Source organism: Haliotis cracherodii, unplaced genomic scaffold, assembly GCF_022045235.1.
Source record: "Haliotis cracherodii isolate W230 unplaced genomic scaffold, xgHalCrac1.p SCAF_12, whole genome shotgun sequence".
NCBI lineage: Eukaryota > Metazoa > Mollusca > Gastropoda > Lepetellida > Haliotidae > Haliotis > Haliotis cracherodii.
In genome coordinates, this window is record NW_027266267.1 from 19017246 (window position 1) to 19089334 (window position 72089).

General features: G+C 40.8%; 2 protein-coding genes and 1 pseudogene across 12 annotated transcripts; 1 reads left to right on the forward strand and 2 right to left on the reverse strand.

Annotated features, from left to right (window-relative positions):
- Positions 1–6638: 6638 nt before the first annotated feature.
- Positions 6639–30960, forward strand: LOC139458222 (uncharacterized). 11 transcript variants are annotated; one of them, XM_071239568.1, is made up of 8 exons: positions 6639–6783; positions 15969–16084; positions 19068–19216; positions 21808–21858; positions 23304–23354; positions 28532–28582; positions 29499–29558; positions 30411–30960. In XM_071239568.1, the coding sequence occupies exons 3-8, from the start codon at positions 19102–19104 to the stop codon at positions 30470–30472; spliced, it is 390 nt and encodes a 129-aa protein (XP_071095669.1). In that variant the 5' UTR covers positions 6639–6783; positions 15969–16084; positions 19068–19101; the 3' UTR covers positions 30473–30960. The 11 variants fall into 11 exon arrangements, with proteins under 11 accessions (XP_071095669.1, XP_071095667.1, XP_071095668.1 ...); XM_071239566.1 differs by having other exon boundaries at positions 6639–6779; XM_071239567.1 differs by having other exon boundaries at positions 6639–6779; positions 19071–19216.
- On the reverse strand, positions 23587–25288 carry LOC139458220 (uncharacterized; annotated as a pseudogene).
- Positions 30961–34544: 3584 nt separating the features above from the next.
- LOC139457619 (uncharacterized) lies at positions 34545–41064 on the reverse strand. Its single transcript, XM_071238974.1, has 5 exons — positions 40949–41064; positions 38631–38693; positions 37460–37510; positions 36929–36976; positions 34545–36238 (listed from the first exon to the last, which is right to left on the reverse strand). The coding sequence occupies exons 1-5, from the start codon at positions 41061–41063 to the stop codon at positions 36177–36179; spliced, it is 339 nt and encodes a 112-aa protein (XP_071095075.1). The 5' UTR covers position 41064; the 3' UTR covers positions 34545–36176.
- Between the last annotated feature and the right edge of the window lie 31025 nt (positions 41065–72089).

Here is a 72089-nt window from a genome sequence, read left to right on the forward strand (position 1 = left end):
CTGACACTGTCAAAGCCTAGTTGTATTTCTTCCAGACACTGTCAAAGCCTAGTTGTATTTCTTCCTGACGCTGTCACAGTCCAGTTGTAACACTGCCTGACACTGTCATAGTCCAGTTGTAACACTGCCTGACACTGTCAAAGCCTAGTTGTATTTCTTCCTGACGCTGTCACAGTCCAGTTGTAACACTGCCTGACACTGTCGCAGTCCAGTTGTAACACTGCCTGGCACTGTCGCAGTCCAGTTGTAACACTGCCTGACACTGTCAAAGCCTAGTTGTATTTCTTCCTGATGCTGTCACAGTCCAGTTGTAACGCTGCCTGACACTGTCACAGTCCAGTTGTAACACTGCCTGACACTGTCACAGTCCAGTTGTAACACTGCCTGACACTGTCACAGTCCAGTTGTAACACTGCCTGACACTGTCACAGTCCAGTTGTAACACTGCCTGACACTGTCACAGTCCAGTTGTAACACTGCCTGACACTGTCAAAGCCTAGTTGTATTTCTTCCTGACGCTGTCACAGTCCAGTTGTAACACTGCCTGACACTGTCAAAGCCTAGTTGTATTTCTTCCTGACGCTGTCACAGTCCAGTTGTAACACTGCCTGACACTGTCGCAGTCCAGTTGTAACACTGCCTGACACTGTCACAGTCCAGTTGTAACACTGCCTGACGCTGTCACAGTCCAGTTGTAATACTGCCTGACATTGTCACAGTCCAGTTGTAACACTGCCTGACACTGTCACAGTCCAGTTGTAACACTGCCTGATACTGTCACAGTCCAGTTGTAACACTGCCTGACACTTTCACAGTCCAGTTGTAACACTGCCTGACACTGTCACAGTCCAGTTGTAACGCTGCCTGACACTGTCACAGTCCAGTTGTAACACTGCCTGACACTGTCACAGTCCAGTTGTAACACTACCTGACACTGTCACAGTCCAGTTGTAACACTGCCTGACACAGTCACAGTCCAGTTGTACTACTGCCACACAAAGTCAGGTCTCATTGGTCAGATATCAGACTGTCTACGTGAGCTTGCGTCGCGTAGCACCTGTAGAACCAGTTTTTGCCTGGCCGTCAGGTGGCGCTCTGTGTTACTTAGCGAGGTTTACTAGCGGTGTGGAGGAGCTTGCTTCTGTTGTCCTACCCAGAGTGTGAGGAGCTTATAAACAGTTACTTTTAGTACAGGTTTTACCAGCTTCCTTGTAGAGGGTCTTATCGCTGGTTTCGTCCACACATTTCTCCATCATACAACACAGTAAGTAAGTGTCCACGGTATTATGTTTGTTTGTATACCTCATTATACCACTCTTCAATGTGTGGTTGAATTTGAGAACGAATGGGACAATGTGTAAGCTGACTCCCAGCTCGGCATTGCGGAATAAGAAAACGAAACTAGTCTAGTTGCAGTATGCTTGTTGTGTCATGTTTATTAAAGAATGACGAACAACAGCAGAAAATATAAAGGACCTCTACTTGGACTGTTCTGAAGCATAGTTTGTAAACAATTGTCGATAACCCATGAACTTACTCGAGTGTCGCCTTATTCCTTGAGAGGAGTTTCTGCTCCAGTGGTCACAACGATCACCCCGCTGGTGTAGGCTTGTATCATCAGACTTGTTCTGAAATAAGAACAACAAAGTGATCGTATCGATATCTATCGACCAGTTATCGCCAACTCCCCGTGATAGCGTGTACGTTCTCACATCTCGTTTTAGTTTTTCTCGTTTTTATTAGAGAGAGATGTTCATATAGGACCAGTACTTTTACTGTTCTGAAGCATTGTTTGTAAACAATAGTCGATAACCCCTGAACTTCCTCAGTTGTGCTCGTCTTATTGCGCGAGAGGAGTTTCTGCCCCAGAGGTCACACCGATCACCCTGCGGGTGTAGGCGGGTGTCATTAGACTTTTGTTCGTAAAAACCAAACGCACTTATTCCTATAACTGTAACAGTGAGGTGCATGACAATATAGCTTTACATATCAAAGTGACCGTATGATATCTAGCAACCAGTTATCGCCAACTCCCCGTTATAACGCGCACGCAATGTGGTATAACGTTTGCTCGTTTTCATTAGAAGAAAACGTAAACAAGACAGACTTCTGTGAGTGTTATAAAGCGATGTAGCTGATTGTTAGACAATGATTGTAACTGTATTACATTGTTTCCGTTGATATGCAGTAGAAGATCTAGATTTGAATTTGGACAATGTTTAGATGTCAGGAATGTAATATTATGTATTGTAAGTAATCCGAGTGAGTAGACGTGTTGGAAATAGCTCCACAATGGGAATATGTTTAGAAAAGTACAGAACCAAAATAGGAGCTTTTATGCAGCCAGATGAAGGTAATAGACATATGCAGGGGATATGCATGGAGAAACGAAGTATTTCCCTGATTTTGAGACTTTCTATGTTGCTTTTCACCTTGCTGGTGGTGAGTGGTGACGTGGAATCTAACCCCGGCCCACAAACTCGGCAGTCTGCTCTACCGGCTGCAAATGCGGATAATGTGACTCCGATCCAGTATAGCACGTTGCCGCGTCTCACCTTCCCCACTATAGCACGTCGCTACGTCTCACATTCCCAAATTTGGGCACCTCGCTCAGTTTCACATTCCTCAGTAATGTATTCCAATAGCAATGTATTCCTTTAGAAAACAGCAGTGTACGTACCTTTAGACAACAGCAGTGTATTCCTTACGGACAACAGCAGTGTATTACTTTAGACAACAGCAGTGTGTTCCTTTAGACAACAGCAGTGTATTCCGTTAAACAACAACAGTACTAGTGTATGTCTTTAGACAACAGTACTAATGTATGACTTTAGACAATAGCAATGTATTCCTTTAGAAAACAGCAGTTTGTTACTTTAGAAAAAAGCAGTGTACGTACCTTTAGACAACAGCAGTGTATTACTTTAGACAACAGCAGTGTGTTCCTTTAGACAACAGCAGTGTGTTTCGTCAGAAAACAGCAGTGTGCTCCTTTGCACATCCAAAGTGTATGCCTTTAGGCAACCAAGCGACGTTTGGTTCTGCTTTAGGGATGATGCGACTGTCTCGCACACAATGACTAGCGTGTGATATATAAGTTTCTGTGGAATAAGTTGAAATTACACACACTTGGAAATCTGTCCGACATATAATTGTCTTTGAAATCCATTTCATTGACTAACTTTATTTATTGGAACTCGTATTAGTGGCCAAGCGGCGTACTTCTAAAACCCTGAATCTGCATATTGACTGCCACGTTGCGCGAAGGATGATTCATTTAAACTTGTTGCTGTGTAAGTCCGGATTTTTTGATGAAAAGAACCGTCATGTATACTTTACAGCTGGCAAGTACACAATGCATGACGTTGTGTACCAAGTTCTTGTTTCCACGAGACCACGCCCCGGTGCTTCATCGCCACTGGGAGAAAACGCACGACTCAGATTCTATTAACAGAAAGCTATTTAATCTAAAATTGTACACAAAAGATAACAAATATCGAAACACTGAAATACACTAGTAGTACGGCCCTCATAAAGGTACACGTGTTAACATCAAAAAGCTTCATTTTAATGTGGCTGGAGTGTGGTGTTACACAAGAATACAAACAAACAAACAAACAAAACAGCATTACTCTTTCCCCCATGTTTGAGGAAAATTATTTGAAATTTGCATAATATGTTTACCCCAGCCACTACAAGAATGCTTTGCATAATGCTTTTCCTGTTGTTGCTGACGTTGTTGCCTGGTACACATATCCTCCTTCAAACTCACGTGATCTTCCTCTTCCTGGGTGGTGCTCATGTCAAGAGTTGCACTTATGTCTGACACTGTGACAGTTTAGTTGCACTACTGACTGACACTGTCACAGTCTCGTTGTTTTTCTGCTTGGCACTGTCACAGTCTCGTTGTATTACTGCTTGACACTGTCACAGTCTCGTGGTATTACTGCTTGACACTGTCACAGACTAGTTGTGTTACTGCTTGACACTGTCACTGTTTAGTTGTAGTACTGTCTGGCACTGCCGCAGTTAAGTTGTACTACTGCCTGACAAGGTCACAGTCTAGTTGTACTACTGCCTGACACTGTCACAGTCTAGTTGTCTTACTGCCTGACACTGTCACAGTCTAGTTGTATTACTGCTTGACACTGTCACAGTCTAGTTGTACTACTGCCTGACGCTGTCAGAGTCTAGTTGTAGTACTGCCTGACACTGTCACAGTCCAGTTGTACTAGTGCTTGACACTGACACAGTCCATTTGTACTACCTCTTGACACTGACACAGTCTAGTTGTACCACTGCCTGACACTGTCACAGTCTAGTTGTAACACTGCCTGACACTGTCACAGTCTAGTTGTATTACTGCCTGACACTGTCACAGTCTAGTTGTATTACTGCCTGACACTGACACAGTCTAGTTGTACCACTGCCTGACACTGTCACAGTCTAGTTGTATTACTGCCTGACACTGTCACAGTCCAGTTGTATTACTGCCTGACACTGTCACTGCCTGACACTTAGTCCAGTTGTTCTACTTCCTGACACTGTCACAGTCTAATCCTGCCGGGGTCCATGCAGGAAGCAAAGGTACTGTAAGTCCCCATGGTCCCTGGTGTGGTGATCTCCCTTTAGTTACTGACGATCTCTAGCCCATTTTTATATTGTGTTGTTCCTTAATACTTAATGCTTTTAAATGTTCCGCAACTAGTTTTAAATCTTTTCTGTGATATTCTAGTTCTCATACTGTCCTTCGATGACAGATTTTTATAAAGTTTAAATATATGTATATTTCATGTCTAATTTCTCGTCACGATATGGCTGAAATATTGCCGATGTGACGTAAAGCATTACCTCACTCACTCACTCACTCACTGTCACAGTCTAGTTGTATTACTGCCTGACACTGTCACAGTCTAATTGTATTACTGCCAGCCGCTGTCACAGTCTAGTTGTATTACTGCCTGACACTGTCACAGTCTAGTTGTATTACTGCTTTACACTCTCACTGTCTAATTGTACTACTGCCTGACGCTTTCAGAGTCTAGTTGTAGTACCGCCTGACAGTGTCAGTCCAGTTGTACTAGTGCTTGACACTGACACAGTCTATTTGTACTACCTCTTGACACTGACACAGTCTAGTTGTACTACTGCCTGACACTGTCACAGTCTAGTTGTATTATTGCCTGACGCTGTCACAGTCTAGTTGTATTACTGCTTGACACTGTCACAGTCCAGTTGTACTACTGCCTGACACTGTCACAGTCCAGTTGTAACACTGCCTGACACTGTCACTGCCTGACACTCAATCCAGTTGTTCTACTTCCTGACACTGTCACAGTCCAGTTGTTCTACTGCTTGGCACTGTCACAGTCTAGTTGTATTGCGGCCTGACACTGTCAAAGCCTAGTTGTATTTCTTCCAGACACTGTCAAAGCCTAGTTGTATTTCTTCCTGACGCTGTCACAGTCCAGTTGTAACACTGCCTGACACTGTCATAGTCCAGTTGTAACACTGCCTGACACTGTCAAAGCCTAGTTGTATTTCTTCCAGACACTGTCAAAGCCTAGTTGTATTTCTTCCTGACGCTGTCACAGTCCAGTTGTAACACTGCCTGACACTGTCATAGTCCAGTTGTAACACTGCCTGACACTGTCAAAGCCTAGTTGTATTTCTTCCTGACGCTGTCACAGTCCAGTTGTAACACTGCCTGACACTGTCGCAGTCCAGTTGTAACACTGCCTGGCACTGTCGCAGTCCAGTTGTAACACTGCCTGACACTGTCAAAGCCTAGTTGTATTTCTTCCTGATGCTGTCACAGTCCAGTTGTAACGCTGCCTGACACTGTCACAGTCCAGTTGTAACACTGCCTGACACTGTCACAGTCCAGTTGTAACACTGCCTGACACTGTCACAGTCCAGTTGTAACACTGCCTGACACTTTCACAGTCCAGTTGTAACACTGCCTGACACTGTCACAGTCCAGTTGTAACACTGCCTGACACTGTCAAAGCCTAGTTGTATTTCTTCCTGACGCTGTCACAGTCCAGTTGTAACACTGCCTGACACTGTCAAAGCCTAGTTGTATTTCTTCCTGACGCTGTCACAGTCCAGTTGTAACACTGCCTGACACTGTCGCAGTCCAGTTGTAACACTGCCTGACACTGTCACAGTCCAGTTGTAACACTGCCTGACGCTGTCACAGTCCAGTTGTAATACTGCCTGACATTGTCACAGTCCAGTTGTAACACTGCCTGACACTGTCACAGTCCAGTTGTAACACTGCCTGATACTGTCACAGTCCAGTTGTAACACTGCCTGACACTTTCACAGTCCAGTTGTAACACTGCCTGACACTGTCACAGTCCAGTTGTAACGCTGCCTGACACTGTCACAGTCCAGTTGTAACACTGCCTGACACTGTCACAGTCCAGTTGTAACACTACCTGACACTGTCACAGTCCAGTTGTAACACTGCCTGACACAGTCACAGTCCAGTTGTACTACTGCCACACAAAGTCAGGTCTCATTGGTCAGATATCAGACTGTCTACGTGAGCTTGCGTCGCGTAGCACCTGTAGAACCAGTTTTTGCCTGGCCGTCAGGTGGCGCTCTGTGTTACTTAGCGAGGTTTACTAGCGGTGTGGAGGAGCTTGCTTCTGTTGTCCTACCCAGAGTGTGAGGAGCTTATAAACAGTTACTTTTAGTACAGGTTTTACCAGCTTCCTTGTAGAGGGTCTTATCGCTGGTTTCGTCCACACATTTCTCCATCATACAACACAGTAAGTAAGTGTCCACGGTATTATGTTTGTTTGTATACCTCATTATACCACTCTTCAATGTGTGGTTGAATTTGAGAACGAATGGGACAATGTGTAAGCTGACTCCCAGCTCGGCATTGCGGAATAAGAAAACGAAACTAGTCTAGTTGCAGTATGCTTGTTGTGTCATGTTTATTAAAGAATGACGAACAACAGCAGAAAATATAAAGGACCTCTACTTGGACTGTTCTGAAGCATAGTTTGTAAACAATTGTCGATAACCCATGAACTTACTCGAGTGTCGCCTTATTCCTTGAGAGGAGTTTCTGCTCCAGTGGTCACAACGATCACCCCGCTGGTGTAGGCTTGTATCATCAGACTTGTTCTGAAATAAGAACAACAAAGTGATCGTATCGATATCTATCGACCAGTTATCGCCAACTCCCCGTGATAGCGTGTACGTTCTCACATCTCGTTTTAGTTTTTCTCGTTTTTATTAGAGAGAGATGTTCATATAGGACCAGTACTTTTACTGTTCTGAAGCATTGTTTGTAAACAATAGTCGATAACCCCTGAACTTCCTCAGTTGTGCTCGTCTTATTGCGCGAGAGGAGTTTCTGCCCCAGAGGTCGCACCGATCACCCCGCGGGTGTAGGCGGGTGTCATTAGACTTTTGTTCGTAAAAACCAAACGCACTTATTCCTATAACTGTAACAGTGAGGTGCATGACAATATAGCTTTACATATCAAAGTGACCGTATGATATCTAGCAACCAGTTATCGCCAACTCCCCGTTATAACGCGCACGCAATGTGGTATAACGTTTGCTCGTTTTCATTAGAAGAAAACGTAAACAAGACAGACTTCTGTGAGTGTTATAAAGCGATGTAGCTGATTGTTAGACAATGATTGTAACTGTATTACATTGTTTCCGTTGATATGCAGTAGAAGATCTAGATTTGAATTTGGACAATGTTTAGATGTCAGGAATGTAATATTATGTATTGTAAGTAATCCGAGTGAGTAGACGTGTTGGAAATAGCTCCACAATGGGAATATGTTTAGAAAAGTACAGAACCAAAATAGGAGCTTTTATGCAGCCAGATGAAGGTAATAGACATATGCAGGGGATATGCATGGAGAAACGAAGTATTTCCCTGATTTTGAGACTTTCTATGTTGCTTTTCACCTTGCTGGTGGTGAGTGGTGACGTGGAATCTAACCCCGGCCCACAAACTCGGCAGTCTGCTCTACCGGCTGCAAATGCGGATAATGTGACTCCGATTCAAACGATGACATTATGAATACTCTCATGGACATAAAATCAGATTTGAAGACGGTAAATGATATATTTGAAAGTCTCAACATGAAGGTGGACAACATGGCTTCGCGGGTAAACGAAAATCTCGAGACAATCACGGAACTCCGTGCACAAACTCGTGTGAACGTATGCTCGCTATGAAAGATAAAATGGACGATTATGAATCTAGTTCAAGAAGAAATAACCTGATTTTCCATGGTATTGTTGAAGTAAAAGGTGAGACTTGGGATCTTTCAGAAATAAAAGTGCGTCAGTTCATGAAGGACACACTGAATATTATTGATGCTGATAGCATATTAATAACAAGAGCACACAGGCTACGAAACCGCAAATCACACGCTCCGAAAATTGCAAACTTCGTATCTACAGAAGACAGAAACAAGATACTTAAGTCGGCGAGAGATAAACAACGAGGGAATAACAACTTTAACCATGGTGGGAGAGTGTTAGAGGACCTTACAAAGCGGGTATCCGTCATGATAAACTCATAATAGACGGAGAAGTTTATGCCTACGACAGAATCAGTGGTATTATAGGCATAAAATGATAGATAAAATAATAGTAATTAGCAAGTCATTAAGACACTCATAGTAATTATATAAATAAACAAGATGAGGGGCTAGCAGAGTAAGAAATAGGTATAACACATGGGAAGATATAGGAAGGACAGGCGATATAGGAATTGAGGAGCACAGGAGACATACTGGGTCACTGTTAACCAGGGGTGACAGTACTAGGTCGAGGGTCGGGGTGCTAGAGCAAAACAATAAAGGTAACATAGCAAGGGAACATACAGGTTGCCAAAGACAAAATAGATTGAGAGAGGAAACGTAGAGGAAATTGCCCTCGGATTCATATATGTTTGTTTTTTGGGGGGTGGGGGGGGTGGGGGAGGGGGTTTTGTTGGGGTTTTTTTTGGGGGGGAGGGGGGGGGGGGGGTAGTACAGACTCTGGAAGTCAAGACGGTCACATTACCACAAGTCCTAAAAAGAACCTAGAGATTAGACAACCGTGGGCTAGGACGACCTAATGTCAGGGGAGATAGGTGGATGGCCAATGCCAATGAAAAAAATGAGTAAGGCCATGACGTAAGTCGGGAGTAAAAAGACAAGGAAACGGGAGGTTCGGGAGGATCCCACTTGAACACTGTGGTCTCGTTCTAATATTCGAAAAGAAACATACAAACCTCCAGTATTTGACTAGGGATTGAAGCCTTGCGGCCGAAGACCCTTAATTATCAAGTGACCATAGAGTGGGTTGACCAACAACACTAGAGTGAATAAAAGCTGTTGAACGAAGATCACTCTTTGTAGTTGTTGGAGTAACTACGGTAATAAATCCAAGGCCCTCGGGTACTGACATTGTACCTCTCGCTCGTCCCCGAGCGTCAGTACCAGGAACGAGGGGATTACCGTAGTTAGTTCGAAGAGGTACTCGAATTGCCACCCTGGTAATTAACAACAATTACCGTATTTTACCATCTTAAAAATACCTTGGATAGTGGTACAAACGTCTGTGTATCTAATCAACGTAAAGGATCACGCGACAACAGACAAGGAAATATGACAGGAGACGCCCACGTGAGTTTATCTACATCTCGTGGGCCCGGAAGTACAGCTCAAGCTCCTCACAGCAATAGTACGTTCCCGGAGCGCTCTATACTATCGTTGCCACCAGTCAAAACTCCCCACTGTGAATAGGTGGTCACAACCATGATCTGAGTTGAGCTCGCAACCGAATGACCGTTATGTTTACAAACAAGTGACGACTGTCGTGACGCCGAATTCACTTATCGCTGCTAAATTACTTTCTTCGTTTGTCAATTTGAATTTCTGTTTCATTCACACTACCCTGTTATTGATATCGTAAGAATGTAAGGGAGAGGTTGATTGATTTTCCGTTAGTCTGCAATCTCGAACCAATCTGATTATCAAAGCAACAAAGTAAATTCATCTGGAAAACTTGGTCAGTCGTAAACCTTTTCAAATTGAAATATGATGGCATTCCCAAAGACATTAACATGAGTATAAACGTTACTACAAATGGGGTTGGAGGGCAAATTTCAAGATTCTTGTAATGGCCGCGCACACACTGGTGGCAGCGATGTAACGAGACTGTAACGAAGGTGTCACGTGCTGGGAAGGAGCTTGAGTACAGCTCTGCCAAGGGAGAGCACTCTATATAGTGATCGTGATTGAGGAGAAGGCGGAAGCAAAACACTCCGTATCCTATCGTGGAACATTGAAGGATTGTATAAATATGTAAGTTTTCCTGATAGATTTTAGTAAAGCGTTTGACTGTATAAATCATGATGTTCTTTTTCAAAGTCTTCATGGTGTAGAGCTCAGAGGAAACTTCTTAAATTTTATTACATCTATGTACAACAAACTTTCTGCTTGTGTGAGGACAGATTCTGGTTTGTCTGGTTATTTCAAATGCAGCACTGGTACCTGTAGCATATCAAGGCACCAATGCATCGGTCATGGGGTTTTGTTCTGTTCTTTTGGCAAATAAGAGGATAGTTAGTAACAACGAATTTTTTCACTACTATCACAAAATCATTCGACACAGACACTGCTTCAAACCCGTTTGTAGACTGGACACAGTTATTTGGGCACCGATTATATAACTCCTACCGACAGGGTGCAGGTGGTGGTTCAAAGCGAAACGAACGACACTGTCTGTTGTCTTAGTTAAGCTGGGCGGCGACTTTGATCTTGCCTCCAACCATGCATGTAGTAGAAGTAAACGATGATTTGGACAACCAAGAAATATTGACCTTTTTCACACTTTCGCCATCTTGGATCGAAAACGAGGCTTGGAGAGCATAGCTCCATGCAGTGTATGTCGCATCAGTTGTTAGGGAACAGACAGCATGTTGTGCATTTCACTGATGGACATTTCAAACAAACAAAAAATGGTATCCTCTGTATCTAATACAGAAGATATTTCACATTTAATTCTGAGGTCCAACTAAAATATGCCTGTAATACACTGGAATTAGCATTTTGCTGTCAGGATCCCGGAAATGAATCGAAAGGTGCATGTCGAGATACTTTTTCAGAAATAGATTGTTTTATCATAACCTCGTCGGCATATAGGTACAATGTGACAGTAGATTCAATGACAGAAGTTTTGTATCGTAAAAGAACTGCAGGACAGGAAACACGTCAGTGTACTTTTGCAAATTTGCTCAGTCAATGCGTGGCTTGGCGAACTCGAGACCGTCGATCATGTTTATTTCACGTTTCATACTGGTGTTTGCTGCACAACGCATTATCGTTTTGCCATGAGTCCAGTTGACAAAAGACACTTTTTCTGCTATGATTTTCATCGAAACAAATGACGATATAAATGAAATTAGTTCACAAAATAACTCGTGTGTCAAAATAAATATTCAGAAGGGGTGATAACTCTATTCAGTGTGTACAATGACAGATGATACTTTACTTGTTCTCAAAAATCACTTACTTAACTGATTATTGCCGACTGAGATTGCACCGTGCACGACAAAAGTCATAATGTGTGAACTGTTTAAAATAAGTTAAAAGGAAACTTAAAATTGATAAATATAAATAATGCATGAAATTAAAGACATATAAGAATTGATACAAACACCAACTTCTTGAACACCCTGACCTAGTCCTGTATGATGTTAGGTAATTGTATATCAAAAGGAAGCTACTAATACATTTATCCTGAATAGTTTGAAAATGTCTTGATCAGATATGAGGACAGATAAAATAACAAAAGATGAAAAGGAATCAACTTCATTTGGTAATCAAGCCAAGACAAAATATATGTAGAGGTACAAATAATGTTTATGGAACAATCTGGATTTCTCATATTTAACAAAGAAAAACAAACCGAAATTTTCATGTGTTTATTTCTCACAATATAAGTTTTCAAAACTTAACAAAAGCACCTTATTAAATTCCAGGAGAAATAATTTTCTTGCTTGTAAACAATGGTACAATGTGCTTATTTAGTGTCTGATAAATATTGGCCATGTTGTTTTGCGAGTGAATAAGGCTTTTCACTTCCTCGTCCTTTGACAGGACGCACATTGTAACCAGTGTGTTACTATCAGCAAAAAGGTCCTCCAGAAATCCATCACCGGATACTAGTACTTCATTGTGTTGATTCGCTGGACTCAAAGCCTGAAATGAATAATTCAATAATATTGTAATAATATTTCTACTTCCATAATTTTTTTATAAACAATGCATATGCACCTTCTCTCAAAATATTGCTTATTTAGAAAACAACATTTTTTGGAAATAGAGAAATTTAAGGAAAATTAATCACATTGTGTAACATTGCATGCTACTTTAGAACAATCTTAAAAGCATCAATGCATCTGATATGTCTAAAACTCAAACAGTATATTCTGTGTAAACAGCAAACACAACAGATGCATCAATTTAATGACAGTGTACTACAGCTCTTTATATCAATGTCACACAGAAATTCGCTCTTGTTTTAATGAAACACGTTTTGATATTTGTATTACCGGTATGTATTTAATCATGAAATACTTTGTTTAGTCTGACCATGCTGAAAACATACTTTCGCTAGAGTGAAATAAATAAGATTTTTATTAAAATCAGGTGAAATATCACGTATTGTCACACCTACAGTCAGTCTGCCTAATTGGCACTATGGTTTTCTGAGTAGGGTCATGAAGATTACAAAGAAAATATAAAACTTGAATTTTTTTTGTCAAATGAAATGTTCATCGCTTCTTGTGGTTCACTTAAGTTGATATCTTGAATTGAAAATATTAATTTTGTCAGATCACAAGATAAGATAATTTCATGCTATCATCGTTATTTGACAAGGAAAACAGATTTCAGCTGTGTATATTTTCTTATATTTCACGTTTTGAGAATGAAACAGTATTGGCTATGTTTTCGAATTATCAAAATTATCAAAATTATCACACAACTTGACTTAAGTGAAATAAACTAAAGCTCTAAAGATTGTTAACAATAGTAAGATATAACATCATAACAATATAATTATTGCAAAATGACACAACTATATTCTTACATATAAATTTATATGATTAATAATCAATAATACATGGCAATTGCTTGCACAAAAGAAATTATTTTGATTTAAAAGTTTCAAAACATGTTTGTGGACATAAAAGCAGATGGGTTTCACAATTAAACAAAGAGAATAAATGAGTTATGTTTGGGAACATCGGAATTAAAAATAATTCTGTTTATGCTTTAAGTTTATAGTAATGTCAATATCAAGTTATGCATTTGAAATATTTGAATACAGACTGTTAAAGAGTTATCTGTTTCTGTAAATTATCTAAAGATCACATGTAGATTGCACATTTACTGGCCATTAATTAGTTGGGTTTATGTTCATTTCATGACATGATTAATTTGGTACAGTAAAGTAAATATCATTTTGGTAAAAATATTGTTTACAAAATTGCAGATCAAACTGTACTTTACTTCAAATTTTTAAACACCCTTTATGTAATAATTCAGTTGAAATATTACAATCATGCTATCTAATCTGAAAACATTGACAATCAAAATAACTGTTCACAATCACAACATCACAAGTAGATCTAGAGCTCTACTGTTTTATTGGAATGCATTTAAGTCCATTACAATTTACATCAAATACACAACTGATGCCAAATTCTGATTTGTTACGATTGTACATTATATCAACATATCAATTTAGTTAGTTTCAGACATATACCTAGATATGGTCAAAAGGTCAATATTTCGCACTGGGAGTTACCAGGTTACCAGGTGGTCATGGATAATTTAAATTGAAATCACAACAGAACGGCCACACTCAAATTTATATCGGTAAGGAGACCAGATAACAGTAGAATAGTTTGTCAATGATAAAATAAGAATAATGTTCAATACTTACGATAAATGTACCGGGATGGTTAAATTGGCACAGTTTGTCCCGATTGCGTGCCTTGTTGACATCACCATGTGTTTCATGTGCTATCCAGCCTTCACCTTCTGCTCTCCAAGCCTCGCTTTCAAACCGGAAGTGGCGAAGTGTGAAAAAGGTCAATGCAAGATTCTTTCTTGTAGCATATCAAGGCACTTTTCCTTCGTGAAATAATAAGACATGAGTGGTGGTGACTGCTTTATCATAATTGTACTATAAAAAGCATAAATTTGGCGAACGTAAGACGTTATATTTGCAGTCACCAGGAATGACTCCATGTGGGCAAAACTTAAAGGGGCACGAATCTCTGCCTTCTTCTCGGCTGTCTGACACTGGCCGCTGGAGCTCACTAGCTGCCGCGAGTCTATTTGCTCACTAACGCAACTGAGCGTGACAAGAGGATGGGCTACCGTCTGTAAAGACAGCGTAAAAAAACTTGGAGGCAATATTTGTTTTACGCATTTTTGAACACTCCCAGCATTTTCAAAAGGTTTCATTGTAGTTTTTCAAAAACATTTTCGTCAAAACATTTTATAAACGTATTAGAGATGTTTTACATCTATTCAAAATGTTATTGAAATGTTATCAGAATGTTATTTAAGAACATCATGTTATAACATAGGCGAAACTATTTCATAACATGTTATTATATGCTCAAATGTTTTGCCAGAACAGATTTCATAAAATGTTATCATCATGTTTTAAATACATTGTGTGCACATATGTAAAATCATCCGCATGATGTTGTACATGTTTTATAATTATTCAAAATGTTATTGAAATGTTTTTAAAATGTTATTCAAGAACATCATGCTGTAACAAAGCCGATACTGTTTCATTACATGTTATTGCAATGTTTTCAACACATTGCAGAAATGTTATGCTGGAACATATTTCAACAAATGTTATCGCCATTTATTAAAGTGATTACCGATTACGTGGCTGTGGATTGGTATTACAATTTGGACTGCTGACACAAGACATATGTATGTATGTCTTGAGAGTTTCTAATACATTTACATGCTTGTCATTACCAGTGACATTACACAGTGATGGGGTATATAAGTACATATTGTGCTCAGAGCTCATTAGTTCTGTCCAAGACAATCACGATGAAAGGCGATCGCAAGAGAATCAAGTCACAGTTCAGCAAGGGCCACACTCCTTGGAACACAGGTCTCACCCTTGAATCTGAAGAGACAGAAAGTGCCTCTCCATCCCAGATACCCAGGACTGTCAGTAGGATGAGTGCTGAAGACTTCTCACTGGTTACCAAGTCTAGGTTGGATGGCACGGGGCTGTCGACTCCTGACTGTGAGGGCATCTCTACCTCTATGAGGCTGTTGCGGCCTACTGCGGCCAGCAAGCAAGACCTGAAACAAGCCCTAGACCAGATTTGACATGTGCCGTTTTGACACGTGCCATGTTGGTCATTTTTGGCTGAATGCCGAGCAAATACATCTCTGTATTTCTTGAAAAAGGCTTCAAAGTTGGCCATAAAGATATTGTCCAAGCTCATACGAGGCACAGCAGGTGTAGGGATACATGGGGAGCAAGGGGAGGTAACTGTGGTCTGAGGCCAGCTTATAAACGGTTATATTAAGCACAGGTTTTTCCAGCTTCGTTGTAGAGGGTCTTGACTCTGGTTTCGTCCACACATTTCTCCTTCATACAACACAGTAAGTAAGTGTCCACGGTGTTATGCTTGTTTGTATACCTCATTGTATTACTCTTCAATGTCTGGTTTAATTTGAGAACGAACGGGACAATGTGTAATCTGACTCCAACTCGGCATAGATCATAGCAATCAATATTCGCATGATCGTGGGTTAAGTCCCGGGTCGCCCTGATTATGTTTCTATGTTTGTCACCTAGTTGACCCGCCTGATATAACTGTAAAACTGTTCGAAGCGGCGCTGACCATATCTCGCTCACTCACTCTTGTTCAGATCGAGGCTCTGACGGAAAGGCTGCCGTCTGGTGTCGACGGATTCTGAGCATGGTAGTGTCAAACCTCCCCATCACGGCCATCAGAGGAAATGTCAGCAAGCTGCTGGATGCTGAGGTAGGCTGAGACCGTTCAACCGGGAAAGAGTATGTTAGAAGTGTGCATTGTTGTAGGTATATTTTCCCACAGAGATTTCGGGCTAGTGAATGTCTGTTGATGGTGTTTCGCTCTATTAATCACTAACGTTATTAAGGAGACTGCTCACGCTTCCATTCACAGGGCCAGTGATGGCGCATAACTTGTTACATTATTTCTGACAGAGGAAAAAGTCCGACGGTCCACATCCTATTGAGGGGTAAGTCAGGCGGTCCACGTCCTATAGAGGGGAATGTCAGATGGTCAACGTTTTATAGAGAAGAAAGTCCGATGGTCCACGTTCTATAGAGAGGAAAGTCAGATGGTCCACGTTGTATAGAGAAGAAAGTCAGATGGTCCACGTTCTATAGAGGGGAAAGTCAGATGGTCCACGTCCTATAGAGGGGAAAGTCAGATGGTCCACGTTCTATAGAGAGGAAAGCCAGATGGTCCACGTCTTATAGAGGGGAAAGTCAGATGGTCCACGTTCTATAGAGAGGAAAGTCAGATGGTCCACGTCCTATAGAGAGGAAAGTCAGATGGTCCACGTCCTATAGAGGGGACAGGCAGATGGTTCACGTCTTATAGAGAGGAAAGTTAGATGGTCCACGTCCTATAGAGGGGAAAGTCAGATGGTCCACGTCTTATAGAGGGGAAAGTCAGATGGTCCACGTCCTATACAGGGGAAACTCAGACGGTCCACGTCCTATACAGGGGAAAGTAAATGGGCGACATGCTATAAAGATGTTGTAATGTCGTGTATCTCACAAATACTTACATTACATATGCTACCTAGTGTGTGCGAGAAGGCAAACGTCGTCTCTGAACCGAACGTAACTGAGAGATAGTGAAGAGACTGTTTGTGTCTAACACACTGATAAGGGATACCCTGCTGTTGTCAGAAGGGATATAGTGCTGTTGTCTAAGTGGATACTGGTTGTGCTGTCGAAAAAGTATACAGTGTTGTTGCCAACAGTGAGCAGTGAAACACTTGTGGCTTCTTTATGGATATTCCGCTATTGTGTATGGAAATGGTCTGATGTTGTTTAAAGGAATATTCTGTTGTCGTTGACAGGATATAGAGGAAAACACACGGCAGGTAAGTGTTTGATGTGCCGCAGGTTGAATAGGATAGGATAACGACTTTATGTTCAGAAAGTAGTGATATGTAAAAGACGACACATTCAAAGATGTGACTTGTTATATTTTAAAGGCGGGACGAGCAACAAGCTATAGTTGGGATGATGGGATTTGCGACATGCTATAGTAAGAAAGGTGCGTTTATGAGGCGGGATAGGATGACTCCCTCATGCAAAACAGAACACGCCGTCATTTAAATCGACATGACCTACCCAGTTTCATCTTTGTGGAGTGAAAACATTGATATGCATAAATTGGGTGGCCTAGTGTAAAATACACCGGTTGAGTACAAATGACTACAACCAGCGTGTAGAGTTCTCCAAGTAACCCGCTCGGCTCTATTGATTAACCCCGCTGTGAGACGATCTAATGTCACCATTTTACTGCCTTGTTGCGGGTAGAGCTCGTATTGCATAGTCCTGTTTATCATCCTTCTTAAGGGCCGCAGAACTACACAACTGGGCCCTTGATGAGTGTTGGTAACATTCCAAAAGAATTACGTGCACATATGTCATGCTTCACATGCCGTAAGTGTCTTGATAAGAGGGAACATCTTATATGTGGGTGTACTTACAAACAGGTGGTCATAATTAATGTTTTGCATGTTTAATTTGCTAAACAAAGGTTGCTGACGTCTGTGATATTGGTCAGTTGGGGATATAGGACTTGTGTTTCGTATCTAAACTGTTCAACTGTTTCAGTAACGAACTTATCAAGAGAAACCAAGACTCCGTTCAAGATTCAGGACCGTCCAATTTATCCCCTTACCGAAAGAACACTCTAATCCGCTAATTGAACTAAATCTGGTGAAAAATAAAATGTGTCGCTAAATGAGAACAGTTCTAGCATAAAGGTGATTAAGTGAGTGAATGTTGTTCAGCGCCGTAGTCAGTGAAACTCTTACCATATCTGACCTGAACAGAAATAACAGTGGTTGAAAACAAGAGGACTGATCCGCACAATCCGTGCACGATGACAAGTAGTCAAAACATGACGGAAACACACCACCCAAACCCCTATTTAATAAGCCATGCATTCTGTTATGACCGCACAAGTGGCACATGTCGTCATAATGTTTGGATGATGCAATTCTGAAATGTCAATATTGAAAGTCGCAATGCCTTCCTCTCATGAAGAGCTGTTAATGTTAATATCCAATCTGCATTGTACTATGGGCTTTGGTGCCTAAATGACAGAAGAAACTGTCTGTCTGTCTGTCTGTCTGTTTCAGAAGGCATATACCCAGATTTTTGTTCAATCGCAAACATTATCTTTGCATAAATTATATTATTTTATGCAAAAGGAGCGCATCCTAGGATTTAACTGAATCATTTTTACATTTGGTCCCCGATGACGCGCGTTCCATTTGTTTGATTAGGGATAACGTCCGAGGCCTCAGTAGACGGTTATCTTTAGCCTCGTACCTTAACAAAACCTGCATCATACGAAGCCGATGAAATGTTCCGTTAGGCAGGAACCATTCACTTTTACAACCCCCTCTGTAATCACCACTGCAGCCATCTGCACCCGTACAGAACAGTTGGTGATGTGTTTGCAGTGACAAAGTATTTTTATCAATGGAAAGCCAAGAAGGAGTGTGTCTAAACCTGGTATGTTATGAGTGAGCAATGATTTCTATTTTAAGGATGCGTTGGAAAGTTGTTTTGTTGAATGTGCAAACATTCAATACACGGGAACGTTCTTCTGTCGGGTAAATGTCATTGCGTAATAGAAGGGCTTGTCAGTGAGAGCGTACAGTGTGGAGAGAATTTGCGTAAATGCTTAACTGATTAATAACATGCAGACAAATTCTTTGTATTATTAGCAGAAGTTGATTCCTGCAGTGGACCAACGGAACCATGGATAGAAAATGTGTCATAGCAATTGCTGTATGTGTGACTGTGATAGTCGTCATCATCGTCATCGTCGTTGTCGTCGTGGCTCTGTTAATCAGACGTCGGAGGAGGGTTGTTTGTAAGTACTGACTATAGGTACTGGTTGTAGAACGTATATTGTATACCCAAAAACTAAACTTTAAGAGAAAACCGTTTGTGCTTGGACTTTGTAGTCACCCTAGAATCAATATTTATAATTTGGCACCGAACACTTTAGCACGAGGTTTCAATTTAAAATACGAAGGTATCGATTCTACAGCGAGACGACCTCAAATTTTAACCACATGAAGTTAATCGCCATTATACAATGACTTAGAATGCTCTATAACGTTTTTTGACACTGTCATTACACATAGATGTGACAGTTTCATGATTTAACGGTATTCAACGCCGGCATGAGAAGAAGTGTGACTTCGAGCTAATGTTTTAGTGGGTTACGACCAACGTTTAAGTGAACAATAAAAGAGTTAGTGAGTGAGTATGGCTTAACGTAGCTGTTAGCAATATTCCAGCAATATCATGGCGGACACCAGAAATGGGCTTCACACATTGAACCCTTTTCGGGAATTAAACACAGGTCTTCGGCGGGACAAGTGAACGCTTTAACCACTTGGCCACCCGACCGCCACTAAAGCAAAATGAAGAGCTGTTAAGTGTGTCAGCAAGCATCGTTTTATGCAGCAATATTCCAGAAATATCACGGCGGGGGACACTACACATGAACTTCACAAATGGGGAATATTTTTAACTCCGGCCATTAATAATTGGTTTGCTGATAGTATTTCCTTCTCTCAGGCAACAACAATCCCTTCCCCTTCAGATTGTTGTATTCGATAAAAAGATAGATGCCCTTGACATATTTATGATGAAACAGGTATGAAAGTAAATCTCGAAAAATATAGTCATATTATTTAGACATGGTGCTCTACTTCGCTCTTATGAGAAATGGTATGTAAGGGTGAAATTATTGAATCATGGTACTGACACTAAAGCCTAGTGTTTAAACCCAAATTAAATGGACAAGAGCTCAATCCTGTTCAGCGTCACAGCACAAAGAGGCAGATTTAACTTTAAATTGTTTAGAAAGGAGATGTGGCGATATCCGCTATTCTGATTTGTGTAACCTATTTCATAACTCCAATTCCATTCTAGGATTTAATAATTGGGAACCTTCAATTGTACGAATAAGCTTGTGTACATACCCCTGGGCCTTGAATCCTGGGTGAATGTGGAAGATTTCCTTCGCAACTTTTTTAAATGACACGGGTCATGAATATTGGAGTCGGGTTTCCGCATGACATATTACCGTTACTTAAGAAGCGCTCACACTTTGCCGAGGTGGTTGCCGAGCTCTCCCGAGTCTACCTCGGTTAAGACTCGAGAAGAGACTACATATATACGAGTATCATACGAGTACGCTACTAGTGTGCAACGAGCCCATGCATAGGATTCCAAGATGAGTCCAAGAGGAGTCCAATAGGAGTCTATTAATAGTTGCATACGAGCACAACGATCTCGATATGAGATGTACGAGGTGGTTGCGAGCTGCTAAATAATTCGGCGGGAATTACACTCGAAAAGCTCGTATAAGACTTGGTAAACTCGGCATTACATTTTGCAGACGATCCTCATACGAGTTCTAAACGAGCACCACGAGGTCGCCACGAGGGTACAACATGTAGGACGAGTGTGTTACGAGTTTCTTACGAGTTTCTTAGGAGTTGCTGGCGGCACGACTGTTTTGAGCACCTCCAAAACTCTCGTAGATCAGTACGAGGTATCCCGAGTTACCCCGCGTTTAGTATGATCTTGTTATGAGATCCATGCGAGTATTCCCGAGTCAGCTCGGGTCCATACTTGAGCCGCAACTCGGCAAAGAGTGAGGGCCCCTTTGATGCTAAATCCCTTTAATGATAACGGGCGTATAAATTGGACAGCAATTTAAAATATACTTTGTCCGTATGCATTGTACTGTGTGAGGTTACGTCGAGAAATTGTACCAATTTGTACGGAATGTATTAAGGGAGAGAGATCCTATATTGAATAAAACGTATGTTTGTCTGTCATAATGACTTAATGTGAGTCAGTTTATTGTGGCTGGACGCCGAGACTCCAAAACTAAACGTCAAAATGTTTCAGATAAGGTGTTAAAGAAAAGGGAATTAATTCTCAGTGTCACCTTTTGCTCACATCGAAACCGAATGGGAATATAGACCCGCAAAATAATCTAACTAACGATAAAATAATCGAAGTAACCAGAAAATAATTGAAATTACGTACATATGACTATATGACTGAAGTAACAAGAAAAACATTGAAATTACGAAAAAGAAAATTAATTAAAATGGAAAAAAATTCTATCACGTGACTGCCTTCAAATAGAAATCAGTAAGAGTACTAGTGAGTGAGTGAGTGAGTGAGTGAGTTTGATTTTACGCCGTTTTTAGCAATATTCCAGCAATATCACGAAGGGGGACACCAGGAATCTGCTTCAAACATTGTACCTGTGTCGGAAATCCAACCCAGGTCTTCGGAGTGACGAGCGAACGCTTCAACCAAAAGGCTACCCGACTGCCCTTGACAAATAGTAAGAAAACAACGTGATAATATTGATTGATATTTGTGTGAAGCTCTGCTGATTGTAATGAGCGAATGCTCTGTTTTTTCCAGGGGATTTTTCCTTTAGTGGACTTCGCCGCAATACCATCAAGTCGGTATCAGGTACGTGGTTATATCACAGTTTAGATGTCATCTGAAGCACTTCACATAGTTTGGACGCCTGAAGATGTTTACACAGCTCATAATTCATATAAAATATTCATGCCGCTGAGATCTCATTTAAAGTTGTTGACACAGCTGAATTCTCACATAAAACATTCATACTGCTGAGATCTCATCTAAAGTTGTTAACACGGCTGATATCTCACCTAAAATATTGATACCGCTGAGATCTTATCTAAAGTTGTTAACACGGCTGATATCTCACCTAGTAATATTCATACCCTGAGATCTCGTCAAAAATTCAGATCACAGTTGAGATCACGCCTCAAGTCGTTCACATAGATGAGGTCACAACTGAATCTGCTTACACGAATTTTACATTCAAACAGTGTCTAGTACACAGGGAATACGCGTGATCTTACCGTGATCAGACAGGTAGGTCTTTTATACTGCTGTAAGGTACCCGATTAGAATGTGTGACAACTTTGCATGACTCGATTATTGAAAGACATGGTGTAATAGGCTCAAACGACTCCCCCGAAATTTGCCTAGGCTCAAATGACTCCCCAAGCCAGGCTCCCCTAGCCAGGTTCCCTCTAGGCTCAGCTACCTCCCCCACTGGGTCCAAATGACTCCCTTGTTTTGCATTAAATTGATTACAGAAAAGAACTACCTTCAGTGCCTTCACGTGACTGTGTTCAGATAGAAATCACTACGAATAAGTGAGTGAGTGCGTGAGTTTGATTTTTACGCCGCTTTTAGCAATATTCCAGCAATATCACGGCCGGGGACACTACACATGATATTCACACATCTCTAAGTACCAAAGTAGCACCATTAGGCTTCCATACATATAAACTTGGTCGTGGGATGCCATGGCACTGTATTCATCATCAGTGGAATGAGTATATAGTAAATATGATGATTTCTTAGAGATGAACGTGTGCTTTCCATATCCCATAAAGTTAAATACCATCTAGGGAGGTCGGGTAGCCTGGTGGTTAAAGCGTTCGCTCGTCACGCTGAAGACCCGAGATCGATTCCCGACATGGGTACAATGTGTGAAGCCGTTTTCTGGTGTCCTCCGACATGATATTGCTGGAATATTGCTAAAAGCGGCGTAAAATCAAACTCACTCACTCGCTCACTAAATACTACCTGTATGGAAAACACATGTGATTTCCCTCTGTGCCTCCATAGTTATGTGTGAACGGTGGTTGTAAAGTTCGTCTAGCGCAACAGAAAACACATTAACTCCTTCACTTTTCAATTCGAAAGTTACATCTGATCATCATTGTTTTATAATTACCTGGCTAAAGAAAAGCATATTCCGAATACAGACCAGAGGACATCATTAAAGAAAGATTCCTACTTTATATATGTATCAGACAATGATAGAATTAACAATTGACTGACGTCATATCACAAGCCAATTCTTTCTCCAGGTAGACAACGACCAGGACCACAGAGCTCAGTTCGTTTCCCCCGTGAAAATAGTAAGTATGAATTAATATGTCTTTTGGTTTTTGTGATTAACAAATATTTTCATTTGCAAACATAAGTGGAAAGACTCAGACTCAGTGAGTGAGTGAGTGGATATCTAATCTGTTTATTCAGTACATGAGTGGGCCAGCGGCCCATAGTACAATTCGGTTCACCAGACATGTATAAAAATACAATTGTGTACACCTAAATACACAACAGCAAGGCATTCATAGATAAAGAATATTACTTCTGCAAAAATGAATTCCTTAACTTAAAAGCGTGGTAAATATAACAAGCCAGACTTCTAATTGTTGACTGATGCAGAGACGACATAAGTATGTAAAATTGTTCTATTGATGGATTTACATAATATTTTTGAGGAATATATGTCACTCGGAGAGCATAATATTTTTCACAAACCAATACAAAATGGTATTCAGACTCAACATAGCCTGTTTTACAAACCATACATAACCTTCGCTGTCTTGGGATACCAAAATATCTCCCGGTTTCTATGTGGAGCGAGTGGGAGCTAGCTCTAAAACGTGCCAGTGCAACGCGAAACTTATTGATTGTAATAGCCGATAAATAAAATTCCCTGCTAAACCTAAATTTATAACAAAGATATGATGAATACTTGGGGCTATTGGTCAAAGCAAAATGCCAATCTTGTTCATAAGAGCATTTTAATCTTTGTAAGAACTCATCAATAAATGAAATAGAAATAACAAGATGCTGATTTTCCCATACGTAGCCAAAGCCATAGGTGTACAAAAGTAATTTAACTCTAGAGGCCCAATTAGTCTTACCTGCTATGGCCTGCTGCACAAGCATATTGTAACTTTTTCGTGGATAACGCGAATCGGGCATCTTTAAAATCTTACACCAATAATTCAAGCATCTTTTGAAAGCATAGATATACAAAGGGTATCTCCCACACTCTCCACGCACAACATGATTGGAAGTTGCTGACTTAACTCCTAAAATACGTTTACAAGCAATTGTATGAACAACTTCAATCTCCTCGCAAAACGATAAAGATAAACCCCAAACTTCTGCACCGTAAAGAAGTACTGGCACAACTTTAGCATCAAAAATTTTAAAGAAAATATTCATAGGAGTAGGTTTAATTAGCTGTAGGGACTTCAAAAGCTTAAACAAAACCTTTTTAGCTTGATTAACAACATTAGATATATGTGCACTCCAAGATAGATTTCGAAAAAATAATACACCAAGGTATTTATATGTAGTTACACATTCCAACAATTTTCCATCGTAAACCCATTTTTCATATTTTGAAGAACACTCCCATTTTTAAAAACTACTACTTTAGTTTTATCAATATTGACTGTTAATGAATAATCTTTACAATAACATTCTAACACATTGATTCTTTTCTGGAGACCATAAACAGTATCTGCTATGAGAATGACATCATCTGCGAAAAGTAATAAAAACAATTGAACTACATCTGGATGAAATTGGATACCATGTGCGCAACTGGATTCAATATCTATGGCAAGATCATTTATGAACAAGGCAAACAAAATGGGACTAAGGACACATCCTTGACGAACTCACTTACTGCAGCTAAACATATCAGAAAAAGAGTTATTGTATTTGACCAATGCCAAAACTTATTTATAAATTGACTGTATACAACAGAACATTTTCGGAGAAATACCATTTTTGTATAGTACCATACGCAATTTGGATCTATCTATGGAATCAAAGGCTTTGGCAAAATCAACAAACAAGGCATAAATCACACCTCGTTTCTTAGCCAAATATTTCTCTATTACTGAATATAAAACAAAAATATTATCAGTTGTGGAATATCCACTCCTAAAACCAGCCTGAGACTCTACTAGTCTATCATAGGATTCCGACCAAAACTGGAGTCTTCTGTTTAAAATAGAGATATAAAGTTTACTGAATACACTTAAGATAGTGATACCCCTATAATTAGTGGGAGATTTGCATCGCCTTTCTTATATATAGGAACAATGTGGCCAACAGCCCAAGATGAGGGAAAATATGCAGAATCAAATATAGCATTAAAGAAGAATGTCAAAAAAGGAACAAGAACATCAGGAGAAGACTTAAACATTTCTGCTATCAGTCCATCATCTCCCGCAGCTTTATTATTTTTCAATCCTGTAATCGCATCAAGCACTTCATCCTGTGAAATAGGGGAATCAAGAATACTCTGAGTTGTTTCGTCAAAATTAACATCGTCAAAAACTAAATTCTCCTCAACCTCTGAAGAAGAGTATTCACCAAATAAGTTCTTAAAGTGCTGATACCAATCTCCTAGTTCTATATTAGGAGAGCGTCTCCTTCCCTCACCAGAGAGTAGCTTCAATTGTGACCAAAATATTTTGCTGTTGTGTATGCCTGTCACCATATTACTAAGAATTTTATCTTGGTAGGCTTTTCTTTTGTTATGGAGTATATTTGTATATTTATTTCTTTCATGTAGATAGTTTGAAAGTGCCAAATGATTCCCAAGTAGTCTATAAACTTTAAGCAGTCTTTGCTTTTCAAATCTAAGAAATTCACACTCTTTATCAAAACAAGGTTGCTTACCGACTAACCAAGCAGATGGGCAAAACTTACGCATACATTCTGCTGCATTACCTAATAAATCTGAGAATAAAGTTACAGCATCATCAAATTTTCCAGATAGAATATGTTCATTACACTGATCAAACACTAAAGCTGACTTGTCAGAAAGTAATACATCTCTAAATGTTGACACTTTATCTTCATTCCACACATAACGGGAGTTGTCACGCACATCTCGTGCATTACATAAGCTAGCACCCACAGAAGCCATATCACGTGACACAAATGAACACGCAACAGGCAGATGATCTGAATCTGACCTAGATAGGACATCGAAGCGGTCACATGATGTAAACAAGTCAGGGCCTGTTATGATATAATCAACAACACTCTGTCCAATATGACTTATAAATGTAAAGTCTCCTTTCCCAGCGTCCGAACCACATCGGCCATTACAAATATATAAATTTAAAGCACTACAAACATTCAATAGCACTTTACCAAAATTATTAACTTTTGAATCACACGAATGTCTCTTAATATCAATATTATCATAAATGTCCGAAAAATCATCAATCCCAAGCCTTTCGGCAATGTCACATTCAATTCCGTCGGGATCTGTGCCAGTTCTAGAGTTAAGGTCGCCACCAATCAAAATACTACAGTCTCCAAATCTTTGTAACACGTCAAGTAGTGATTCAAAGAATAAACTTATACCACACTTCGTTGTAGCCGATTTATACCAGGTTGAGCCCTCAGGATGGACATATACACAAGCTACAATGGTGTCCTTTCCCAAACAAAATAAGCGCTTGTCCAGTACGATGAAAATTCCGTTGGGACCGGTCACACAACCTTTCACATATTGGACTAGGTGTTGTTTTATCAAAACAACCAGACCACCTGACAGTCGCCCAAAAAATGATATTTGCTCAGCTGGGATGGAGTGAGTAATATATCCGGGGAAACATAGTTGACTATCACTATGGGATGACCATGTTTCACATAAACTGATGACATCAAATTGGTGTATGAATGAGATAAAGTCAGTATCGTGGAGCTTCGATTGTAGTCCAGCAATGTTCCAGAATACAAAAGAAGTGGTTAGTCTGGTATTAGAGTTACAGTTACGGCCTTGGCCACACCCCTATCTGCGAAAATCATCTTCATTCTGTGGGTTTCGGACACTAGCTGGCACACCCGCCCTGGGCGGAGTCTTTGTGTCTGGGTGGCCTGGTGGAGACTCATGACGTCTATCTGTAGTCTGCATATGTTCAACCACAAGAACCCCTTTCTTGTAATATCCGCGCTTATTGTTACGTCGTAGCTCCTGCAGCGTCTTCCGTTGGGCTATAGTCAAGTCATTTGCGATTCCGTAACCATTCTCTTTAAGCTTTGGCCGGAGCGCAATCGCCCTGATTTTCAAGTCTAACGACGTGAAACGAACAATAACCGGACTGGGGCGATTTACTGTACTTGATCTAAGACGGTGAGTATTCACAATATCGCTTGGTGTGAACTTACAGTCACTGTCACTGTCACGGGCATGGTCATTAAATACCTCACACACCTCTTCTTTCAGTTGGTGTAAAGTTTCTCCGGGTTTTTGGGAGATTCCATAGATTAGCACATTCTGTTTTCGGCTATATTGCTCCAATTTATCCAAGGAATTCTCCAGCTTTTCAATTCTATCACTTACTTCGGCTGATAATGCTTGACCTGATATTGCTCTCGTGTCGTCCCCCTCCACATTGGAAAGTCTCTCAGCTACAGCATCCAAATCCAAACGAAATATATCTTGCCTAGCTTTAACATCCTCTATGTCATGCTTAATTGAAAGAACAGTCTCATTAAGCCTCCTTGTGTCTGACTTCACGTCTCTAATGTCTCTCGCTAACTCGCCTCGCACTAAACGAAGTTCATGTAAAATCTCATCCTTAACCGCAATAATATCTACCTTAGCAGGTCCGGGGTTTTCTTCAATATCTCCTGACAGCAGTAACAATGATTGCACTTGGTTTGCTGAGTTTCCAAGAATAAAGACTGTGTAGGTGACCAATAATGTAGCTAAGAGCCGATAGCCCAACACATTACCGGGCGTCCATCTCGTCCCTGGTGTATACCGCGTCTCAATATGGCCGACTTGTCGGTACCCACTCGGGTGGGTGAAAGTGCCAATACGTGCTCGCCATACCTCCACCGACACGCCCATGATCTCAGAACGTTCTCTAGATAGTTGAAAACGAAATGTAACAACTATAACAGCTAGGCGCCTCTTTTTTGTTACTTGCTGTTGGTTTCTAGCGGAGCTACCCGTGCATGGCTTGCACTGGCCAAGGGACGCAACTCTAGTCACAGAGTGAGTGAGTGAGTGAGTTTGATTTTACGCCGTTTTTAGCAATATTCCAGCAATATCACGAAGGGGGACACCAGGAATCTGCTTCACACATGGTACCTGTGTCGGAAATCCAACCCAGGTCTTCAGAGTGACGAGCGAACGCTTCAACCAAAAGGCTACCCGACTGCCCTTGACAAATAGTAAGAAAACAACGTGATAATATTGATTGATATTGTGTGAAGCTCTGCTGATTGTAATGAGCGAATGCTCTGTTTTTTCCAGGGAATGTTGGCTTTGAAGAACTCAGCCGCGATACCATCGTGCCGGGATCAGGTACGTTGGTTATATCACAGTTTAGATGTCATCTGAAGCACTTCACATAGTTTGGACGCCTGAAGATGTTTACACAGCTCATAATTCATATAAAATATTCATTCTGAATTCTCACCTAAAACATTCATACTGCTGAGATCTCATCTAAAGTTGTTAAGACAGCTGATATCTCACCTAGTAATATTCATACCACTGAGATCTCGTCTAAAATTCAGATCACAGTTGAGATCACGCTTCAAGTCGTTCACATAGATTTTACATTCAAACAATCTCTAGTACACAGGGAATACGCGTGATCTTAACGTGATCAGACAAGTAGGTCTCTTCTACTGCCGATACGTACCCGATTAGAATGTGTGACAACTTTGCATGACTCGATTATTGAAAGACATGGTGTAGTAGGCTCAAACGACTCCCCCGAAATTTGCCTAGGCTCAAATCACTCCCCTAGCTAGCCTCAAAACACTCCCTCTAGGCTCAGCTAACTCCACCACTGGGCCCAAATGACTCCCTTGTTTTGCATTAAAATGATTACAGAAAAGATCAAACATATCTTGTATTATAAAGGTTTTAACCCCTCTTCCTCATTTTCTATTCTGAATGTCGGGTTAAGAACAATCCCCAATATTTTTTGTCAGATGTTTCAGTACCAGTTATTTTATTACAATTTTATATTTACCTTTATTTGGAAAAACTCCAGGTTCCTCTCTGAAATCACTATACTATTTTTAACCTATAATGAATACTCCCGGCGTTAACGCTTTGACGATGAAACGCCAACTTTCATTGCGGCCGTAGGTTTCTTGATAGCTTGCATAGTGGAGCGTAATGATGACACAAGGGCTACGACACTCTTTACAGGCCATTAGTCATTACGATGAACACCGTATAATAACACACCACCCTTCTGTTACAGGAATAGACGACTTGGAGCTGATAGGCGTGACCAACAGCCCGACAGGGGAGGCAATCACAGGTAATATGATTTATCATACCTCCATGTCAGAATGATGAGATCTGATTGGTCAACGTGATCTTGTTAAAATGTGTATCCCGCCGTGGAGGGAAATAAATTTCTCATCGGGAGAATAAATGCTTTATACCCCGCCACGATCCAAACAGGCTGCACGTGGATTTCTGAGAGGCAGAAAAATCCCTCATACCCTGCTTAGAAGCAAGAAGTCGCATGTGTTTTTCGCGTCAATGTCAATATGGCACAAGTTAACATCAGCTGTTTTCTACCAATTATGAAATTGTTTTAATTCATTTAGAATGTCATATAAAATATGTCGCTAAGATAAATTCGTTGTTGCAGGATCACGAGGGGTCCATGTGTTTTTCTGCGTCCCGCGTCAGGTTTTATGACATTGTGACATAATATTGACATTGCCCCCGGCTCGTGGTATAAAATCAGTTTAAATAATATAGAATGTTGGCAAAGTACATCAAAATGTTAAAAACCCTTAATGCAGACGAGTAAGCACCATTGACCCTGTACGGTTGACATGACGGGGTATACCTGATCCCCAGTAACCAATCCAGCATACATCCAGCAGTATTAACAGCAAATGGCCGGGACAAAAATATGTTCATTATATCCGTCAGGTCGTTATAGGCGTGTTCATTACAAACGTATTTTTACTGTACTTTCTTTTGCCCCGGCAGTATTTATTTGCCTCGGGTTTTGCCGCCATAAATTATGGGTATGTTTTGAAGCTGTGACTACCTATCCCGTATTTAACAATATGCCCCGGCCCAGAATATGATGTTGGGTCCAATAATTAAACCTGCTACATTGAAATGATTGATTGTCCCTCTCTGTTGTCAGCTGTGTGTGCCCCGACACCGCCAGTTGGTGGAGCCCCTCCCCCGCGTCTCGATCCAATATAACGCCGGGCCAATCTCACCACCAGCATCTACTGCACAGCACCTGCACCATCAACTACATCAGGAAGTGCACGGACGTCAGAAATTGTCACCAGTATACCAAAAACTGCACCCATGGTACTTGTTTTAATTCACGTCACGAGACAACTGCTTGGAGGTAATAGGTGAAGGCTCCTTAAGATCAGAAACCTTGGACATGACAGGATTTGACGACAACTGTCACAGTGTATTGTCACGGACCATCAACACATTGTATATGTGTCACAGTGTATTGTCACGGACAATCAACACATTGTATACGTGTCACAGTGTATTGTCATGGACAATCAACACATTTTATACGTGTCACAGTGCATTGTCATGGACAATCAACACATTGTATATGTGTCACAGTGTATTGTCATGGACTATCAACACATTGTATGTGTCACAGTGTATTGTCATGGACAATCAACACATTGTATATGTGTCACAGTGTATTGTCATTGAAATTCAACACATTGTATATGTGTTACAGTGTATTGTCATGGACAATCAACACATTGTACACATGTCACAGTGTATTGTCATGTATTTTCATGGACAATGAACACATTGTATATGTGTCACAGTGTATTGTCATGGAAATTCAACACATTGTATATGTGTCACAGTGTATTGTCATGGACAATCAACAAATTATATATGTGTCACAGTGTATTGTCATAGACAATCAACACATTGTATATGTGTCACAGTGTATTGTCATGGACAATCAAAACATTGTATATGTGTCACAGTGCATTGTCATGGAAATTCAACACATTGTATATGTGTTACAGTGTATTGTCATGGACAATGAACACATTGTATACATGTCACAGTGTATTGTCATGTATTTTCATGGACAATCAACACACTGTATATGTTTCACAGTGTATTGTCATGGACAATCAACACATTGTATTTGTGTCACAGTGTATTATCATGGACAATCAACAAATTATATATGTGTCACAGTGTATTGTCACGGACAATCAACACATTGTATATGTGTCACAGTATATTGTCATGTATTGTCATGGACAATCAACACATTGTATATGTGTCACAGTGTATTGTCAAGGACAATCAACACATTGTATATGTGTCACAGTGTATTGTCATGGACAATCAACAAATTGTATATGTGTCACAGTGCATTGTCATGTATTGTCATGGACAATCAACACATTGTATATGTGTCACAGTGTATTGTCATGGACAATCAACACATTGTATATGTGTCACAGTGTATTGTCAAGGACAATCAACAAATTATATATCTGTCACAGTGTATTGTCACGGACAATCAACACATTGTATATGTGTCACAGTGTATTGTCATGGACAATCAACAAATTGTATGTGTCACAGTAGATTGTCATGGACAATCAACAAATTATATATATGTCACAGTGTATTGTCACGAAGGCAAAGTCAGGTGTGAGGAGTCATTTTCACCAATGGAAGTAGGTAGGAGATGTACAACACAACAGTAGGGAGGCTGTTATATGGCAGTGTATTTATTGTAATAAACAATGATTATAACTGTATTACATTGTTTCTGTTGAGTTTCCCTAGAAGCTCACTGCATTGTATTTGGACAATGATTAGTTGTCAGAAATGTAGGACTGTTTAATGTAAGCAGTTTTGAGGAACTTAATATATTTATATGATTTTGTGATGTTTTAACTTCCGGAAAACCGTGGACTGAGATAGATCGTTTTCGAAGCATCTGGAATATTCTGATGTGATGGCACTGTGTGGAAATGTGCAGTAATTTGTATTGATTTGTAATACATTTGTTGATCGTATACCACTTGTTGGTTGTTTGTTGGTTTCACACTAATTTCTTTTACGTACATATTTCTGGGTTGACATATTGTTTCAATTTGGGAATCGACAGGCTACAATGCCCTAAGATTTGACGACAACAATGTATATCGTGTGTAATACAGGTCTTCCTTTTAGGTTGACGTTATTGATGTACACATACGTAGTGCCCATATAGAATAAACCGACTATGTAAATGATTATAGGATACAAGAGGAAAGGCTACAATACACCAAAGGATGTTGTCGAGTTACAATAAGGGATGTGCCAAGGTGGTTCAGTAGTACCTAATTGGTGTATTCCACACAGGTCTGTACAAAGGCAGTCTTATACAATTTCAGTGTGTACATAATCATCAATTTTCCTTCTGTATCACGATGGACTGTTATTACATCAAGTCAAGACAAACCAGTGATTGATATCATGAGCAACGTCTGACGCCGTCGGGTATCATCACACGCAATCGACCAGTCCAGTCCATCCGGCCCACATTTAGTTGACTCATACAATAAAAAACCAACACAGGGCTGGGGTCCTGATAGAAACATACAAACGCACAGATACAGTTTTATGAGGATCATATCACAAATATTCAGTAAAAGCTGTGCATTGCACATATGAATACACCATGTGCTGTTTGCATTTGTTTCTCCAGTGAGGAAAAAAAATACAGTTCATATACTCTGCAAAAAAAAACCGCAAAGGTATAAAAAAAATCGTAAGATTCTGTCAAAGTGTTTCCAACATCCATACAAAATTATATCCAAAACGAATGTGTACATTTCTGCATGGAATGGGATTGATTTGTGTGGAAAGAATGAAGTACTGCAGACATTTGGTGACTAGATGGAAAATCGCAAAAAACGCAACCACGTGAGAGCCTGGCACCGAAACACACCAGCACGACATGCACGTTCAATGCACTTGTTTGGTAATAAAATCGTTGGAATGCGTAAGATATCAGCCCCGACTGAGGAATCGTTTACGTGCTGAAGAAACTGCATACAGGAAGTGGACAAATTTGGTGGTGGAAGTGTGCCGATGTGGGCATCCATCTCCTGCACTGGTAGAATCGACTTGGTGCAAGTTCCTGGGAACTTAACGGCACAGCGTTACACGGATGAGATTCTTCGACCACACGTCATTTTTAAACAAGACAACGTCCGACCTCACAGCAGTCAACAACATCCTTCCATAGGAATACCAACATCCAGATCCTGCCAAGGCCCTCCACGTCTCCAGTCGGACATTTATGAGATGCACTGGATCAACGACTGCGAGCGCGTCAGCAACACCCACAGGCCATCCGACAGTTGGCACAAGCACTGCAGGTAGAATGGGTGAACAGTTCCCCAGGGCACAATTCGGTAACTGATTTCTTCCATGGGACGACGATGCCAGTCAGTTTGGACACTAATGGTGGCCATACACGATATGTAGAACAGATGACCTTGAACATCTACTGTTCCATTTCTTCTATATGGAACATGGGTCAATGACAATGATATGTGCCAATTTTGAACAATCGATTACAATCTGTTGATTTTTATATGATGCATAAAATATACAACTTTTGCGTTTGTTTTGCACAATATATATAGACAATGGAGGCAGTCCTGAAAACAATTGTAATGAAACTATATGTAAATACCCCCAAACATCTCAGAGCACGGATACTTTCGAGTGAAATCATTCAATCAGTCAGCTTTACTCAGATATATGACGACGATTTGTAAATAATCGTGTCTGGACCAAATAATCAAGTGATTGATATTACGTGGTGCGGTCAACACCGTCGGAGAATGAAACGCCATCAACCCAGACCACACGATCTGTTAAGTCTCCTCTTAAGATCCGCACAGGGTGCTGGAGACCAAGTGTATCCCCACATCTCGGCGGGACGATGTGTGCATGTGAACAGGAATGTTGCAGTATCTGCCTGCCATACGTTTCTGACAGTCCACACTACGCATAGTCCACACGACAACCAATAGTTAACCCGGCCCTTCCTTTTAGAAAAAAAACCAAAACAGTTGTCGTCAACACAAACTGCCATAAAGCAAATATGAAGAATTGAACTATTAGACATCATAATGAACTTTCAGATACATAATATATAAACAAGCACCAGAACTGAAAAGGCGACTTCTCGTCTTTGGTTACTAGAAGTTCTCTGCATAGTGTTCTTTTGCTGTAGGCGGCGCTAAACAACAAACAAACAAACAAACAAGTACATATTTATATATATATATTTATAATATCATATCATATATACACAAACACACACACACACACTCATACACGCACAAACACACTCACACACACGCATTATACATCGATAATAACCTTTCTTGTAACTGGACACACAAACAGTACATCTATAACATCATTTTGCTAAACTCGACACACGTACAGTACTTCGAAAACATCCTTTGTTGTTACTCGACACTCATACAGTACATTGACAACATCCTTTCTCGAAACTTGACACGTGTACAGCACTTCGATAACATTCTTTCTCAAAACTCAACACACATAGTACTTCGAAAACATCCTTTGTTGTAACTCGACACACATACAGTACATCGACAACATCCTTACCTCGAAACTCGACACACAATCAGTTCTTCGAAAACATCCTTTCTCAAAACTCAACACACATACAGTACTTTGATAACATAGTTTGTAGAAACTCAACACACATACAGTACATCGATAACATCCTTTCTCGAAACTGGACACACGTACAGAACTTCGATAACATCCTTTCTCGAAACTGGACACACATACAGTACATCGACAACATCCTTTCTCGAAACTGGACACACGTACAGAACTTCGATAACATCCTTTCTCAAAACTTGACACAGGAACAGTACTTCGATAACATCCTCTCTCAAAACTCGACACACATACAGTACATCGACAATATGCTTTCTCGAAACTGGACACACGTGCAGTACTTCGATCACATTCTTTGTTGCAACTTTGCACACACACGGTTCATCGATAACATTCTTTGTGGTCGCTCGACACGCAAACCGTACATCGATAACAAACTTAGTCGCAACCTGACACATATACAGCACATCAATAACATCCTTTGTGGTAGCTGAACACACACGGTAGTACATCGGCAATACTGTTTGTGGTAACTCCACACAGGTTCAATACATCAGTGTGATCGCCTTTCCTTGTACATTCAATTATCATTTTCAACTCAACATAAACATAGCACATCGATTTAAACTGTATGGCCGCCGCGTATGTGTGCATATATGTACCTTAAAAACCTCGACGAATAATCGTATAATCGAATAATCTGTAAAGTTGCCGTCAAATCATATAACACCCAACTCTGCTGTCTTGGAGGTCCTGGTGGCTGCACATCAGGTAACCAACTCCATTGGAGAAGGTCCTGGAGAGAGTTAATGACTTCTGACTTTGTTGTCGCTATACACAAAACATGTGTCGATTTCCCAAGCCAGTGCTCTGGACCAGTAGTCGTCAAATCATATCACGTCCAAGGTCTCTGAGCTTCGGGTGCCTTCATGCTGTCACATCACACGTTCATTTGTCAAAGGTCATGACGAGTTTGCTGACGCCTGACACTGTTGTCACTTCACGACACTTGTCCATCATCACACGCACCTATTCAAAACATGATCTGTTGTAATATGCACACATACAATGTGAAATGTCACGTCCAAGCAGTTGTCACGTGTCACCACACACGTGTCATTTGTGCAGTTCTTGGTATACTGGGGACAATGTCTGACGTCTAACCAGTTCATGATAAAGTTGTCGATGCAGGTGCTGTGCAGTAGATGCTGGTGGTGAGCTTGGCCCGGCGTTATATGGGATCGAGACGCGGGGGAGCGACTCCACCAGCTGGCGCCGTCGGGGGGCACATAGCTGACAACAGAGAGAAGTGATCAGTCATTTCAATGAAGCAGGTTCAGTTAATCGACCCAACATAGTTAGGAATTATCATTGAGAGACCTACCACATTGGTGAACTACCATTGAGAGCTCTGCAACATTGGTGAACTACCATTGAGAGCCCTACAACATTGATGAACTACCATTGAGAGCCCTACAACATTGATGAACTATCATTGAGAGCCCTACAACATTGATGAACTACCATTGAGAGCCCTATAACATTGATGAACTATCATTGAGAGCCATACAACATTGATGAACTATCATTGAGAGCCCTACAACATTGGTGAATTATCATTGAGAGCCCAACAACATTGGTGAACTATTATTGAGAGCCCTACAACATTGGTGAACTATCATTGAGAGCCCTACAACATTGATGAACTAACATTGAGAGCCCTACAACATTGGTGAACTATCATTGAGAGCCCTACAACATTGATGAACTACCATTGAGAGCCATACAACATTGATGAGCTACCATTGAGGGCCCTACAACATTGATGAACTAACATTGAGAGCCCTACAACATTGGTGAACTATCATTGAGAGCCCTACAACATTGGGGAACTATCATTGAAAGCCCTACAACAGTGAGGAACTATCATGGAGAGCCCATCATCATGTTTACCTGTGACTGAGAACCCGACATCATGTTTACCTTTATCTTTTTCACCTTGAACGCCTATCAGCTCCAAGTCGTCTTTTCCTGCAAGATATTAGTAATGTCTTAGTATTGTTAGCTTGGCCGCAACGGAAGTGACCTTTTGTATGGAGACTGGACCATGCACAATCTGGACACGTTCTAATCCAAGATGTTGCGTATTCGCTGTGTAATCTCCATCGTTTGAATGTAAACTCCATGTGGGGAGCGCAGCTGTTTGCACAATTTTAACTGTGTGAACAACTTGGAGGTCTCAATTTATTGGATAACTTTAGACGAGACCCGAACTGAGTGAATAGACTTAACTCTGAGATTAGGTTCTGGCGAGATCCCAACTGAGTGAATAGATTTAAGTCTGAGATTAGCTTCTGGCGAGATCCGAACTGAGTGAACAGATTCAACTCTGAGATTAGCGTCTGGCGAGATCCGAACCGAGTAAATAGACTGAACTCTGAGATTAGCTTCTGGCCAGATCTAAACTGGGTGAAAGGATCAGATGAGATCTTACCGTGTGATATAACGACTTACCTGATCTCTCCACGATGTCATCGCGGCTGATTCGGTAATTATATGCAGCCCCTGGAGAAACAGAGCATTCGCAAGATGTGTACGCTGTGGTTTTACAAAGCTACATGTGTATTTTTCTCACAATTAATCAGGGTATTTGATTCAATCTATCACGTTATCTTCTACCTGGTTATTGTCTGAAACACAATCACGTCACTTGGAGACAAGGAACGCAGATCTGACAGCATTTATTTTTCACCCAATGACTTATGACTGCAGATGAAAAAAAATCATTAATCAATAGCATCACATTAAAAAATTTTTTATGTATACTGCCTCTTTGTGTCAAAGTTCAATCATCTTCACTACTTTTGATACCACGGCGCAAGGCGCCATATTTTGTCGTACAGATGGGCATCCCTTTGGTGTGGCACAAACCATTTATCAAGTGTTCGAATCCCGTTTCGCCCTGATGATGTTTCTGGGTTTCTCAGGACTATGTCAATACTGCTGGGTTTCACCCAAGCGGTGAACGTCTGATATTTGAATCACTTCCGGCGTTCCACTCATACACTCACTCACTCACTCACTCACAAAATGGCGGCACTGAGTCATAGTCATTTGGCCAGGGTTGAAAAACAAGGTTTAGTTCCCACATTTTCCTGTATACCTTAAACCTTTTTCTATTGCAGAAAGGAGGTATCTGTACACAATTTTCATTGGGTAGTTAGCTTGCAATGGTGTGCGGGAATTTTCAGGGGGTCGAAATTGCATAAATTGAAGGAAAAAATGCATAATTTGACAAAACTGGCTGTAACATTTTTATTAAGTCATTAAACTATCCAAAGTATGTCTTTGATTACAGGTAATGTGTTCGGTTATCTGAATTTGGAAAACATTTTGTTTCATATAACTGTTATTTTAATTCTCAGTGGAAACATTTGTATAAATCATGTTATTTTTACTTCGATACCCTTACTTTGCATGCGTTGAAATCCACTTGTTAACAAACCGGATGTCTAGTTCGTTTCGCGATTTTGATTGGACTATCCATAGACTCGTTGGTCCAGCCTATTTCGGCGAGGGTGGAAACTGGACTTTATAGTCAGTTAACGCCCTTGCCTCGGGAAGATGGGAAGATTTCAGAAATTCCATTTACTTCGGATCCTGAAGAATAATTAGTCATACTTACTAACTTGCAGCGTGTCCTCAGCAGAAACTGAGCTTTGCGGTCGTGGTTGTCGCTGTCGTCTACCTAGAGTAAGAATTGGTGATTTGAAATACATAAAATGTTCTCTCAGTGGTTTGTTAATCATATCATTGTCTGATGAATATTGAAAGCAGGATTCTTTTAAGGATGTCGGCTTGTCCAGGACCGTTTTCTAAGATAGCGAACTCTCTAAACGAAAGGGAGAGAGACTAACGTACATTCTTTTGCGCTAGACGAACTTCAAAACCACCGTTCACACTACAAATAGGCTATTAGGGAAATCACTCACGTGTTTACATTTTTACATAAAAGCAGTGGTTAACTTTTTAAAACATACTAACCACATATGGATAAACAGTTCATCTATGAGAAATCATCATTTTGTTTTATAAGTTTTTTTCAAGAAGTTGATAATAGCGTGTGCAGCGACATTACATGATGACGTCATACAGTGCCATGACGTCACGCGACTAAGTGTAAATCCAGTGACGTCATAGCTGAAGAATATTGCTGGCCTGTTCTTGTCTGTTTGGCCATAAGGAATACGTGACTTGGAAATTGATTACTATTTTGTCTGACGCTGAAGATTTAACAATTTGACTTTTAGTCATAGATTCGCGTCGTCCACGCAATATATCGGCGATAGACGTACTTACATTATGTCGTTCTGATAGACACACATACGTTTTATTCAGCATAATGCCCTGGTAGAAAATGTATCAGTGCAAATGGGTTGCAGTTCCTAGTTTCAACAGTTTACTTAATAAGTAAGGATAAGATTTATGGATGAAGAACTTCTTTATTACAATTAAGAGTGACGTTTTAATGTAGGTTCTAACACCGTTATCACTTGTTTGATGTTAAAACCTACACCGAAGCGTCGCTCTTGATTGTAATAAAGAAGTTGTTCATGCATAAATATTATCCTTACTTACTACTTCAACTTCTAAATGCCTATCAAAGAAAATTACTTGATGTAAATATAAGGCAGCGTTAAACATAACATCCATCTTATTGTTTTGTAAGAGATTTATTTGCGTGTGAAAAGTGTAAGGCTGACAGATATATTATTCCTAATGTAGGCATAAAACAAGAGTTCAAAACACGATCTCTGTGTGGCCTACATGTAGAATATTGTGCCATGTTTATCTGTCCTAAATCTCGCTCCCTACCAGGGTGGTTGAATGTTTAGCACAAATACCACATTAACCCTTATCTGTGCGTTCAACTGCTTCCCGGTGTATGTTGGTCAGGTGATATATTGCACTGACAGCGTTACTATGGATTACATTGTATGTATATGTGTAGGTGCATGAGAGAAAATATATTGACGGAAGTTTCATTCGGGAGACATTATTTGTAACGAGCTCAGTGTCTTTGTTAAATGTGCAGTTTGTGAAGTGACATGAATTGCCAGCTGTACCAAACCAACATATTGTAATGTATGGATATAATTTTGAAGACGCTAGTAGATAATCAACCACACTGACGCCATTATGAGTAATATATGTAATAGAATCATCATTCTCATTTCATGTATGGAAACCAAATGTACAACAGGATTATGTAAGTTTATGAGTAATATATGTAATAGAATTATCAATCTCATTTCATGTATGGAAACCAAATGTACAACAGGATTATGTAAGTTTATGAGTACTTTATGTAAATAGAATCATCATTCTCATTTCATGTATGGATACCAAACGTACAACAGGATTATGTAAGTTTATGAGTACTATATGTAAATAGAATCATCATTCTCATTTCATGTATGGGTACCAAACGTACAACAGGATTATGTAAATTCAGAATAGTTACGAAAAGGAGGATTCCTTGGTGATTAATGTTGAAATATTAGAATATTGTCAACATCCCAAGCAAGAGATGATGTACGAAAAAGCTTTTGTCGAAATGATTGTACATGCATGTAAATATATCCCCCACGAACAGCTCATCTATCATTAGAGACCCGTGAAGATCCGGGGTAGAATTGCGTCCCTTTGGCGCTCCAGAAACCCATGATTGTGGGTTCGGATCCCGATTCACACCGATTATGTTTCTAGGTTTGTCAGCACCATACCCGTGCTCCTGGGTTTCACCGAAGTAGTAAACGTCTGAGACCTGCTTCACTTCGGGCTTTGCTCCCATATTTAGCTGACACGCCGTGATATAACTGCAATAATGTTAAAAGCGGCGTTAAGCCCCACTCACTCACTCACTCACACCCAGGGTAGAATAGGTCTTCAGCAACCCATACAACAGAAGTTCTACAACCAGAACATATAGTCAGTACTTACGAACAACCCTCCTCCGACGTCTGATTAACAGAGCCACGACGACAACGACGATGGCGATGATGACGACTACCACAGTCACACACACAGCAATTGCAATGACATATTTTCTATCCATGTTTCCGTTTTGTTCCAGTGAGAGAGTCACCGTCTGCAAATGTTACAAAACATTTAACATATGCTTTATGTACCGTTACGCAATGGTCCACATACACAATGACACCCCGCTGGCGTCGTCCACCAGATAAACACAAACTACCTGCCTAACAACCGCCCACGTGTCACCCATAGTGTTGATACGTGGGACGGCAGGTTCCCCAGTGCAGTATTACAAATCTACGGTGGCCCATATCCGCCACTGGTGAGATCATTTTTCACTGTATGCCTCTACATTTTATCTAGCGGCCGCCAAATACATTTCTTGCGGCCGCCAGATACTTCCACTGGTGAGATCATTTTCCCCTGTAAACCTCTATATTTGATCTCACCAGTGGAAGTATTTGGCGGCCGCCAGATAAAACATAGAGGCATACAGTGAAAAATGATCTCACCAGTGGCGGGTATGGGCCACCGTACAAATCGCACCTTGGTGTTTCTACCCGGAAGAAGTTGCCGGTAATTTCCTCGTGGCTTGGCAGCATACCTTCACAATCAGGTCAAGTTGGTTGGTTTCTTGTATAACGCCGCACTCAACAATATTCCAGCTATATGATGGCGGTCTGTAAATAATCGAGTCTGGACCAGATTAGTATCATGAGCTTCGATCCACGCAATTGGGATCGATGACATGCATCAACCAAGTCAGCAAGCCTGACCACCCGATCTCGTTAGTCGCCTTTTAAAACAAGCATAGTCCCCTTTTACGGTAAGCCTGGGTTGCTGAAGACCTATTCTGTCCCGGATCTTCACAGGTCTCAGGTTAAGTGGTCGGCCCATTATTATTTTAAGTGGTCGGCCCATTATTTTCATGAGTGAATGAATGTATTATGGATGTACTGTTGATGTATTAAACGTTATCCCGCATCATTGCAGGGACACAAAGGCACGGTTAGCACACTCAACTGATAAAACTGTGCATGGCATCGCGAAAACTCAAATCGTTGTTTTTTTACTTATATAAATATACATTTTCTCCTTGGCTTCCCATTGATATGGAATTAGTGATATGTGTTAAGATAGAGATGGTCTCTTCTGAAACGAGATGTAGAAGAGATTGTGACGTCACTTTTGAAACTAGCTGTAGAAGAGATTGTGACGTCACTTCTGAAACTAACTGCAGACGAGATTGTGACGTCAATTTTGAAACTAGCTGTAGAAGAGATTGTGACGTCACTTTTGAAACTAGCTGTAGAAGAGATTGTGACGTGTGTGGCGGCGAATAGGTCCAGGGTGATCATACTAAAATGGAGATATAAACCCTGGACAATCGAGGATGCAAAAGACGGAAACGGTTAGTTGAATATCATCGACACATGTCAAATGGTAAAACGCCATTAAGTCGATATTGATCATATTGTTATTCATTACTCTCGGGGCTGTTGGGTGGCCTAGTGGTTGAAGCGTTCGCTCGTCACGCCGAAGACCCGGGTTCGATTCCCCACAAGCGTGTGAAGCGTAAACCAATACTCACTCACTCGTCACACTCACTTTTGCATAGCACATGGTCAGCAGGACCTGTTGTTGTGTGTCGACCAACGTGCATAGAAATACAAGGATCAAAACCAGGTCCATAGTCACAGGAAACTCTGGTAAAAAGTACTCGTGCAACGGGTTGATTAAGGCGTAGTTCCCGGGCTGTATATCGATTTAATCATGTATAGCAAATATGTTGGGAATAGGTAACAAATAATTATTAATATGCTATCATTCCACAGTAGGAGTGAGTTATTTATGTCGTTTTTTAGTGAGAGATAACTCTTGCTACTAAACAAACACCTGGGCTGCTCATATATATTTTCATGGGAGAAGTGGGTGAGCGATTGTTTTGAACAAAATTCCAGTAATATCACGACGTAATGTTACTTGTTTGTTTGTTTGTTTGTTTGTTTAACGCCGTACTCAGCAATTGTATGACGGCGGTTTGTAAATAATCGAGTCTGGACCAGACAATCCTGTGATTGTTATGATGAGCATCGATCCACACAATTGGGATCGATGACATGCATCAACCAAGTCAGTGAGCCTGACCACCCGATCCCGTCAGTCGCCTTTTGCGACAAGTAAGTCACGGGTGTCTGTCATGTGTACACGACAATGTGTATTCCCTCTTCTTTAGTGATGAAGTATTCTCAATCTTACACAAGGTTAATACAAAACAAAACAATCATTATTATTACCTGTCTGTACACTATACCTACAAGGAGTTACCCTTGTCAGTCAACAAGACGGTCGTACACGTCGTGTGGGACATCGGGTATGTGTGTACAGGTCTTTTTTATATTTTATAACGCTCAACAAGGGCCCAGTTCTGTAGTTGCGCGGCCCTTAAGAAGAATGATCAACATCGAAATGCGACAGGAACTCTACCGGCAACAAGGAAGTAAAAGGGGAATATCAGACAGTGGCGTCATTGAATCAGTCGCCAGTTCATTGTGTGTGCGACCAAAACTGGTTGAACTCTATATGGTGGGATAATCATGTGCACGGCGCCACGTCTCACTTTTCCCGCTATAGCACGTCAACATGTCTCACTTTCCCCGCTATAACACCTCGCCCAGTCTCACTTTCCCAACTGAAGCACGTCGCCACGTCTCACTTTCCCCACTATAGCACGTCGCCATGGCTCACTTTCCCCACTATAACACCTACCCCAATCTCACTTTCCCCAAACTCCTTGTCACTCATTTTCCCCACTATACACCTCGCCCAGTCTCACTTTCCTCACTATAACACCTAGCCCAGTCTCAATTTCCCCACTATAGCACGTCGGCACGTCTCACTTTCCCCACTAAAGCACGTCGCAACGTCTCACCTTCCCCACTAAAGCACGTCGGCATGTCTCACTTTCCCCAAATATTGCACGTCGCCACGTCTCACTTTCCCTACGAAAGCACATCCCAAAACCTCACTTTCCCCAGTATAGCACGTTGCCGCGTCTCACCTTCCCCACTATAGCACGTCGCTACGTCTCACTTTCCCCAAATATTGCACGTCGCTACGTCTCACTTTCCCTTCTATAGCACGCCGCCACGTCTCACTTTCCCCACTATAGCACGTCACCTCGTCTCACCTTCCCCACTATAGCACCTCGCTCAGTCTCACCTTCCCCACTATAGCACGTCGCCACGTCTCACATTCCCAAATTTGGGCACCTCGCTCAGTTTCACATTTCTCAGTAATGTATTCCAATAGCAATGTATTCCTTTAGAAAACAGCAGTGTACGTACCTTTAGACAACAGCAGTGTATTCCTTACGGACAACAGCAGTGTATTACTTTAGACAACAGCAGTGTGTTCCTTTAGACAACAGCAGTGTATTCCGTTAAACAACAACAGTACTAGTGTATGTCTTTAGACAACAGTACTAATGTATGACTTTAGACAATAGCAATGTATTCCTTTAGAAAACAGCAGTTTGTTACTTTAGAAAAAAGCAGTGTACGTACCTTTAGACAACAGCAGTGTATTACTTTAGACAACAGCAGTGTGTTCCTTTAGACAACAGCAGTGTGTTTCGTCAGAAAACAGCAGTGTGCTCCTTTGCACATCCAAAGTGTATGCCTTTAGGCAACCAAGCGACGTTTGGTTCTGCTTTAGGGATGATGCGACTGTCTCGCACACAATGACTAGCGTGTGATATATAAGTTTCTGTGGAATAAGTTGAAATTACACACACTTGGAAATCTGTCCGACATATAATTGTCTTTGAAATCCATTTCATTGACTAACTTTATTTATTGGAACTCGTATTAGTGGCCAAGCGGCGTACTTCTAAAACCCTGAATCTGCATATTGACTGCCACGTTGCGCGAAGGATGATTCATTTAAACTTGTTGCTGTGTAAGTCCGGATTTTTTTATGAAAAGAACCGTCATGTATACTTTACAGCTGGCAAGTACACAATGCATGACGTTGTGTACCAAGTTCTTGTTTCCACGAGACCACGCCCCGGTGCTTCATCGCCACTGGGAGGAAACGCACGACTCAGATTCTATTAACAGAAAGCTATTTAATCTAAAATTGTACACAAAAGATAACAAATATCGAAACACTGAAATACACTAGTAGTACGGCCCTCATAAAGGTACACGTGTTAACATCAAAAAGCTTCATTTTTATGTGGCTGGAGTGTGGTGTTACACAAGAATACAAACAAACAAACAAACAAAACAGCATTACTCTTTCCCCCATGTTTAAGGAAAATTATTTGAAATTTGCATAATATGTTTACCCCAGCCACTACAAGAATGCTTTGCATAATGCTTTTCCTGTTGTTGCTGACGTTGTTGCCTGGTACACTTATCCTCCTTCAAACTCACGTGATCTTCCTCTTCCTGGGTGGTGCTCATGTCAAGAGTTGCACTTATGTCTGACACTGTGACAGTTTAGTTGCACTACTGACTGACACTGTCACAGTCTCGTTGTTTTTCTGCTTGGCACTGTCACAGTCTCGTTGTATTACTGCCTGACACTGTCACAGTCTCGTGGTATTACTGCTTGACACTGCCACAGACTAGTTGTGTTACTGCTTGACACTGTCACTGACAAGTTGCATTACTGCCTGACACTGTCACAGTCTAGTACGTTGCACTACTGCCTGACACTGTCACAGACAAGTTGTATTACTGCTTGACACTGTCACTGTTTAGTTGTATTACTGCTTGACACTGTCACAGTCTAGTTGTATTACTGCCTGACACTGTCACAGTCTAGTTGTATTACTGCCTGACAATGACACAGTCTAGTTGTATCACTGCCTGACACTGTCACAGTCTAGTTGTATTACTGCCTGACACTGTCACAGTCTAGTTGTATTACTGCTTGACACTCTCACTGTCTAATTGTACTACTGCCTGACGCTGTCAGAGTCTAGTTGTAGTACTGCCTGACACTGTCACAGTCCAGTTGTATTACTGCCTGACACTGTCACAGTCTAGTTGTATTACTGCCTGACACTGTCACAGTCTAGTTGTACCACTGCCTGACACTGTCACAGTCTAGTTGTATTACTGCCTGACACTGTCACAGTCTAGTTGTATTACTGCTTGACACTCTCACTGTCTAATTGTACTACTGCCTGACGCTGTCAGAGTCTAGTTGTAGTACTGCTTGACACTGTCACAGTCCAGTTGTATTACTGCCTGACACTGTCACAGTCTAGTTGTATTACTGCCTGACACTGTCACAGTCTAGTTGTACTACTGCCTGACACTGTCACAGTCTAGTTGTATTACTGCTTGAGACTGTCAAAGTCTAGTTGTACTACTGCCTGACACTGTCACAGTCTAGTTGTATTACTGCTTGACACTGTCAAAGTCTAGTTGTACTACTGCCTGACACTGTCACAGTCTAGTTGTATTACTGCTTGACACTGTCAAAGTCTAGTTGTATTACTGCCTGACACTGTCACAGTCTAGTTGTATTACTGCTTGACACTGACACAGTCTAGCTGTACCACTGCCTGACAATGTCACAGTCTAGTTGTATTACTGCCTGACACTGTCACAGTCTAGTTGTATTACTGCCTGACACTGTCACAGTCTAGTTGTATTACTGCTTGACACTAACACAGTCTAGCTGTACCACTGCCTGACACTGTCACAGTCTAGTTGTATTACTGCTTGACACTGACACAGTCTAGTTGTACTACTTCTTGACACTGTCACAGTCTAGTTGTACTACTGCCTGACACTGTCACAGTCTAGTTGTATTACTGCCTGACACTGTCACAGTCTAGTTGTACTACTGCCTGACACTGTCACAGTCTAGTTGTATTACTGCTTGACACTGTGAAAGTCTAGTTGTATTACTGCCTGACACTGTCACAGTCTAGTTGTATTACTGCTTGACACTGACACAGTCTAGCTGTACCACTGCCTGACAATGTCACAGTCTAGTTGTATTACTGCCTGACACTGACACAGTCTAGCTGTACCACTGCCTGACAATGTCACAGTCTAGTTGTATTACTGCCTGACACTGTCACAGTCTAGTTGTATTACTGCCTGACACTGTCACAGTCTAGTTGTATTACTGCTTGACACTGACACAGTCTAGCTGTACCACTGCCTGACACTGTCACAGTCTAGTTGTATTACTGCTTGACACTGACACAGTCTAGTTGTACTACTTCTTGACACTGTCACAGTCTAGTTGTACTACTGCCTGACACTGTCACATTCTAGTTGTATTACTGCCTGACACTGTCACAGTCTAGTTGTACTACTGCCTGACACTGTCACAGTCTAGTTGTACTACTGCCTGACACTGTCACAGTCTAGTTGTATTACTGCCTGACACTGTCACAGTCTAGTTCTACTACTGCCTGACACTGTCACAGTCCAGTTGTACTACTGCCTGACACTGTCACAGTCTAGTTGTACTACTGCCTGACACTGTCACAGTCTAGTTGTATTACTGCCTGACACTGTCACAGTCTAGTTGTATTACTGCCTGACACTGTCACAGTCTAGTTGTACTACTGCCTGACACTGTCACAGTTTAGTTGCACTACTGACTGACACTGTCACAGTCTAGTTGTACTACTGCCTGACACTGTCACAGTCTAGTTGTACTACTGCCTGACACTGTCACAGTCTAGTTGTACTACTGCCTGACACTGTCACAGTCCAGTTGTATTACTGCCTGACACTGTCACTGCCTGACACTCAGTCCAGTTGTTCTACTTCCTGACACTGTCACAGTCTAGTTGTATTACTGCCTGACACTGTCACAGTCTAGTTGTATTACTGCCTGACACTGTCACAGTCTAATTGTATTACTACCAGCCGCTGTCACAGTCTAGTTGTATTACTGCCTGACACTGTCTCAGTCTAGTTGTATTACTGCTTGAGACTCTCAATGTCTAATTGTACTACTGTTTGACGCTTTCAGAGTCTAGTTGTAGTACTGCCTGACACTGTCAGTCCAGTTGTACTAGTGCTTGACACTGACACAGTCCATTTGTACTACTTCTTGACACTGACACAGTCTAGTTGTACTACTGCCTGACACTGTCACAGTCTAGTTGTATTACTGCCTGACACTGTCACAGTCTAGTTGTATTACTGCCTGACACTTTCACAGTCTAGTTGTATTACTGCTTGACACTGTCACAGTCCAGTTGTACTACTGCCTGACACTGTCACAGTCTAGTTGTACTATTGCCTGACACTGTCACTGCCTGACACTCAATCCAGTTGTTCTACTTCCTGACACTGTCACAGTCCAGTTGTTCTACTGCTTGACACTGTCACAGTCCAGTTGTATTGCGGCCTGACACTGTCAAAGCCTAGTTGTATTTCTTCCTGACGCTGTCACAGTCCAGTTGTAACACTGCCTGACACTGTCATAGTCCAGTTGTAACACTGCCTAACACTGTCAAAGCCTAGTTGTATTTCTTCCTGACGCTGTCACAGTCCAGTTGTAACACTGCCTGACACTGTCGTAGTCCAGTTGTAACACTGCCTGACACTGTCGCAGTCCAGTTGTAACACTGCCTGACACTGTCAAAGCCTAGTTGTATTTCTTCCTGACGCTGTCACAGTCCAGTTGTAACCCTGCCTGACACTGTCACAGTCCTGTTGTAACACTGCCTGACACTGTCACAGATTAGTTGTACTACTGCTTGACACTGTCACAGTCCAGTTGTAACACTGCCTGACGCTGTCACAGTCCAGTTGTAATACTGCCTGACATTGTCACAGTCCAGTTGTAACACTGCCTGACACTGTCAAAGCCTAGTTGTATTTCTTCCTGACGCTGTCACAGTCCAGTTGTAACACTGCCTGACACTGTCAAAGCCTAGTTGTATTTCTTCCTGACGCTGTCACAGTCCAATTGTAACACTGCCTGACACTGTCACAGTCCAGTTGTAACACTGCCTGACACTGTCACAGTCCAGTTGTAACACTGCCTGAAACTGTCACAGTCCAGTTGTAACACTGCCTGACGCTGTCACAGTCCAGTTGTAATACTGCCTGACATTGTCACAGTCCAGTTGTAACACTGCCTGACGCTGTCACAGTCCAGTTGTAACACTGCCTGACACTGTCACAGTCCAGTTGTACTACTGCCTGACACTGTCACAGTCCAGTTGTAACGCTGCCTGACACTGTCACAGTCCAGTTGTAACACTGCCTGACACTGTCACAGTCCAGTTGTAACACTACCTGACACTGTCACAGTCCAGTTGTAACACTGCCTGACACTGTCACAGTCCAGTTGTACTACTGCCACACAAAGTCAGGTCTCATTGCTCAGATATCAGACTGTCTACTTGAACTTGCGTCGCTTAGCACCTGTAGAACCAGTTTTTGCCTGGCCGTCAGGTGGCGCTCGTGTTACTTAGCGAGGTGTGCTAGCGGTGTGGAGGAGCTTGCTTCTGTTGTCCTACCCAGAGTGTGAGGAGCTTAGAAACAGTTACTTTTAGTACAGGTTTTACCAGCTTCCTTGTAGAGGGTCTTGACGCTGGTTTCGTCCACACATTTCTCCATCATACAACACAGTAAGTAAGTGTCCACGGTGTTATGTTTGTTTGTATACCTCATTATACCACTCTTCAATGTGTGGTTGAATTTGAGAACGAATGGGACAATGTGTAAGCTGACTCCCAGCTCGGCATTGCTGAATAAGAAAACGAAACTAGTCTAGTTGCAGTATGCTTGTTGTGTCATGTTTATTAAAGAATGACGAACAACAGCAGAAAATATAAAGGACCTCTACTTGGACTGTTCTGAAGCATAGTTTGTAAACAATTGTCGATAACCCATGAACTTACTCGAGTGTCGCCTTATTCCTTGAGAGGAGTTTCTGCTCCAGTGGTCACAACGATCACCCCGCTGGTGTAGGCTTGTATCATCAGACTTGTTCTGAAATAAGAACAACAAAGTGATCGTATCGATATCTATCGACCAGTTATCGCCAACTCCCCGTGCTAGCGTGTACGTTCTCACATCTCGTTTTAGTTTTTCTCGTTTTTATTAGAGAGAGATGTTCATATAGGACCAGTACTTTTACTGTTCTGAAGCATTGTTTGTAAACAATTGTCGATAACCCCTGAACTTCCTCAGTTGTGCTCGTCTTATTGCGCGAGAGGAGTTTCTGCCCCAGAGGTCGCACCGATCACCCCGCGGGTGTAGGCGGGTGTCATTAGACTTTTGTTTGTAAAAACCAAACGCACTTATTCTGTAGACATCCTATAACTGTGACAGTGAGGTGCATGAAAATATAGCTTTACATATCAAAGCGACCGTATGATATCTAGCAACCAGTTATCGCCAACTCCCATTTATAACGCGCACGCATGTCGTATTCCGTTTGCTCGTTTTCATTAGAAGAAAACATAAACAAAACAGACTTCTGTGAGTGTTATAAAGCGATGTAGCCGATTGTTAGACAATGATTGTAACTGTATTACATTGTTTCTGTTGAGATTCAGTGGAAGGTCTTGATTTGTATATGAACAATGTTTAGTTGTCAGGAATGTAATATTATGTATTGTAAGTAGTGATGTTGAAGTTATTATATTTAGATGCTCGAATTATCTGTAAAATAAAATAATGGATGTCAAGCGCTATCGAAACATGTGGAATATTCTGTGATGTTCTAGTGACACTGGACTTGTCAAGCACTGTGTGGAATGTGCTGGAAGCTAGTTATATCACACATTTCATCTGACATTACATCAAGACCAGTTTCCATGTAAAAATCAATTTTCACCCTTGTGTTCAGCCTGAGCCTATCTCGAAAGCTTGACTACTGTTGCTGATAGGTGAACATTATTATCACCTCCATCATATTTGTATTTGATACTGCCACTGAATATTGTACTATCACTCTATTTCCTACTTCAATTGTAATTGATGTACAGTAATTTGTATTGATTTGTAAACTGAGCAGACAACTAAGGAGAGATCAGATAAAAATCAATGTAATCTGCCGTTCTTTATTGAATTGTCGTTGGTCGTTGTCGGAGAGATCACGGCTAAGGGAATTAACCTCGGATAGTATGTAATATTGTTAACGCGGTTACCAGAATGACCAGTTGTGAATGTATGTGCATCCATTGCAGTACCGGGAGGTTAACAGCAGGGTGTCAGGATGTATCAGTTACATGCCAGACTGTAGCGCTAATGGTTTATTATAAACTGTTGGGAGGGTCGTGCCTCTATTTTCCGGTCTCTGGATAGATTGATAAATCCATGTGTATTGACAACAGAGAAAATCGAAAAAGAAATTTGTATAACTGATGTGGTGCAGGTGGTCACGTGACACATGTTGTTTAGACAATGGCTATAACTAGTGTAGTTGGTGGACGGGAAATTTCTATTTCCACTGTTTTGATACCCTATCGTCGCGTTATAGCAGAAATGTTATTTACATCACAAATTAATGTTATTGACACAGTTAATGTTGTACGCGAAATATTTCAAAAACCACATGGGAAAATTGGCGATAACTGGTCGGTGACTAATATGGTTTCGATGACAGCACATAGAGGATTAATACGCAAATGAAAATATTTTTTTCACGTTTGGGGATATATTCTTAATGAAATTGGAGCAATTTACAGCCGTAGAAACTAACATTTTTGGTCCACAAGTCCTTATAATGATAATATATAGCAAAACCCTTAAAAATGGCAAATTTCTACTAGTCCTTATGATACCTTAACTATTGGGCAGTTTGGCAAGAACTATAGGACTAGTGCCAATTTCTAACCCTGAGTTTATGATATATCTTTTTCTAAATATGTAGACTCATCCAAAATGAAACAGATGAATGGAAAACACGCGAATGGACTGTGTAGGATGTGACAGAGCTACTAGGCTGGCCGCAAGGAACTCTGGGTTGAAGAGTGATTGCTTCAATAAAAAAAAATGACTGAAGCAAGTACATTCGGGTTGTTTGATTCGCTGTGCGGAGCTGTATAGAGTTTGGTCGTGAATTGAATCGTTCAGCTGAATGTGAGAGGGCATACTCAAAAGTTATTTCATGCATGATTTCAAAACAAACATAGCCGTCATTGTACATTCCCTTTAAGGATGGGTTTCTTTTCATTCACAAAGATCGCATCATAGAGTTAAGATTGTTCAAGGTTTTATTTTGCCATCGTCTCACACCACAGAGCTCGTATTACGGTAGACACAAGTGAGCTGCCAACGCCCAAACGGTCTAGATTAAGTTGTGACAAAACACCCGACTTCCTGTATAACCTTCACATATTGTCAAACTGAGGTTATGTTATGGTGGGCGTCCGTCATCCCACTGTTAGCACTGAACTATGTTAATGTATTGGAGTTTCGATTTTTGCGCAACGACTAACGTAACTGTTTGTTAATGTATGGGAGCTACGATCTTAGTGCTACTACTATCGTAAGACTATGTTAATGTATGGGAACTACGATCTTAGCGCTACGACTACCGTAAGCCTATGTAAATACATGGGAGCTACGATCTTAGCGCTATTACTATCGTAAGTATATGTTGATGTATGGGAGATACGATCTTAGTACTACTACTATCGTAAGTATTTATTAATAGAAGGGAGCTACGATCTTAGTGCTTTTACTATCGTGTGCCTATGTTAATGTATCGAAGCTACGATCTTAGTGCTACTACTATCGTAAGTCTATGTTAATGTATGGTATATACTATCTTATCGCTACGACTATTTTAAGTCTATGTTAATGTATTGGAGCTACTATCTTAGCACTATTACTATCGTAAGTCTATGATGATGTATGGAAGCTACGCTTTTGGTGCTACGACTATCGAAAGTATTTATTAATATAAGGGAGCTACGATCTTAGTGCTTTTACTATCGTGTGTCTATGTTAATGTATCGAAGCTACGATCTTAGTGCTACTACTATCGTAAGTCTATGTTAATGTATGGTATATACTATCTTATCGCTACGACTATTGTAAGTCTATGTTAATGTATTGGAGCTACTATCTTAGCACTATTACTATCGTAAGTCTATGATGATGTATGGGAGCTACGCTTTTGGTGCTACGACTATCGAAAGTATTTGTTAATATATGGGAGCTACGAACTTAGCACCACGACTGTCGTAAGTTTATATTGATGTATGGAAGCTACGATCTTATCGCTACTACCATCGTACGTCTATGTTGATGTAGGGGAGCTTCGATCTTAGTGCTACTACTATCATAAGTCTATGTTAATGTATGGGAGCTACGATTTTAGCGCTACGACTATCGTAATTCTATGTTAATGTATGGGAGCTACGATCCTATCGCTACTACTATCGGAAGTCTATATTGATGTATGGGAGCTACGATCTTAGTGCTATTACTTTCGTAAGTCTATGTTAATGTATGGGAGCTACGATTTTCGCGCTACGACTATCGTAAGTATTTGTTAATGTATAGGAGCTACGATCTTAGTGATATTACTATCGTAAGTATTTATTGATGAATCGGAGCTACGATCTTATCGCTACAACACTCGTAAATCTATGTTAATGTATGGGAGCTACGATCTTAGTGCTACTATTTTCGTAAGTGTTTTTTTATGTATGGGAGCTAGGATCTTAGAGCTACGACTATCGTAAGTCTTTGTTAATGTACGGGAGCTACGATCGTGAGAATTCTAAAAGTAGGCCCAATTTTCATATTTCAGTAGGAGGACATTGTTGCATTAAATTTACTCCACCAACATTTGCATATAGGAACTTGCACAACATTAATGAACCTTCAAATCAAGTAATAAATAATGCTTCTTTAATAAATCAACTGGTGAAATTTGAACATGTAGACTTTTGTTCTTTGCGGGGAGTTTGTTTTGACAGTAAACCTTGTTTCTCCTTGATTAATATGACATGTAAACATGAACTGTATTTCTAAAACAGCACGAAATATAATGGTGACATGTTTTCAAACTGGTTCCTACAGTCGGGTCACAGGGTACAACGCTGTGTTAGCCTTAATATATTGCTGCATATGCTTTTCTGGAATTCAAGTGACATTTAATGTGTTGTGGCTATGGCGTCCAACGGCGCCTCTATCTGCCTCTGTAAGTAACTTTTAGACACCACGGCAGCTATTTTTGAAAAAAGGCTCTTTATGGTCATTAGTATTTAAATGTAATGAAATCTTGTAAATGTGTAGTGAGTGGGGTTCAACATATGTGTTCTTTTTTACCCTGATTTGACCTTTTTGCTTCGACCATACTGAAAGGTAACATTGTCTTGACTCCTTATCCAGGTGAGCTACAGTGCTGTGGCGGAAAATGTAGGACCGTCCTGCTGACAGGCGTTGTACACATTAGGCGGTTTTGTTGTAGGATGATGATGACGAATTTGGTGCCAACTTAAATTGAAGACCCTCATGAAAGACAGGAAGTAGTGAAGAATCTTCAAAGATAGAAATTAGAACGATATATTCAGTGGTTGAACATGGCCGAGATGGAGAAAGGTCAAAGTGACACAGAGAGTGGAGGATGTACACAAGAAAATTGCAGGAGGAAAAGCAATAAAGAGGACAACCCGCCTGGATACACTGACGGATCAGGCAGTACTATGGAGGCTGGTGAGTTTTCCTAGGTCATTTGGCTCGTAATATTTCTGAGCCAACACAATTAAAAAAAACGAGCCAATGCAAAATAAAAGAATGTAGTGCAAGTCAGGCTTAAGATTTATGCTCGTATCATCTTCACAAGGCAAGGGACCTAACTGACTCTAGAAGTCCAGTTTCCGCCCTTGCTGAACTAGACTTGAATTATGGAGTTATATTTTGGCTGGACTGGCACAGTCCAATCCAAATCGCATAACGAAATTGACATTAACTAATTGGCAGTAAACACCATGGATTTCAACGTGCACATTTTGGACGACTGCAGGATTTGCAAAGGATGTGTACCGTCAACAATTTCCAAATCTTTTGAAGTTTTTAATCAAGGTGTTCATGTGATTTGATGCACTTCGCGAGGCAAGACCCGTTTTATTACAATAATCGTTTCGGCTGGGTGCCGCCATTTTGTTTAAAGCAAATGCAAGTTATATGAGAGATGGAATCAGATTGGTCAATAGGAGGGTCATAGAAGGGACATAACTTGTAATAGCCACTAGTGGTGCTGCGATCGAGCCCAGAAATCCTAGCCCAGTTCTGCAATGATTATTTCTTCATAATACAGGTGAGCCACAGATCATTGTGGCTAAATTTGAATGACCTTTGCGATTTGTAAAGCCTCACATTAATAGGGAACAGAATATGAGTTATGAATAGCCATGTCAAGTAATCGTTTTAATCAAAATCCATAGTTGACTTCCAGTCGCTCTTGCCATAATGTTAATGTTAAAAAACTGCCCTCTAAACTTAGGGATTTGTGCAAGACATTTGTTTATTTTCATTGCGGCCCTTCTGTTATCTGCTCCAATTAGGCAACAATCAAAAACAGTGTTTTATTGCAACATGCTAAGATGTCGGTCAGAACAGGCCGTTTGCTTAGTAACCGTAAGGTTTTCCTGAAACTAATCCGAATGGATAATATCAATGTTTGTTCCCATCATAGACACCACGACAGTAGCACAACACATTGTGGGATGTTGTCAGCAACCACAGGGAAAGGGAGTGTCAGCACCACATGTAAATTAAATTTTGTTCGATTTTTGGAAATATTTTAAATGTTTTCTTTTTGACCATGAGTGACAGGGCGACTTATACACCACGATAACACGTACGTGTTTCATCTTCAATTTATTATATAATACTAAACTGTATTCTGACGTGAAAAAGGGATCCAGTAATAGAAAATAGGTTGGCAACGTGAATAAGAATTGTTCGCCAGTAAACGCTAGACCCAGTAAATACTTTGATTACACTGCAGATGTATTGTACTTCGAATGTCAGAGCCGTGAGAATTGAGGGATTCTTTATTTTTGTGATCTGACAGTTTCATGATTTAACGGTATTCAACGCCGGCATGAGAAGAAGTGTGACTTCGAGCTAATGTGTTAGTGGGTTACGACCACCGTTTAAGTGAACAATAAAAGAGTTAGTGAGTGAGTATGGCTTAACGTAGCTGTTAGCAATATTCCAGCAATATCATGGCGGGGGACACCAGAAATGGGCTTCACACATTGAACCCTTTTCGGGAATTAAACACAGGTCTTCGGCGGGACAAGTGAACGCTTTAACCACTTGGCCACCCGACCGCCACTAAAGCAAAATGAAGAGCTGTTAAGTGTGTCAGCAAGCATCGTTTTACGCCGCTTTTAGTAATATTCCAGCAATATTCCAGAAATATCACGGCGGGGGACACTACACCTGAACTTCACAAATGGGGAATATTTTTAACTCCTGCCATTAATAATTGGTTTGCTGATAGTATTTCCTTCTCTCAGGCAACAACAATCCCTTCCCCTTCAGATTGTTGTATTCGATAAAAAGATAGATGCCCTTGAAATTATTGAATCATGGTACAGACACTAAGGCTTAGTGTTTAAACCCAAAATGAATGGACAAGAGCTCAATCTTGTTCAGCGTCACAGCACAAAGAGGCAGTTTTATCTTTAAATTGTTTAGAATGGAGATGTGGCGATATCCGCTATTCTGATTTGTGTAACCTATTTCATAACTCCAATTCCATTCTAGGATTTAATAATCGGGAACCTCCAATTGTACGAATAAGCTTATGTAAATATCCCTGGGCCTTGAATCCTGGGTGAATGTGGAAGATTCCCCTCGCAATTTTTTTAAATGACACGGGTCATGAATTTTGGAGTCGGGTTTCTGCATGACATATTACCATTACTTAAGAAGCGCTCACACTTTGCCGAGGTGGTTGCCGAGCTCTCCCGAGTCTACCTCGGTTAGGACACGGGAAGAGACTACATATATACGAGTATCATACGAGTACACTACTAGTGTGCTACGAGCCTCATAGGAGCCCAATAGGAGTCCAAGATGAGTCCAAGAGGAGTCCAATAGGTGTCTATTAATAGTTGCATACGAGCACAACGATCTCGATACGAGCTGTAATGGGCGTATAAATTGAACAGCAATTTAAAATATACTTTGTCCGTATGCATTGTACTGTGTGTGGTTATAATTACGTCGAGAAATTGTACCAATTTGTATGGAATGTATTAAGGGCGGGAGGTTTTATATTGAATAAAACGTATGTTTGTCTGTCATAATGACTTAATGTGAGTCAGTTTATTGTGGCTGGACGCCGAGACTCCAAAACTAAACGTCAAAATGTTTCAGATACGGCGTTAAAGAAAAGGGAATTAATTCTCAGTGTCACCTATTGCTCACATCGAAACTAAATGGGAATATAGACCCACAAAATAATCTAACTAACGATAAATTAATCGAAGTAACCAGAAAATAATTGAAATTACGAACATATGACTATACAACTGAAGTTAAAAGATCAAAAAATGAAATTATGAAGAAGATTTTTTATTGAAATGGGAAAAAAATTATATTTAAAAAAATATGCTACCAAAGTGGCATCATAAGGCTTCCGTACATATAAACTTGGTCCCGGGATGCCATGGCACTGTATTCATCATCAGTGGAATGAATATATAGTTAATATGATGATTTCTTGAAGGTGCTCTCTATATCCCATCAAGTTAAATACTTTCTAGGGAGGTCGGGTAGCCTGGTGGTTAAAGTGTTCGCTCGTCATGCCGAAGACCCAAGTTCGATTCCCGACATTGGTACAATGTGTGAAGCCGTTTTCTGGTGTCCTCCGCCATGATATTGCTGAAATATTGCTGAAAGTGGCGTAAAATCAAACTCACTCACTCACTCACTCACTTAATACTACCTGTATGGAAAACACATGTGATTTCCCTCTATGCCTCCATAATTAAGTGTGAACGGTGATTGTAAAGTTCGTCTAGCGCAACAGAAAACACATTAACTCCTTCACTTTTCAATTCGAAAGTTACATCTCATCATCTATATTTTATAATTACCTGTCTAAAGAAAAGCATATTCCGAATACAGACCAGAGGACATCATTAAAGAAAGATTCCTACTTTATATATGTATCAGACAATGATATTATTAACAATTGACCAACGTCATATCACAAGCCAATTCTTTCTCCAGGTAGACAACGACCACGACCACGACCACAGAGCTCAGCTCCTTATCACCGTAAAGAAAGTAAGTATGAATTAATATGTCTTTTGGTTTTTGTGATTAACAAATATTTTCATTTGCAAACATAAGTGGAAAGACTCATTGAGTAGAGCTTTGCCTGTCATGCCAGAACTACATGTACCTTCAGTGCCTTCGCGTGACTGTGTTAAGATAGAAATCAGTACGAGTGAGTGAGTGAGTGAGTGAGTGAGTGAGTGAGTTTGATTTTACGCCGCTTTTAGCAATATTCCAGCAATATCACGGCGGGGGACACCAGAAATGGGCTTCACACATTGTACCCATTTCGGGAATCGAACCCGGGTCTTCGGCGCGATGAGCGAACGCTTTAACCACTTTGCCACCCGACTGCAACTAAAGCAAAAGGAAGAGCTGTTAAGTGTGTCAACAAGCGTGGTTTTACATCGCTTTTAGCAATATTCCAGCAATGTTCCAACAATATCACGGCAGGGGACACTACACATGAGATTCACACATTGTACCCATTTGGGAAACGAACCTCGATGATCTTCGTGACGAGCGAACGCTTTGACCACTATCCCACAGCCCAGTCACTTATATACTCTCTTGATAGTGAGGGTATGGGGAATATTTATAACTCCTGCCATTAATAATTGGTTTGATGGTGGTATTTTCTTCTCTCAGGCAACAACAATCCCTTCCCCTTCAGATTGTTGTGTTCGATAAAAAGATAGATGCCCTTGACATATTTATAATGAAACAGGTATGAAAGTAAATCTCGAAAAATATAGTCATATTATTTAGACATGGTGTTCCACTTCGCTCTTATGAGAAATGGTATGTAAGGGTGAAATTATTGAATCATGGTACAGACACTAAGGCTTAATGTTTAAACCCAAAATGAATGGACAAGAGCTCAATCTTGTTCAGCGTCACAGCACAAAGAGGCAGTTTTATCTTTAAATTGTTTAGAATGGAGATGTGGCGATATCCGCTATTCTGATTTGTGTAACCTATTTCATAACTCCAATTCCATTCTAGGATTTAATAATCGGGAACCTCCAATTGTACGAATAAGCTTGTATACATACCCCTGGGCCTTGAATCTTGGGTGAATGTGGAAGATTCCCCTCGCAACTTTTTTAAATGACACGGGTCATGAATTTTGGAGTCGGGTTTCTGCATGACATATTACCATTACTTAAGAAGCGCTCACACTTTGCCGAGGTGGTTGCCGAGCTCTCCCGAGTCTACCTCGGTTAGGACTCGGGAAGAGACTACATATATACAAGTATCTTACGAGTACGCTACTAGTGTGCTACGAGCCTCATAGGAGCCCAATAGGAGTCCAAGATGAGTCCAAGAGGAGTCCAATAGGTGTCTATTAATAGTTGCATACGAGCACAACGATCTCGATACGAGATGTACGAGGTGGCTGCGAGCTGCTAAATAATTCGGCGGGAATTACACTCGAAATGCTCGTATTAGAGTCGGTAAACTCGGCAATACATTTTGCAGACGATCCTTATACGAGTTCTGTACGAGCACCATAAGGTCGCCACGAGGGTACAACATGTAGGACGAGTGTGTTACGAGTTTCTTACGAATTTCTTAGGAGTTGCTGGCGGCCCGACTGTTTTGAGCACCTCCAAAACTCTCATAGATCAGTACGAGGTATCCCGATTTACCCCGGGTTTAGTATGATCTTGCTACGAGCTCCATACGAGTATTCCCGAGTCAGCTTGGGTCCATACTTGAGCCGCAACTCGGCAAAGTGTGAAGGCCCCTTTAATGCTAGATCCCTTTCGTGATAATGGGATCGATTCCCGACATTGGTACTATGTGTGAGGCCGTTTTCTGGTGTCCTCCGCCATGATATTGCTGAAATATTGCTGAAAGTGGCGTAAAATCAAACTCACTCACTCACTCACTCACTTAATACTACCTGTATGGAAAACACATGTGATTTCCCTCTATGCCTCCATAATTAAGTGTGAACGGTGATTGTAAAGTTCGTCTAGCGCAACAGAAAACACATTAACTCCTTCACTTTTCAATTCGAAAGTTACATCTCATCATCTATATTTTATAATTACCTGTCTAAAGAAAAGCATATTCCGAATACAGACCAGAGGACATCATTAAAGAAAGATTCCTACTTTATATATGTATCAGACAATGATATTATTAACAATTGACCAACGTCATATCACAAGCCAATTCTTTCTCCAGGTAGACAACGACCACGACCACAGAGCTCAGCTCCTTATCACCGTAAAGAAAGTAAGTATGAATTAATATGTCTTTTGGTTTTTGTGATTAACAAATATTTTCATTTGCAAACATAAGTGGAAAGACTCATTGAGTAGAGCTTTGCCTGTCATGCCAGAACTACATGTACCTTCAGTGCCTTCGCGTGACTGTGTTAAGATAGAAATCAGTACGAGTGAGTGAGTGAGTGAGTGAGTGAGTTTGATTTTACGCCGCTTTTAGCAATATTCCAGCAATATCACGGCGGGGGACACCAGAAATGGGCTTCACACATTGTACCCATTTCGGGAATCGAACCCGGGTCTTCGGCGGGATGAGCGAACGCTTTAACCACTTGGCCACCCGACCGCAACTAAAGCAAAAGGAAGAGCTGTTAAGTGTGTCAACAAGCATGGTTTTACGTCGCTTTTAGCAATGTTCCAGCAATGTTCCAACAATATCACGGCAGGGGACACTACACATGAGATTCACACATTGTACCCATTTGGGAAACGAACCTGGATGATCTTCGTGACGAGCGAACGCTTTGACCACTATCCCACAGCCCAGTCACATATATACTCTCTTGATAGTGAGGGTATGGGGAATATTTATAACTCCTGCCATTAATAATTGGTTTTGATGGTGGTATTTTCTTCTCTCAGGCAACACCAATCCCTTCCCCTTCTGATTGTTGTTCGATAAAAAGATAGATGCCCTTGACATATTTATAATGAAACAGGTATGAAAGTAAATCTCGAAAAATATAGTCATATTATTTAGACATGGTGCTCCACTTCGCTGTTATGAGAAATGGTATGTAAGGGTGAAATTATTGAATCATGGTACAGACACTAAGGCTTAGTGTTTAAACCCAAAATGAATGGACAAGAGCTCAATCTTGTTCAGCGTCACAGCACAATTTAAAATATACTTTGTCCGTATGCATTGTACTGTGTGTGGTTACGTCGAGAAATTTTACCAAATTGTACGGAATGTATTAAGAGCGGGAGGTCTTATATTAAATAAAACGTATGTTTGTCTGTCATAATGACTTAATGTGAGTCAGTTTATTGTGGCTGGACGCCGAGACTCCAAAACTAAACGCCACAATGTTTCAGATACGGCGTTAAAGAAAAGGGAATTAATTCTGTGCCACGTATTGCTCACGTCGAAACCGAATGGGAATATATACCCGCAAAATAATCTAACTAACGATAAAATAATGGAAGTAACGAGTAAATAATTGAAATTACGAACATATGACTATATGACTGAAGTAATATGAAATAAATTGAAATTACGAGAGAAAAAATAATAATTGAAATGGAAAAAAATTCTATTTAAGAAAAATATGCTTCCATAGTAGCACCATTAGGCTTCCATACATATAAACTTGGTCGTAGGATGCCATGGCACTGTATTCATCATCAGTGGAATGAATATATAGTTAATATGATGATTTCTTGGAGATGAACATGTGCTTTCTATATCCCATCAAGTTAAATACTTTCTAGGAAGGTCGGGTAGCCTGGTGGTTAAAGCGTTCGCTCGTAACGCCGAAGACCCGAGTTTGAATCCCGACATTGGTACAATGTGTGAAGCCGTTTTCTGGTGTCCTCCGCCATGATATTGCTGGAATATTGCTAAAAGCGGCGTAAAATCAAACTCACTCACTCACTAAATTCTACCTGTATGGAAAACACATGTGATTTCCCTCTATGCCTCCATATTTAAGACTGAACGGTGATTGTAAAGTTCGTCTAGCGCAACAGAAAGCACACTAACCCCTTCACTTTTCAATTCGAAAGTTACATCTAAATCATCTATATTTTATAATTACCTGTCTTAAGAAAAGCATATTCCGAATACAGACCAGAGGACATCATTAAAGAAAGATTCCTACTTTATATTTGTATCAGACAATGATAGAATTAACAATTGAGCGACGTCATATCACAAGCCAATTCTTTCTCCAGGTAGACAACGACCACCGAGCCCATTTTCTGTTGATCATACCGTTCATAGTAAGTATGAATTAATATGCCTTTTGCTTTTTGTGATTAACAAATATTTTCATTTGCAAACATAAGTGGAAAGACTCAGACTCAGACTCAGTGAGTGAGTGAGTGAGTGAGTGAGTGAGTGAGTGAGTGAGTGAGTGAGTGAGCGAGATTTTACGCCGTTTTTAGCAATATTCCAGCAATATCACGGCGGGGGACACCAGAAATCGGCTTCACACATGGTACCTGTGTCGGAAATCGAACCCGGGTCTTCGGCGTGACGAGCGAACGCTTCAACCACATGGCTACACGACTGCCCTTGAGAAATACTGAGAAAACAACGTGATAATATTGATTGATATTATGTGAAGCTCTGCTGATTATAATGAGCGAATGCTCTGGGTATTTTTTCCAGGGAATTTTTCCTTGCATGGACTTAGCCGCGATGCCATCGTGACGGGATCAGGTACGTGGTTATATCACAGTTTAGATGTCATCGGAAGCACTTCACAAAGTTTGGACGCCTGAAGATGTTTACACAGCTCATATCTCATATAAAATATTCATGCCGCTGAGATCTCATCTAAAGTTGTTGACACAGCTGAATTCTCACCTAAAACATTCATACTGCTGAGATCTCATCTAAAGTTGTTAACACGGCTGATATCTCACCTAGTAATATTCATACCACTGAGATCTCGTCTAAAATTGAGATCACAGTTGAGATCACGCTTCAAGTCGTTCACAAAGTTGAGGTCACAACTGAATCTGCTCACACGGATTTTACATTCAAACAATGTCTAGTACACAGGGAATACGCGTGATCTTAACGTGATCGGACAAGTAGGTCTCTTCTACTGCCGATACGTACCCGATTAGAATGTGTGACAACTTTGCATGACTCGATTATTGAAAGACCCGGTGTAGTAGGTTCAAACCACTCTCCCGAAATTTGCCTAGGCTCAAATCACTCCCCTAGCTAGCCTCAAAACACTCCCTCTAGGCTCAGCTACCTCCCCCAATGGGCCCAAATGACTCCCTTGTTTTGCATTAAAATGATTACAGAAAGGATCAAACATATCTTGTATTATAAAGGTTTTTAACCCCTCTTCCTCATTTTCTATTCTGAAATGTCAGGTTAAGAACAATCCCCAATATTGTTTGTCAGATGTTTCAGTACCAGTTATTTTATTACAATTTTATATCTAACTTTATTTGGAAAAACTCCAGGTTCCTCTCTTAAATCGCTATACTTTTCTTAACCTATAATGAATACTCCAGGCGTTAAAGCTTTGACGATAAAACGCCAACTTTCATTGCGGCCGTAGGTTTCTTGATAGCTTGCATAGTGGAGCATAATTATTAAAACAAGGGTTACGACACTCTTTACAGGCCATTAGTCATTAGGATGAACACCATATAATAACACACCACCCTTCTGTTACAGGAATAGATGACATGGAGCTGATTGGCGTGACCAACAGCCCGACAGGGGAGGCAATCAAAGGTAATCTGATTTATCATACCTCCATGTCAGAATGATGAGATCTGATTGGTCAACGTGATCTTGTTAAAATGTGTATCCTGCCTTGGAGGGAAATAAATTTCTCATCGGGAGAATAAATGCCTTATACCCCGCCACGAGCCAAACAGGCTGCACGTGGATTTCTGAAAGGCAGAACAAATCCTTCATACCCTGCTTTGAAGCAAAAAGTCAATATGGCACAAGTTAACATCAGCTGTTTTCTACCAATAATGAAATTGTTTTAATTCGTTTAGAATGTCATATAAAACATGTCGCTAAGATAAATTCGTTGTTGCAGGATCACGAGGAGTCCATGGGGTTGTCAGGTTTTATGACATTGTGACATAATATTGACATTGCCCCCGGCTCGTGGTATAAAATCAAACGCAGATCAGTTTAAATAATATAGAATGTTGCCAAAGTACATTAAAATGTTAAAAACTCTTAATGCAGACGAGTAAGCACCATTAACCCTGTACGGTTGACATGACGGGTGATACCTGTGCCCAGTAACCAATCCAGCATACATCCAGCAGTATAAACAGCAAATGGCGGGGACAAAAATATGTTCATTATATCCGTCAGTTCGTTATAGGCGTGTGCGTTACAAACGTATTTTACTGTACTTTCTTTTGCCCCGGCAGTATTTATTTGCCTCGGGTTTTGCCGCCATAAATTATGGGCTGAACGTGCTAGCTGTGCTGAAAGACAGATTTTGTTCCTGTTTAAAGTAAGTCCGTTCGGTTTGTTTGTTTTGAAACTGTGACTTCCTATCCCGTATTTAACAATATGCCCCGGCCCAGAATATGATGTTGGGTCCATTAATTAAACCTGCTACATTGAAATGACTGAATGTCGCTCTCTGTTGTCAGCCGTGTGTCCCCCGACACCTCCAGTTGGTGGAGCCCCTCCCCCGCGTCTCGATCAAATATAACGCCGGGGCAATCTCACAACCAGCATCTACTACACAGCACCTGCACCATCAACTACATCAGTAGGTCAGAATTTGTCACCAGTATACCAAAAACTGCACCCATGGTACTTGTTTTAATTCACGTCACGGGACAACTGCTTGGAGGTAATAGGTGAAGGCTCCTTAAGATCAGACACCTTGGATATGACACGATTTGACGACAACTGTCACAGTGTATTGTCATGGACAATCAACAAATCGTATATGTGTCGCAGTGTATTGTCATGGACAATCAACAAATTGTATATGTGTCACAGTGTATTGTCATGGACAATCAACAAATCGTATATGTGTCGCAGTGTATTGTCATGGACAATCTACAAATTGTATATGTGCCACAGTGTATTGTCATGGACAATCTACAAATTGTATATGTGTCACAGTGTATTGTCATGAACAATCTACAAATTGTATATGTGTCACAGTGTATTGTCACAAAGGCAAAGTCAGGTGTGAGGAGTCATTTTTTCACCAATGAAAGTAGGTAGGAGATGTACAACACAACAGTGTGGATGCTGTTATATGGCAGTGTATTTTATTGTAATAAACGATGATTATAACTGTATTACATTGTTTCTGATGAGTTTCCCTAGAAGCTCACTGCATTGTATTTGGACAATGATTAGTTGTCAGAAATGTAGGACTGTTTAATGTAAGCAGTTTTGAGGAACTTAATATATTTATATGATTTTGTGATGTTTTAACTTCCGGAAAACCGTGGACTGAGATAGATCGTTTTCGAAGCATCTGGAATATTCTGATGTGATGGCACTGTGTGGAAATGTGCAGTAATTTGTATTGATTTGTAATACATTTGTTGATCGTATACCACTTGTTGGTTGTTTGTTGGTTTCACACTAATTTCTTTTACGTACATATTTCTGGGTTGACATATTGTTTCAATTTGGGAATCGACAGGCTACAATGCCCTAAGATTTGACGACAACAATGTATATCGTGTGTAATACAGGTCTTCCTTTTAGGTTGACGTTATTGATGTACACATACGTAGTGCCCATATAGAATAAACCGACTATGTAAATGATTATAGGATACAAGAGGAAAGGCTACAATACACCGAAGGATGTTGTCGAGTTACAATAAGGGATGTGCCAAGGTGGTTCAGTAGTACCTAATTGGTGTATTCCACACAGGTCTGTACAAAGGCAGTCTTATACAATTTCAGTGTGTACATAATCATCAATTTTCCTTCTGTATCACGATGGACTGTTATTACATCAAGTCAAGACAAACCAGTGATTGATATCATGAGCAACGTCTAACGCCGTCGGGTATCATCACACGCAATCGACCAGTCGAGTCCATCCGGCCCACATTTAGTTGACTCATACAATAAAAAACACAGGGCTGGGGACCTGATAGAAACATACAAACGCACAGATACAGTATTATGAGGATCATATCACAAATATTCAGTAAAAGCTGTGCATTGCACATATGAATACACCATGTGCTGTTTGCATTTGTTTCTCCAGTGAGGAAAAAAAATACAGTTCATATACTCTGCAAAAAAAAACCGCAAAGGTATAAAAAAAATCGTAAGATTCTGTCAAAGTGTTTCCAACATCCATACAAAATTATATCCAAAACGAGTGTGTACATTTCTGCATGGAATGGGATTGATTTGTGTGGAAAGAATGAAGTACTGCAGACATTTGGTGACTAGATGGAAAATCGCAAAAAACGCAACCACGTGAGAGCCTGGCACCGAAAAACACCAGCATGACATGCACGTTCAATGCACTTGTTTGGTAATAAAATCGTTGGAATGCGTAAGATATCAGCCCCGACTGAGGAATCGTTTACGTGCTGAAGAAACTGCATACAGGAAGTGGACAAATTTGGTGGTGGAAGTGTGCCGATGTGGGCATCCATCTCCTGCACTGGTAGAATCGACTTGGTGCAAGTTCCTGGGAACTTAACGGCACAGCGTTACACGGATGAGATTCTTCGACCACACGTCATTTTTAAACAAGACAACGTCCGACCTCACAGCAGTCAACAACATCCTTCCATAGGAATACCAACATCCAGATCCTGCCAAGGCCCTCCACGTCTCCAGTCGGACATTTATGAGATGCACTGGATCAACGACTGCGAGCGCGTCAGCAACACCCACAGGCCATCCGACAGTTGGCACAAGCACTGCAGGTAGAATGGGTGAACAGTTCCCCAGGGCACAATTCGGTAACTGATTTCTTCCATGGGACGACGATGCCAGTCAGTTTGGACACTAATGGTGGCCATACACGATATGTAGAACAGATGACCTTGAACATCTACTGTTCCATTTCTTCTATATGGAACATGGGTCAATGACAATGATATGTGCCAATTTTGAACAATCGATTACAATCTGTTGATTTTTATATGATGCATAAAATATACAACTTTTGCGGTTTTTTTGCACAATATATATAGACAATGGAGGCAGTCCTGAAAACAATTGTAATGAAACTATATGTAAAAAAACCCAAACATCTCAGAGCACGGATACTTTCGAGTGAAATCATTCAATCAGTCAGCTTTACTCAGATATATGACGACGATTTGTAAATAATCGTGTCTGGACCAAATAATCAAGTGATTGATATTACGTGGTGCGGTCAACACCGTCGGAGAATGAAACGCCATCAACCCAGACCACACGATCTGTTAAGTCTCCTCTTAAGATCCGCACAGGGTGCTGGAGACCAAGTGTATCCCCACATCTCGGCGGGACGATGTGTGCATGTGAACAGGAATGTTGCAGTATCTGCCTGCCATACGTTTCTGACAGTCCACACTACGCATAGTCCACACGACAACCAATAGTTAACCCGGCCCTTCCTTTTAGAAAAAAAACCAAAACAGTTGTCGTCAACACAAACTGCCATAAAGCAAATATGAAGAATTGAACTATTAGACATCATAATGAACTTTCAGATACATAATATATAAACAAGCACCAGAACTGAAAAGGCGACTTCTCGTCTTTGGTTACTAGAAGTTCTCTGCATAGTGTTCTTTTGCTGTAGGCGGCGCTAAACAACAAACAAACAAACAAACAAGTACATATTTATATATATATATTTATAATATCATATCATATATACACAAACACACACACGCACACTCATACACGCACAAACACACTCACACACACGCATTATACATCGATAATAACCTTTCTTGTAACTGGACACACAAACAGTACATCTATAACATCATTTTGCTAAACTCGACACACGTACAGTACTTCGAAAACATCCTTTGTTGTTACTCGACACTCATACAGTACATTGACAACATCCTTTCTCGAAACTTGACACGTGTACAGCACTTCGATAACATTCTTTCTCAAAACTCAACACACATAGTACTTCGAAAACATCCTTTGTTGTAACTCGACACACATACAGTACATCGACAACATCCTTACCTCGAAACTCGACACACAATCAGTTCTTCGAAAACATCCTTTCTCAAAACTCAACACACATACAGTACATCGACAACATCCTTTCTCGAAACTGGACACACGTACAGAACTTCGATAACATCCTTTCTCAAAACTTGACACAGGAACAGTACTTCGATAACATCCTCTCTCAAAACTCGACACACATACAGTACATCGACAATATGCTTTCTCGAAACTGGACACACGTGCAGTACTTCGATCACATTCTTTGTTGCAACTTTGCACACACACGGTACATCGATAACATTCTTTGTGGTCGCTCGACACGCAAACCGTACATCGATAACAAACTTAGTCGCAACCTGACACATATACAGCACATCAATAACATCCTTTGTGGTAGCTGAACACACACGGTAGTACATCGGCAATACTGTTTGTGGTAACTCCACACAGGTTCAATACATCAGTGTGATCGCCTTTCCTTGTACATTCAATTATCATTTTCAACTCAACATAAACATAGCACATCGATTTAAACTGTATGGCCGCCGCGTATGTGTGCATATATGTACCTTAAAAACCTCGACGAATAATCGTATAATCGAATAATCTGTAAAGTTGCCGTCAAATCATATAACACCCAACTCTGCTGTCTTGGAGGTCCTGGTGGCTGCACATCAGGTAACCAACTCCATTGGAGAAGGTCCTGGAGAGAGTTAATGACTTCTGACTTTGTTGTCGCTATACACAAAACATGTGTCGATTTCCCAAGCCAGTGCTCTGGACCAGTAGTCGTCAAATCATATCACGTCCAAGGTCTCTGAGCTTCGGGTGCCTTCATGCTGTCACATCACACGTTCATTTGTCAAAGGTCATGACGAGTTTGCTGACGCCTGACACTGTTGTCACTTCACGACACTTGTCCATCATCACACGCACCTATTCAAAACATGATCTGTTGTAATATGCACACATACAATGTGAAATGTCACGTCCAAGCAGTTATCACGTGTCACCACACACGTGTCATGGGTGCAGTTCTTGGTATACTGGGGACAATGTCTGACGTCTAACCAGTTCATGATATAGTTGTCGATGCAGGTGCTGTGCAGTAGATGTTGGCGATGAGCTTGGCCCGTAGTTATATGGGATCGAGACGCGGGGGAGCGACTCCACCAGCTGGCGCCGTCGGGGGGCACATAGCTGACAACAGAGAGAAGTGATCAGTCATTTCAATGTAGCAGGTTCAGTTAATAGACCCAACATAGTGAGGAATTATCATTGAGAGCCCTACAACATTGGTGAACTACCATTGAGAGCCCTACAACATTGGTGAACTACCATTGAGAGCCCTACAACATTGGTGAACTACCATTGAGAGCCCTACAACATTGGTGATCTATTATTGAGAGCCCCACAACATTGGTGAATTATCATTGAGAGCCCTACAACATTGGTGAACTACCATTGAGAGCCCTACAACATTGGTGAACTATTATTGAGAGCCCCACAACATTGTTGAACTACCATTGAGAGCCCTACAACATTGGTGAACTATTATTGAGAGCCCTACAACATTGGTGAACTCTCATTGAGAGCCCTACAACATTGGTGAACTACCATTGAGAGCCCTACAACATTGGTGAACTACCATTGAGAGCCCTACAACATTGGGGAACTATTATTGAGAGCCCTACAACATTGATGAACTACCATTCAGAGCCCTACAACATTGGTGAACTATCATTGAAAGCCCTACAACAGTGAGGAACTATCATGGAGAGCCCATCATCAGGTTTACCTGTGACTGAGAACCCGACATCATGTTTACCTTTATCTTTTTCACCTTGAACGCCTATCAGCTCCAAGTCGTCTTTTCCTGCAAGATATTAGTAATGTCTTAGTATTGTTAGCTTGGCCGCAACGGAAGTGACCTTTTGTATGGAGACTGGGCCATGCACAATCTGGACACGTTCTAATCCAAGATGTTGCGTATTCACTGTGTAATCTCCATCGTTTGAATGTAAACTCCATGTGGGGAGCGCAGCTGTTTGCACAATTTTAACTGTGGGAACAACTTGGCGGTCTCAATTTATTGGATAACTCTAGACGAGACCCGAACTGAGTGAATAGACTTAACTCTGAGATTAGGTTCTGGCGAGATCCGAACTGAGTGAATAGATTTAACTCTGACATTAGCTTCTGGCCAGATCTAAACTGGGTGAAAGGATCAGATGAGATCTTACCGTGTGATATAACGGCTTACCTGATCTCTCCACGATGTCATCGCGGCTGATTCGGTAATTATATGCAGCCCCTGGAGAAACAGAGCATTCGCAAGATGTGTACGCTGTGGTTTTACAAAGCTACATGTGTATATTTCTCACAATTAATCAGGGTATTTGATTCAATCTATCACGTTATCTTCTACCTGGTTATTGTCTGAAACAAAATCTCGTCACTTGGAGACAAGGAACGCAGATCTGACAGCATTTATTTTTCACCCAATGACTTATGACTGCAGATGAAAAAAAATCATTAATCAATAGCATCACATTAAAAAGTTTTTTATGTATACTGCCTCTTTGTGTCAAAGTTCAATCATCTTCACTACTTTTGATACCACGGCGCAAGGCGCCATATTTTGTCGTACAGATGGGCATCCCTTTGGTGTGGCTCAAACCATTTATCGAGTGTTCGAATCCCGTTTCGCGCTGATGATGTTTCTGGGTTTCTCAGGACTATGTCAATACTGATGGGTTTCACCAAAGCGGTGAACGTCTGATATTTGAATCACTTCCGGCTTTCACTCATACACTCACTCACTCACTCACAAAATGACGGCACTGAGTCATAGTCATTTGGCCAGGGTTGAAAAACAAGATTTTAGTTCCCACATTTTCCTGTATACCTTAAACCTTTTTCTATTGCAGAAAGGAGGTATCTGTACACAATTTTCATTGGGTAGTAAGCTTGCAATGGTGTGCGGGAATTTTCAGGGGGTCGAAATTGCATAAATTGAAGGAAAAAATGCATAATTTGACAAAACTGGCTGTAACATTTTTATTAACTCATTAAACTATCCAAAGTATGTCTTTGATTACAGGTAATGTGTTCGGTTATCTGAATTTGGAAAACATTTTGTTTGATATATTTGTTATTTTAATTCTCAGTGGAAACATTTGTATAAATCATGTTATTTTTACTTCGATACCCTTGCTTTGCATGCGTTGAAATCCACTTGTTAACAAACCGGATGTCTAGTTCGTTTCGCGATTTTGATTGGACTATCCATAGACTCGTTGGTCCAGCCTATTTCGGCGAGGGTGGAAACTGGACTTTATAGTCAGTTAACGCCCTTGCCTCGGGAAGATGGGAAGATTTCAGAAATTCCATTTACTTCGGATCCTGAAGAATAATTAGTCATACTTACTAACTTGCAGCGTGTCCTCAGCAGAAACTGAGCTCTGCGGTCGTGGTTGTCGCTGTCGTCTACCTAGAGTAAGAATTGGTGATTTGAAATACATAAAATGTTCTGTCAGTGGTTTGTTAATCATATCATTGTCTGATGAATATTGAAAGCAGGATTCTTTTAAGGATGTCGGCTTGTCCAGGACCGTTTTCTAAGATAGCGAACTCTCTAAACGAAAGGGAGAGAGACTAACGTACATTCTTTTGCGCTAGACGAACTTCAAAACCACC

Excerpts from the sequence above, each read along its gene's own strand:
- LOC139458222 (XM_071239568.1), top strand. The coding sequence starts at position 19,102 with ATGGATAGAAAATGTGTCATAGCAATTGCTGTATGTGTGACTGTGATA. Across the intron at positions 19,217-21,807 it reads ACGTCGGAGGAGGGTTGTTT|GGGATTTTTCCTTTAGTGGA; the intron begins GTAAGTACTGAC and ends TGTTTTTTCCAG. Across the intron at positions 28,583-29,498 it reads TACCATCGTGCCGGGATCAG|GAATAGACGACTTGGAGCTG; the intron begins GTACGTTGGTTA and ends CTTCTGTTACAG.
- LOC139457619 (XM_071238974.1), bottom strand. The coding sequence starts at position 41,063 with ATGGATAGAAAATATGTCATTGCAATTGCTGTGTGTGTGACTGTGGTA. Across the intron at positions 37,511-38,630 it reads TGAGGACACGCTGCAAGTTA|GGGCTGCATATAATTACCGA; the intron begins GTAAGTATGACT and ends CTGTTTCTCCAG. Across the intron at positions 36,239-36,928 it reads TCAAGGTGAAAAAGATAAAG|CTATGTGCCCCCCGACGGCG; the intron begins GTAAACATGATG and ends CTCTGTTGTCAG.